Source organism: Malania oleifera, chromosome 2 (assembly GCF_029873635.1).
Source record: "Malania oleifera isolate guangnan ecotype guangnan chromosome 2, ASM2987363v1, whole genome shotgun sequence".
Classification (NCBI taxonomy): domain Eukaryota; kingdom Viridiplantae; phylum Streptophyta; class Magnoliopsida; order Santalales; family Ximeniaceae; genus Malania; species Malania oleifera.
This window is the reverse complement of record NC_080418.1, coordinates 40855728-40927816: the sequence shown is the minus strand read 5'-3', so window position 1 is coordinate 40927816 and position 72089 is coordinate 40855728. Positions and strand designations below refer to the sequence as shown.

Sequence of the window (72089 nt, the reverse complement as noted above, 5' to 3'; positions counted from 1 at the left end):
CCCTCAACGATCCCATCAAGCGTGTTCATCGACGAACGTGTTGTGTTCGTCGACAAGGCCCTATTTGAATTCCAAATTCAATTTCTTTTCCTCTCCTCCTCCTATCATTTAATTAATATAATTCACTAGGTCTCTACAGACAGCATCTATGGGAAGGACATCACACCAAATCTCATCCTCAAAATCACTAATCTTAATGGGGACTAGGCTTCTATGGCTCACATGCATGGTAGTGGCATCAACCCAAGCTACCTTATATCGTTGTGGGTGTGGCTCAACTTTCAGTCCCAACTTTTCAGCTACAATTTTGACACAACATTCATGCAACTTCCACCATTTATGATCCTCTTGCAACTTTTATTCCCACACTTGATGTAAGTATAGAAAATAGAAGTGCGGCACCAATTCTCCTAATCATTGGGACTTATCATAATTTGTCTCATTGAACTCAACTTGGCACTCTCATTTAGCTCACTTGACAGCTCATCTATTGAGGTATCTCTCTCAACATCAATCTTATGATCTATATAAGGATTCCCAACTTAAGCAGACATCCTAAGGGTTGGGGAAGGACTCGGCCAACACTAGCGCAGTCCTTTGGAATGGTGTTTAGTCACACAAAGCAGGGTCAAAAGTAAACCTAACCTAACCAAGTTCCACGTATCCAAAATTCAGAATATAGGTAGGCTGTTTTAGGCAAAACCATCGACTATTTTCTTGAAACTACCGATGATTTTAGACTGAATCTGAATTCCTGCAGTTGCAAGGGAAAATATGACTTTTGAGGGTTTGCCTAATTCGAACTAGGCTCTAATACCAAGATGATGTGGGAAGGGATTGGTCGACCTATGTCCTATGGTTCAACCCTCACACAAGCACATACACTCAAAACACTTTGATTTAAGAATTTGATTAACCAACATAAACACTATAAATTATGTTATCTTTCACATGTTATTGTATTTTGAGAAAGTGTATGATTTTATTCAGCAAAATAAGTCTCAAGGGTTCCTTATCAAGGAATCAAGCTTTATGCATAAAGATGTAAATTTCAACACCAAGATTCAAGTTTTAAGTTAACACATGAATATTCATACAATTGATTTTAGCTAGCAAGTAACAATGTTGCAATCTATGGATTCAAATGGGTTATTCAAAGATGTGATTTTAATCTTCCAGCAATGGCTTAAAAAATATAGCAAGGATTCAAACACAAGTACTGACGTTACCAATAGATTGGTTTGGATGACTTGACATTGTTCAACATAAGTCTTCAAGCACACTGGAGGTCCTTTGAATCAAGCTTTGAATAACCAAGACGAACGTAGCAATAGGGTGCAGGGGAGGTGGCGGTGGGGGTGTAGGTTGTGGTGGCCATGTGGGTGTTAGATGGGAGGCCATGAGAGTGAGAGAAGGAGGAGAGGATGATGGTGTCATGGGATAGATTAGTGGTCTCTCACCACTTGATCTCTAGTGAGAACGACGTAGCCTCACACTAGAAAATCCAAGATTGGACAAAGCTTCGAAGCTTCAACAAAGGAGTTCTTTCAAAATTCAAACATATGCTGCCATTAGAGTTCTTACAATGCTAAATATAAAGAATTAGCATGGGTAGACAAGACTTTAACTAGCTAACAATTCCCACGCAAGCATGGGAGACAAAAGTAATAAATACTAATATTAACTTCTAACACATTAATTATTCACACAACTTACTAAGAACACATGCAAGTTAAGTTTTCTCGCAATATTACAAATTAAATATAAAACATATGCCAAAGGGAGGCCCAAATTCATGTGGGGCCCATGGAGCTATGCGGGGCCCACATTGGTCTTGAGTTGGATTTTGCTTCAATACTTTACTTTGAGTCTTCAAGCACCTAATACTCTTGAAATAACATATCCAAGCATAATATAAAATAAACATAATAATAAATTCTTCCATCAAAAATTCTTCAAATAATCCCTCATGTACCTACAAAATAGATTTAATGATAGTAGACATCTAAAGATCATCCCCATGTCACCATATCAACAAAGGAGTGGACATTGGGAGGTCATTCACGTGTCACCATGTCAGAAAAGGAAATGGGTAAGGCATTTTGATCCCCATCATCTCTCTCAAACCCAAAAGAATTCTTCTCCGAAGAATGACAAGTGATGTACCAGGAATACAACTCCGAGTTGAGACGAAGGAGGTCTTCTTTAAGTATCCAGCTTCTCTCAGAAAGTGGCTTGCCTCTCCACTTGACCAAGAACTTTTGGTATGATCCTACTCGTGTCAACGTAGTCTTGTCATCCAAGATCTCTTCAATCTCATCAAGGTTTTTTGGTATGGGTAAAGGTGGAGGCAAAGGCAATTTTGGGGTATCATGCTCATGAGGGTTAGGGAAAAAAGTAGTACCACATGCAAGGTTAGAATTTGAAGGCTCCACAAAAGATGATGCTTCAAGAAAAGGGGTTAGATCCTCAACATTAAACATATTGCTTATGCCAAAATCAACAGGAATATCAAGCATGTAAGCATTAGAACTAATTTTCTTTAAAATTTTGAAAGGACCCATCTTTTTAGCATGCAACTTTCTTGCCTTTCATATAGGGATCTACTCTAGACGAATACGAACCAAAATTATATTACCCACTAAAAATTATTGAAACCTGCGATATATATCAGCACTAGATTTATAATGTTCATTGTTCAAGTCAGTTTTCATTCTTATTTCAGAGTGTAGATCATGTATATGCTTTGCAAAAGCATTAGCTTGCTCACTCACTCTAGCCTATGGAGGTAGTGGGATAAGATCTATGGGCTTCCTAGGTTGGTAACCATCAACAACCTATAAAGGACTCAATCCAGTGGGTCTATTCACTGAATTATGAAATGCAAATTCAGCCATACGAAGACACAAATCCCACGAACCTATGCTTTCACCTACTAGGCATCTCAATAGGTCACCTAAGTTGTTATTAACTACCTCAATTTGCCCATCATTTTGGGGATGGTGAGCACTAGAAAACTATAATTTGGTACCTAACATAGCCCACAAGGTTTTCCAAAAATAACTCACAAATTTGACATCCCAGTCAGAAACAATGGCCTTGGGAAAACTATATATGATGGTAATCTTGTTTATCGCTCTACTATTGATGCACGTCCTCCAAGTGTCATATTTCTTGGGACTAAGGAGAGTTGGGCAGCCACATAGACTTATGCTCTACTGAATAAAGTCATGTTCCCTCAACTCATTTACTTGTTTCATCAACTCCTCATGTTCTCTCGGGTTCACTCTATGATGTGGTAAATTAGGTAGAGATGAACTAGGAACAAGGTCAGTGACATGTTGAATCTCTCTCATGGGAGGTAACCCACTAGGCAGCTCAGAGATGACATTCTCAAACTCGGATAGTATGGGTAACACCTCAGGTGGTGTCTCATGTTTAGGAATGGAGGAGTCATTCTCTTTAGTCACCATGACATAGACAATTTGTGTCTCTTTGCTCTCTTGTTCAAATTTATTTCTGCTTAAAATATGCAATGAATTTCCAACCTTTTCTTTTCCTTTCAAGTCCTTCATTTTCTTATTTTGCTTATCCTTTTTAGGCTCAGGTCGACTCAAGATAATCTTTTTTCCCATTACACCTAAAAGCATAGGTTTTGGCACAACCATTGTGTGAAACATCAAGGTCATAAAGTTAAGGTCTTCCTAAAAGAATATGGGCAACATCCATAGGAAGGACATCACAACAGATCTCGTCCTCAAAATCACCAATCTTAATGGGGACTAGGCTTCTATGGCTCACGAGCATGGTAGTGGCATCAACCCAAGCTACCTTATATGGTTGTGGGTGTGGCTCAACTTTCAATCCCAACTTTTTAGCTACAAATTTAGACACAACATTCATACAACTTCCATTATCTATGATCCTCTTGCAACTTTTATTCCCACACTTGATGTAAGTATGGAAAATAGAAGTGCGGCACCAATCCTCTTAATCATTGGGACTTATCATAATTTGTCTCATTAAACTCAACCTGGTACTCTCATTTAGCTCACTTGACAGCTCATCTATTGAGGTATCTCTCTCATTATCAATCCTACAATCTATATAAGGATTCCCGACTTGAGTAAACATCCTAGGGGAAGGACTCAGCCAACACTAGAACAGTCCTTTGGAACGGTGCTTGGTCACACAAAGTAGGGTCAAGTGTAAACCTAACCTAACTAAGTTCCAAATATCCAAAATTCAAAATATGGGTAGGCTGTTTTGGGAAAAATCATTGATAGTTTTCTTGAAACCGTCGATGGTTTCATACTAAATCTGAATTCCTACGGCTGCAAAGGAAAATGGGACTTTAGAGGGTTTGCCTAATTCGACCTAGCTCTTATAACAAGATTATCTAGGATGGGATTGGTCGACCTATATCCTATAGTTCAACCCTCACACAAGACTCAAAACGCTTTGATTTAAGAATTTAACTAACCAACATTAACGCTATAAATTATGCTATCGTTCTCATGTTGTTGTATTTTGAGAAGGTGTATGATTTTGTTCAGCAACATAAGTCCCAAGGGTTCCTTATCAAGGAATCAAGCTTTATGCATAAAGATGTTAATTTCAAAGCCAAGATTCAAGTTCTAAGTTAACACATGAATATTCATACAATTGATTTTTGCTAGCAAGTAACAATGTTGCAATCTTTGGATTCAAATGGTTTATGCAAAAATGTGATTTTAATCTTCCAGCAATGGCTCACAAAATATTGCAAGGATTCAAACACAAGTGTTGAAGTTACGAAGATATTAGTTTGGATGACTTGACATTGTTCAACACAAGTCTTATTAGATCACATCGAAGGTCCTTTGAATCAAGCTTTGAATCATCAAGACGAACGCAGTAATGGGGTGCAAGGGAGGTGGTCGTGCGGGTGTAGGTTGTCGTGGGCATTTGGGTGCTAAATGGGAGGCCATGAGAGTGAGAGATGGAGGAGAGGATGATGGTGTCGCTGGATAGATTAGTGATCTCTCACCACTTAATCTCTGAAGAGAACGACGTAGCCTTACTCTACACAATCAAAGATTGGACAAAGCTTTGAAGCTTCAACAAAGGAGTTCTTTCAATATTCAAACATATGCTGCCATTAGAGTTCTTACAATGCTAAATATAAAGACTTAACATGGGGAGACAAGACTTTAACTAGCTAACAAATCCCACACAAGCATGGGTGACAAAAGTAATAAATACTAATACTAACTTCTGACACATTAGTTACTCACACAACTTAATAAGAACACATGCAAGCTAAGTTGTCTTACAATATTACAAATTAAATATAAAACATATTCCAAAGGGAGTCCCAAATCCATGTAGGGCCCATGGAGCCATGTGAGGCCACAAATCGTGTGGGGCCCACATGGGTCTTAAGTTTGATCTTGCTTCAATACTTCACTTTGAGTCTTCAAGCACCAAATATTCTTCAAATAACATATCCAGGTACAATATAAAATGAACATAATAATAAAGACTTCCATCAAAAAATCTTCAAATAATCCCTTGTGTATTTATAAAACAAATTTAATGATAGTGGACATTTGAAGATCATTAACATGTCACCATATCAGCAAAGGAGTTGATGTCGGGAGGTCGTCCACATGTCACCATGTCGGCAAAGGAAATGGGTAAGGCATGTTGATCCCCATCAAAGAAACCGTCGATGGCTTGCTGAAACCTTTGATGATTTTAGTCGGCGCTAATTTTGAATTTTGAATTAGGAAGATTAGTAGGTTCAGGAGTCCGAGGCATAACCTCCAAGGATTGATACAGGGATGTTTTGGAAACTTCCTAATCCCATTGTACATATAGGGTTAGCATATAAACGAAGTTGTAACCCTAGTTTGATGATTGATAGTGAAATTTAGCCGCTTGCTCCCATGAACGTAGGTACATTTCCAAACCATGTAAATATCTTGTGTCATTGTTTATTTGCTTTCCTTGTTATCTGTGTGTGATTGTGTTTCCGCATTGGTCATCATTGGTTGTTGCATTGCACGATCTGGAACGGTTTTCCCGTTACGCATTGACTTGCTCAACAAATTGGTATCAGAGCTTTCAATGGCTAGGATTTGTTATGTGAAGTTCAACATTGTCAAATTCGATGGATCGGGAAATTTTAGATTTTGGCATAGTAGGGTTAAGGACTTGTTAGTGTAATAGAGTATGGTTAAGGCATTATATGGAAGGCAGCCAGAAGGCCAGACTTTGTCTGGCTGATGGCGTGATGTATCGCGTCATGGATGAGGAATCGCCAGCAGCAGTTTGGCTGAAACTAAAGAGTCGATATATTTCCAAGTCATTAACGAACAAATTGTGTCTTAAATAGAAATTGTATGGGCTTAAGATGTCAGAGGGTTCGGATATGAATTGACAAATCAATGTATTTAATTAGATCATCAATGATCTGAAGCAAGTTGATGTGAAGTTTGAAGACGAATACAAAGCGTTGATGCTATTGAATTCCCTACCTACATCTCCTACGTATGAAGACTTGGTTACGAATCTGGCATAGGGAAACGAGACTCTAAAATTGGAGGATATCACGAGTGCTCTTTTGGGTTTTCATCAAAGGAAGAAAGACAGCGATGAGAGTTCACAAAGTAAAGGGCTTGTGGTGAAGCGTAACCAAGATTATGGGAGAAGCAAGTTCTGAAGCGGACTGAGTAACAATAAGGCTCGGTCCAATTCTAGGAAAAGCAAGGATGTACAATGTTTTAAGTGCGGGAAAAAGGGGTACATATAACCAGATTTTCTAGAGAGGAAGAAGGGGAATGCAGAAATTAAATAGGATTCATCAAACTCTACGAATGTAGTGGAAGAAGGAGACTCAGAGAGCTGTGATGGTGACATGCTTTCGGTTTCATCCAGTTTAGATGCTCGCATGGATTATTAGATCTTAGATTCGGCATGCTCCTATCACATGACACCAAACAAAGATTGGTTCATCACTTACAGTTTGGTAAATTCTGGTTTTGTTATGATGGGAAATGATGCTTCATGTAAAATTTTCAAAATAGGGAGTATCAAAATCAAAATGTTTGATGGTGTTATGATAACATTATGTGATGTTAGGTATATAGCAGATTTAAGGAAGAATTTGATGGGCATTTTAGACTATAACGGGTTTAGTTAGAAGTTTGCAAGTGGAGTAATAAAGGTGAGTAAAGGTTTTTTGACTATGATGAAGGGGCCAAAGTACCAGGGAATATCTATACAATGTTAGGTACCACAGTTGTAAGTGGAGCTGCAACTGCAAAGTCTGAGTTAAGTAATATTGTCTTGTGGTGCATGCGGTTAGGGCATATGGGTAAGTGTAGGATAATAAAGCTTCATAAGAGAAATATTTAAAGAGTATCAAAACATACAAGCTGAATTTCTACAAGTATTGTGTGCTTGGGAAACAGAATAGGGTGCAGTTCATGATAGCCACACACAAAACAAAGGGAATCCTTGACTACATTCATTCCGATGTTTAGGGGTCGGTAAGGGTAGCATCACGAGGAAGACATATATACTTCATGAGTTTTATAAATGATTACTCATGGAAGGTCTGGGTGTACTTCATGCGTAACAAGTCAAAGACGTTTGACAAGTTCAAATTATGGAACACTGAAGTGGAAAATTAGACCGGGAGGAAAATTAAATGCCTAAAGTCAAATAATGGAACAAAGTACACTAATTCAAGGTTCATGGAGTTGTGTGAGCAGCATGGCATTAGGAGACATTTCACAATACGTAAGATACCACAACAAAATGGTGTGGTAGAAAGGATGAACCGAACCATAGTTGAAAGGGCTTGGTGTCTCAAGTTGAATATAGGGCTTGCAAAGAACTTATGGGTAGAGGCAGTAAATATGGTGTGCTTCTTGATTAATAGATCACCAAGGGTAGCAATAGATGAGAAAGTTTCAGAGGAGGTGTGGATAGGCAGCACGATAGACTATTCTTGTTTGAGAGTATTTGGGTGTCCAGCTTATGTGCATGTTTCTAGTGAGAAGAGATCGAAGCTTGATGCAAAGTCTAGACAGTGCATCTTTCATAGGGTATTAGAAAGGGGTTAAAGGGTTCAAGTTGTGGGATCTGAAGGCAAACAAGGTGGTGATCAGTAAAGATATGGTTTTCAATGAGAAAGCCATGTTGCAACACACTCGGGAAGAAGAAGAGAAACGTGCCAGAAAACTACAATAGTAATGAGCATGTGGTGCAGGTGGAGCTAGAGACTCAAGATAAAGATGAAAATGTTCAGAACACATGGAGTTCTAGCTCAGGTGACCAACAACATCATAGTATCCCTATAGACAGGCCTAGACACACTATCAGGCCACCCCCTAGGTACGAATTTGATGATCTAGTTTCTTATGCACTCATTACTAGTAGTGTGGATCCTACTACGTTTTAAGAGGAGGTGCATAGCCAAGAGAAAAGTATATGGATGGGTGCTATAGTGGAAGATATGGAGTCTTTGCATAAGAACCAGACGTGGGATTTGGTGAAACTTCTAGAGATAAAGAGAGCGATAAGTTGCAAATGAGTGTATAGGAAGAAAGAAGTGGTTCAGAAAAAGAAGGAGAAAAGTTCAAGTTTCGGTTAGTGGCAAAGGGTTACTCACAAAGAAAAGGGGTTGATTATAATGAGATCTTTTCCCCGGAGGTCAGACACACTTCCATTAGGACAGTATTGGGATTGGTGGTGCATTTCAATATGCATTTGGAGCATATGGATGTCAAGACAGCGTTTCTCCATGGTGATTTAGAGGAGTTGATTTGTATGGTACAACCTAAAGGGTTTAGTCAACCTAGACAAAAGCACTTGGTTTATAAACTGAGGAAATCACTTTGCAGGCTAAAGCGGTCTTTGAGGTAGTGGTACAAGCGGTTTGACTCTTACATGATACGGATTGGCTACAGGAGATGTGAGTATGATTATTGCATGTATGTGAAGATTCTGGATGAAGGTTTACTTATTTTCTGTTGCTTTATGTGGATGACAAGTTGATTGTTGTGAGAAGTTTGACTAAGATCAACACTTTAAAAACCTTGTTGAGTAAAGAGTTTGACATGAAAGATTTGGGTACGGCCAAGAATATTCTTTAGATTAAGATTCGCAAAGACAGAGCTTCAGGGAGATTGTGGTTATCTCAAGGTAGCTATGTCAAGAGGCTGTTGGAGAGGTTTAGCATGGACAATGCCAAAAAGGTGAGTACACCGTTGGTGAATCATTTTAAGTTGTCTATCGCTCAGTGCCCAAAGATAGATGATGATGTTCATGACATGTCAAAGGTCTCATATGCCAATGCAGTGGGGTGCTTGATGTGTGTTATGGTATATACAAGATCGGACCTGACACAAGCTATTAGTGTGGTGAGCAAGTTTCTTTCAAATTGGGGTCGATGGCATTAGAATGCAGTCAAGTGGATTTTCATATACTTAAGGGGTACTACAAACTATGGCATCATTAATCTTCAGTAGACAACAGGGTTGTCCTTTAGTGGTAGGTTATGTGGATGCAAACTATGTAGGAGACTTGGATGATAGGAGGTCTACCACAGGGTACGTATTCACCATTGTGAGAGGGCCTATTTGTTGGAGGTCCATGGTACAGTTACTTGTTGCTTTATCTACTATTGAATCCAAGTATATAACAATGGCTGGGCAGCCAAGGAAGCGTTGTGGCTTACAGAATTGATCAAGGAGCTGGGTATTTAGTAAGATGGAGTTTAGCTGCATTTTGATAGTCAGTGTCATATATTCCAAAAAACCAAATGTATCATGCGAGAACCAAGCACATAGATGTGCATTTTCACAGGATCAGGGAATTGGTTGCTTCTGGTGAACTAGTGCTCAAGAAAGTTCACACATTTGAGAATGCATCAGATATGTTGACAAAGCTTGTTACCACGAACAAGTTTAAACATTACTTGGACTTGATCAATGTCTCCAATTTCTAGATAGGAGGCGTCCCAACTTACTATCCACAGTGGAGCTGTGGGTTATGCTTACATATTTCTCCTAAGGGATGAATATTCACCAAGTTGGAGATTGTTGGAGTATGTGGCTCATATTGATCAATGGAACACATGCACATGGAAATCATGGTGAGGATAATGAAGGAAGCTAGGTTGCAAGAAGAAACAGTTGATGGTTTAGCTTTGGGAAGAAACCATCGACTTTTTTTTTTTTGAAACCATCAATGGTTTCAGTCTCAGTAAGAAACCGTCGACAATTTTGGTTGGCACTAATTTTGAATTTTGAATTGCAAAGATCAGTAGGTTGGGAATTCAGAGGCATAACCTACAAGGATTGATACAAGGGCATTTTGAGAACTTCCTAATCCTTTGTATGTGTAAGGTTAGCACATAAATAAAGTTGTAACCCTGGTTTGACGATTGATAGTGAAATTCAACCGCTTGCTCCCATGGACATAGGTACATTTCCGAACCACGTAAATTTCTTGTGTCATTATTTATTTGTTTTCCTTATTATTTGTGTGTGATTGTGTTTCCATATTGTTCATCGTTGGTTGTTGTATTGCATGATTTGGAATGATTTTCTGCTGCGCATTGATTTGCACAACATCAAGTTTAAATTTTTTTAAAATAAGAACCCACAAAAGAAATATTTTTTTTAATTGTGATGGCTTCATTAACCTTCCCCCAAGATATAATGTAATGGTAATTTATTAGTCACCCTCAATCAATTATTCTATATTGCAGACTCTTCATGTTCATGTGTTGTTCCTGCTACACTTGTAAATTTAATGGTCTTACAACCACATGTATTAGATTCATTTTTATTTTTTTCAAAGCATGTTTTACCATTATCATTTTTTATTCATTTCACTCTTTCCGATATAGATCCATTAATAAATAAAATTTTACTTTAACGATTAATACAACAATGATGATGAGTATAACTAAATAACAACCAAACCTAATACAATTGAAAATTTTAAAATCTTTTCATAGTTTACATCATTTTGGGATCTTGTATGTTACATTTCTTTTAAATTTCTTAACAAATTTTTGTTCTATTCTCTATAATTTATTGTTGCATTTTGATGGCAATGATTGGATTGTATTTGTAAATCATTATTAATGTAAAACAAATTTTCTCATGCACATCGCACGTGCTTTTATTTGTATGAGAAAAGAATAAAACAAGACATTGGATGGAAAATAGACTATCATGTGTTGTGTAGCGCAAGCACGTTGTGGGCCTCCAATGGCCTAAGATTTCCAACAATTTCTAAGTACCAAAAGTATTTTTAGGAATGAAGAAACCTTGGTTTTCATTTGGGAAAAATAAATAAGCACCTTATATCTCATTAGCTAACTAGCTAGGCAGCATGATGGTAAAAAGGAGCTAGCAACAATTGTGACAATTCAAACGTGTAGGGTTCAGTTGCTGACAAGATCAATCTTGTATTTAAGTAGACACTCCAAGTGAAATGTGGAACAATGGGCAATCAATTTGTGAAGGTAACATCACTCTATGCCTCATTTAGTTGCGGAAAAGACCTATTCCCAACTTCACTTTTTCCCTTGGTTTTTCTTCTCTCTTTCTCACCTAGAGCCTGAGTTGGGACAAATATTCAGAGCAGCTAGCTACCAAGCAAGCAAGCCGTCAAGCACCTTCCACGCTTCGAGACGTGAAGGCAACTACCAAAAAGAAAATGGAATCCTGCCAGACGAAGGAAATTCTTCTGCTTTGGCCTAACATGACACTGATTAAGAAATCCCACAAACCCGAGGAAAGCAAATTCCATGGAAAATTCTTTCTACACCACCGGTGGAATTTATTTTTCTGGGAATGGCCCACTTCCTGTCAAGTACAAATTTAAAAAAGAAAAAAGCCAACGGAACATATGTTTTAAAAAAGACCACCAGCTAGCCAGGACAGCTCATGGATTGTTCTTCACTCACATACATGCAGGCCCTTTACAGTTTAATTTTTAAAACCTTTATATGTATATTCTTGTTTGGGAAGCAACGTGGACAACTTGCAGCAGGTAGGAAAATGAAAATGGAGGTTGGATTATTGAAATGGAAGACCAGTAAACTGTCATTGGCGCTAACTGCTTTATAGAACATCCATAGAGCCTGCAGGGATCATTATAAGCGGAGAATTGGAGAGTTAGAGATTATATAAATGATATTGGGGAAAGAACTATAATATATTGTTCAAGAGGTCTGACTTTTTTGCTGATCTCAATAGGGATCCTAACTAGATTATGTCCTCTAATATATATATAGACTCGTTCAATGAGCCAAAATTTATATTTTGACATATGAGTGTGGAACTTATTTGTTATAAACTATTCTATTGGTAATCTTGATAGAAATGGTTTTGTTTCATGATAGTCATTTTATATTTTGAACAGGAAACATTAATAAAAGAATCTCAACTTGTCCACTATTACTTATCAACTTTTTCCCTATTATTTGATTAATTTTATAATCCAAATAATCATATGTCATGACACGCATATGGAATCATAATAACAAGTGAAATAAAAATATTTCTACAAATTAACAAACATATATATGCGTGCGTGTATGTGTATATATGTTTGTGGTTGTGTAGTGTAAGAGAGGGAAGAGAGCTTATACCAAATAAATTTGGGGCCATGCACTAACGTTAAATTTCTTAACATGGTACTTGTGTAGGGTTGTTGGGAATGCTAGACAATTTTTATTAATGTATGAATGGGAAAAAAACTTTGAACTTCCCTCAAATGATTTTAAGGATAGGAAAAAGAAAAAAAATTTCTTGATGTATGAATTATTTATAAACAAGAAAAAGTAAAAAAAAAAAAATATGTGTAATCAAATTAAAAAAAAAAAAAAAAGGAAAGAAAATAAAACTTGTAATTACATGATCATCTAAAGAATGCACTTGAAGAGTAACTAGGAGGCTCAATTTGCATAAATTCTCATAGGAAATCATTACAAACTCACCATATACATATAATGTCACTCTAATATTTAGCAACCAAGCCTAATTCCTCTTTAGAAGCCTTCATACACATCTCTTAGCGCTGAAATATTATATCGATAAACCTTAGGTTTCCCTAGGTAATCATCTAATAATTACTAGAAAATACTAAAACCTAGAAAACTAAAAATGGGTGCAAATGTTTCCAAAATGCCGCATATTTTCCTTCGGAATGCTAAATCTAATGATTCAAAGTACTAACCAAATATTTTTGACATAACATTTTTTAATTGGTTAAATGAGAGTATTATTGCTTTACAACTCTACTTTAAGTCATTGTTAATCTATTTCATAGAAGAAAATATTTTCTTTATATACAAACTCAAAATCCTCTCCAAAATAAAAATTTTAAAGCATATTCTATACCTCATTTTTGTACCATAAATCAGAACATTCCATCTTCCCATTGGATGAGCTATCATAATTTTTTTCTGCCATTCTCCATGATCTAGGGTAATCTCTTCATGAAAGCTGTCTAATTCTCATTATCTCAATCCAAATTATTGTAAATTTATCATTCCTCGCCTCTCCTAATATCGCTGACATTAATTACTTAGCTCGATCATTAGTATTGAGTTATTTAACAACCCTTGTGCTCCCAAAGACAAATGCAAGGTGTGTGTGTGTATAAAATATCTTCTTAATTCTTTGCACCTATCTCTCTCCCCCTTTTTTCCCTTCAATGGTCCGCAATAATCGCCTCTAAGTTTTCCTATAGCTTTCTGATAAACACATGTAAAAATGAAAAGACATCTCAGCTGCTAATCCCATTCCCATGTGCAGTGTTGGACTCCTTCCAAGTTAACCTCTGTTATAAAAATAGCTGAAGTAAACTAGCCCCCTACCTAAAATAATGCTATTTCATACATCACCCAAGTGATTTCTCTCTTTGATTATAAAAAAGGTGCAAAACCCTAGAAATGGGAAGGGTACAACCCCAAATGAATCTACTAAGTCAAGGTAGGGGAATAGCTTAGTTGCTGCGTAGAAGTTTACACTTTACAAGCCATTCTGGGACACGAAGCACGCATTAATTTAAATGAAAGCAACCCTTTAAATTCCCCCCCACCCCATCTTTCTTTCTTTGCTTCCCAGTTTCTCCTGCACCTCGTACTTATTCCAAACCCACAAGCCAGGGCCTTAAGACCAAAATAACACTTATGTATATGCGTGTACACATATGCATATATATACACATATATAATTGTATGTACAACTAAATCAACATAAATATGTTATTATGCCTACATATTTTATGCTGTGGTGCATACTACAATCCAAGAACACAAATAGAGAAAAGTGTTAAAAAAAAAAATTGCTTTGTGTGGTCAATTCTTATAAAATCCATTAAATGAATATCAAATATTATGGAGTAACTGGTAAATCTAACATTGTTATCCTGAGGGTTAATGAGCTTCTAAAGTTCATAAACACTTCTTTTGATAATAATAAAAATGATTGTGAAATATGAAAGCACTTCATGAAAGGAACAAAATCTAATGCTCATGAAGCATTCTCAATGAAGTCCACAAAGCTTTTAAAAAATATAAGAGCTTTTTTTAAGAGTGTTCTCGATAAGTTTAGTAAGCTTAGCAATGCTGAAAATGAGATTTATCTCACAAAGCAAAATCACTATTTTAATAACTTAAATGACATCAAAGTTGACATCATGAGAGTTTTTTTTTTTTTTTTTTTTTAATTTGATGCTCTCAAAATGTACGAAAATCGGACTGCAATTTGAACGAAATTACTATGATTATTGTTTAAAAGGAACATAAAGGGTGAAACTCAGGAGCTCATGTGCCGCTCATGGAATTGAAAAGAAAAATATTTGTTAAAGGTGATAAGATCAATTATTAATTGGGAGAAAAAAATAGAAATGGTGGGAATCAGTCTAAATTAGAAAACTTCCAACTTTCGTCACAAGCAGCAGCATAATTCATGTTACATATTCTTCGCAAGAATTTGAAATCCAAGAAAATTGATACAAAGTAAAGGTGGAGCAGACAAGCGTAGTTAGGTTTCGATCAACTGATAGCATGTCTTAGGTTTAAATAGCACTACTTTTGCATCCTCCATAATGAGGAATAAGATTTCTATTTCTCTTGCTTCGAATTATTACTCCCAAAATAGTTATTTATCGGCAACTGCACCAAGCTATTGCATATTTGCAAATGCATCTACTCTATCATTTGTATTGATTACATCATTTTTGGGTATGTTATGGTAGGAATATGAAAACTTTTAGATGTCCTATAGAAAAATTTGAAGCCCCACAGCAAATGCCCAATAATAATAATAATAACAAAAGAGGAATTTCAGTCTGAGGTGTATTCTCTCAAAGAATAGAGCATTACAGGTAACTCCCCCATCAACAATAAGCACTGAGTAATGTATTTACAAATGCACATGCTCAAATCATTTGTATTCATCCCAATTTCTAGTTTGCAAATGGAACGGAAGTAGGGAAAGAATAAAATGAAAATTTGAATGAGAAACATAACAAAATTAAATTATAAATTCAATTACATTCTCCTCCATTCCATCCCATTCTTGTGTACCAAATATATAGTTACTGTATGATATGACCAAAAATATTGTAGTCACTATTTTTTTTGATCATATCATACAGTAACTATACATTTGGTACACAAGAATGAGATGGATCGAGGAGAATGTAACTGAAAACTTCAATTTTTTTTTATCACAGGCATATTTTCTCATTCTAGTCACTATTTTTGTTCTCATTCTAGCATGTCTTCAGTTACAAGGCGTATTTTCTCAAAGTACATAATATTACAGTTAGCTCTCTCCATTAAACATGCACCCATCCTAGACATAACCATGCAAGAATTTACTAGCGTGCAACTCCCCCCACCATATGTTCAAAACGAAGACACGCTAGAATGGATTATAAATTATGCAGAAGCGGGATAATGTTTAGATTTTTATGACATTACAATGCATTTAAGAGTATAAAATTTAATCATTATATTTGAATTTATATAAATTTAAACAAATAATGTAAAACTATATTTATTTTATTAAATATTACATAATTCAAATTCAAGTTTCAAACTTCAGACTTCATGTCCTGTGTGGCAGTTCATCCATACTGGGGTGCAGTCTAGCAGGCTTACACAATTACATAAAAGTAAAATATTCTTATCACACTCTTTCGGTCTGACACAATAAACCCATCGGAATAAACAAAAAAGTCAATGAAATTTTTGAGAATTAAACTAAAAAGCTTACAAAAATTCCATAATTTTCTTTTTCTTTTTCTTTTTTCTTTTTTTTTTTTTGAGAATATGAAGAAACCATGAATTCTTTGCTACAACCTAGTCGGCGGGGTCGTAAAGCTACTTTCTTAGGTCCCCTTACTGTGTCCGTCAAGCTGTTTCACTTTTTAAAGAGAATCTCATGAATGAAAATTTTCTTCAGTTGAGAACTCGTAAAGAAGAGAGTTTTTGTCTATGCCGGAGTGTCTCTTCTGTTAAAGAGCGTGCGTATCCAGAAAGGTCCGACAGCGCTCTCCAATATTCAAGACCAGTCTTCTTTCTGGAACTTGTGCAAACCACTAGTAGTGTTATGATTCCAAGTTCAGATTGCAAACTTTTCCTAGCTCAAGTTTCGCTATGTTTAAAATATCTGGATCATCAGTTTTTTTCAATTTTTTACTTAAATTTTTTTTCCATCGAATTAATAAATTGTTCAGTAGCCTCCACTGCTGAAGAATGCAAAAACAATGGCATATTATCGTTTACCATTTCAATGGTGAGTCCTGGATTAAACACGCCTCCATGTATTATTACTCAAAAAGGAAAAGTTGGGCATGTTCCCGTCAAAATTAAATTGGATTAAGTATGGAGCAGAGCAGAGCAGAGTGCGATTTCATGGAACACTACGGTTTTGTAACTAAATTTAAATTGAGAAAACATCAAGGGCATTGAAAATTAGACCTCAGACAACTTCCAAACAATGCCCTCTCGTTTGTACAGGAAAATAAGTTGGTGCAGTTGTAAGGAAGAAATCTACACAAACCGTCGCAGCTAGATGGGACTGAGGTAGTTCGCAAATCTACCTGTCAAACCAAGATGATGTCTGTCATCAAAACTCCAATTTTCCCAATAATAAGATGAACACAATTGAAATAAAATCTTATCAACAAACTCTTGTGCATAACTGCACTAGCAGACAAAAACACAAAAAAACAAAAACAAAAAAATTCACATCCCTTTTTCTTCAGTGTTAATAAAAATAAACAAATAATTTGTTACAGGTAAAGAGACCCTATAAGGCTCTGAGCCCAAAATATATATATCCAGTGACACTAATGCACACCTTGCTCTTCACTGCTGAATGACCGGACAGTTCTAGAACACTGCAGAACTACACTAGCAGATAAATAACAAATTCACACCCCATTTTTTTCTTCACAGGTTTAATACAAATACCGTCATACAAATAACTTGTTACAGGTAAGGAGACCCTATATAGCTGTAAGCCCAATTATATGTATGTCGGGCCATGAGTCTAGCGAGACTAATGCACACATTGTTCTTCACCGTGCAGTGGCGGGACAGATAGAATGCTCTATTCTCCTGTTTTCAGGAAAGATGGGGTGGCTCCGCAAAATGAGTATTGAGTTCTTACTAGTAAGATTTAGGGACTCTGCAAAGAATAGAACAGGGAGGACTTGATGGATTTTTCTGTCATAGTGCTATGTTCTTGTATCCATGACACAATGCCAATCGACTTATTGGGCAACCTTGGAAGGAACTTTTGTTAACAGGGATCCCACTATGGAAATGTCACAGGATGCATTCTAAATGTCACTATTGCATTGTGGTGAATGAGGATAGTTGATGGTGACATTCTCAAACTGTGATGTATGATCATTAGATCCACGAATGGTTTACCTGTACAAGAACGACAACAAGAGTAGGAACACCAAGTCAATGACCTACCTCCCCTAGTATCCTCTTGGGCACTAAGTGAATCTCCTAAAGAACACTCAAGGCCAGACTCTTCACATCCTCAAGGGGTGAGGCTTCCATACCGAATTGGGAGCTCCATGGACAACTCATTGGAGGATGAAGTTGTGCGTCATTCTCAACCCAGAGGCTGGGACTCAAAATCATGTTAGCCCTTAGGTACACTCTTGGACAATGTTGGACAATGTTGTCTCATACTTTTTTTTTTATTAGAAAATTATAATTATAGACCAAAAAGGATAATGTACAAGGACTCTGGGCAAACCCAGGAAGGGAGCCCAAAGCTCACACACAACCAAAGAACAGCAAATACAACTCAACCTGAGGACCCCAGGGGCACACAGGCCTCAAGACAAAATCACCAACTAACTACTACTCAAAAACACATCATATCTAGGCATACCCAGGGGTGCAAGCACCAAAAACTACAACTCAAATACAAAGAGAGGGAAATTTATCATAAACTATTCTAAAAGTGTGTCTGAACCACTTTTATAATAGCCTCCGGCTGAGTAACAATGCCTTCGAATCTCCTCTTGTTTCGAAAGAGCCACAAATAGTAAACTGTGATGGCCAAACAAGCTCTCTTGGCTACCGCTTGAACCCCAGTGCCTTTGCCTTCCTTGTGGAGCCATTTAAGACTAACCTTAATAGTAGTCATAGCCCTAGTCATACCTAGCCAACTCCTAATGGAATTCCAGACTATAGAAGAAAATCTGCATTTAAAAAACAGATGGTCTAGTGTTTCAATTTCATAACCACAGAACACACAGGTTTTATCAGTCCCCTCCTCCCAGATTTTATCACTAGTCAACAACTTTCCTCTTGCAGCCAACCAGAGAACAAAGGAGTGTTTAGGAGCATAAACATTCTTCCATATCACCTTCTGCCACGGGGCAATCCTCCTCTTCCATCTCCAGAAATTATAGGCCTTAGAGCACTGAAAATTTCCATCCACAGCCCACTGCATTAGCTCAGCTTCTACCAAGCTTCTGCCACTGCACTACATTATCAGCAAATCTTAAATCTGAACCAGTTTCTCAAACAAGGGAGAGTCTTCATGCTTTGCTGAAGCCTCCCACAAATTAACTCCTCTCAAGTACACATGGCTCACCCATCTTGATCATAGGGAATCCTTTTTGCTTTGAAGATTCCACAGGGTTTTTGAAAGGGGAGCAATGTTCCAGCTTTTGAGGTCCAAGACCCCCAGCCCACCCTCCTTTGGCAAGCACACATCTTTCCATGCAACAAGAGGCCTTCTCCTACCTCCCCACAGGAAAACCCTACACAGCTTAACCACATGAGCCAACACAAAACAAGGAATGGGGAAACTAGATAGCAAGAAACACTCCATCCCTTGCACCACTAAATTTATAAGCTCCAGTTTCCCAGCATAGGATAAAGAGTGACCTGGCCAAGAGCCTATCTGGTTACCAAGTTTGTTTACCAGAGGGGGAAGAAAACCCAGTTAGACTTTCAATATCTTCCAGAGCACTACCAAAAACACCTACACAGTAAAGGTTGGATTTCGGGATACTTGCTCTCAAACCTGGGCAATCAGAGAACATCAGGCACTCCATCACCTTCTTAACTGAAGAGACATCACACCTTGCAAATAGAATTAAGTCATCTGCAAAGGCCAAGTGGGTCTTGAGGTCTCCACACTTTGGGTGAAATCTGAACTCAGGGCAGCACTCCAGGGATTTCAGCAACCGAGACAGATACTCTATACAAATCACAAACAAAATAGGGGAGAGGGGGTCACCTTGCCTGAGCCCTTTCTTGCCATCAAACAGACCAAACAGACCTCCATTTACAGACAAGGCATACTTGATTGAACTATCAAGGGATGCTGATCCTTTCTATATCTAACCCAAGTAGTGTATGGTGCTACCATTTCCCTTAGCTCCGCCTAGTGGTGGAAACGACAAGTGTTCTTATACAAGGATCATGTGGTGGGGATGAGATTAACCCTCTAGTGGAATGTCAGCTCAACATCCTGACTATCCAAGTCGTGGTTCCTCAATATAAATATCAATTGGAACAAGGGTTATCATGCCATGAGACTTGACCACTGAATTAGGTGTTGAAGTATTTCCATGGATGAGGATAGATATGGATGGATAGAACTTGGTATAGTCTTGTCGCCACACAGCATTAACTCCATCACATCTTAGCAAACTAAGGCAAGGATGATACCTAGTGACCTTGGAACTCTACCACCCTGTGACAGTTGGTATCAGAGCAAGTTTCTTCTTCAAGAGTTGAAATGAGATTGATACAGTGTGCATTAACTCTCTTATGGGAGTTCAATATATGATTAGAGTGGGGAAAGGATCGATATACCTTTGCAAGAGTATTGTTTGCTCTCTCCCCTCTTGTCGTCAAGCTCGTTAGGTTACTGGACTCAAATTGGCATTCAATAGACTATCTTGTGAAAATCAACATTCTTGATTGTACCTTATACCTTGGATGAGGGGATAAGGTTTAATTGATGGGAAGGGATATAAAGGGCATATCCCGTGCCCTAGAAGTGGGTATTGAGGCCACATCATAGAAATTCTCTTATTTTGGTTGGCCTTTGGAGTCGGATGATGATCCAAAAGAATTTGTTGTATCCTCGTTCCATAGGCAAAGGTGATATTCTTGGATTAAACGGAAATGAACGAACGCGGGAGTCTTGCCAAAGGTATCTTTCACTGAACTTAGGAAATATGAACTCCAAAAAGAGAGTTGAAATTTTTGGAACTATGGGAAGAAAGGGTAGTGAAAGCCCTCGGGCAGTTAATCCTCTAGCCACAAGAGTTTGGCTCTATGTTGGTTAGAGTGGTGATAAGAAACCTAGTGGGGTATGGACTACAAAGAAGCCAGAGATGTTACTCAAATGACTTTGTTAGAACCCTAAGATGTCCTTATGGTTCAAGTTTCTATGGGAACGAGGTTGAAGACCACGTTTGTGAAATTAGCAGTTGAGTGCTTGAGTCATCAGCCTACAAGCCTTATTTTTACACGAGCTAGAGGACATTCGGGTTTAGTTTGCCAAAGGGCTTTTGAGCCATGTTTCCTAGGGCCATATATGTCGTGTTGGTCAAAGGACCTTGTGTTTGTGGTTGTTGTGCAGGTTACTTCCAGCACAAGTTAGCCAAAGGGCAATGGTATGATAAAGTTTGCCACAACAAATAGGATTGAATATTGGATTGTCAAAGGACAACTGAAAATTGAATGTTGAGCACCTATTGGGGTTTGAGACTTAATGTCAAAGGGCATGCAAAACCAAAAACGATAACGAGTTTTGGTACTCAAGGTGGGAGCTAAATTATTAAGCTTGGACGATTCGCAAATATAATTCGAGCAAATATGTAGGGGTTGTAAACTGAGTGACCAATTGTTGTATTGTGTGTTGTTTATGCAAATATGGGGTACATCATTGGAAATTTGGGGATGGTAACTCCAGATTTATGAGATTGTTTGATTCCGAGAGTCTTCAAAATGTGGAGTTATCCTTGAAGTGTAATTCTAGAAATAAGCGTTGTTGGTCTATTGAGTATAGGAATCTTATCTATGATGAAAATGTGGAAAGGATAACAATGAAGCCTTCAGTATAATAACCTTTTGGGAAGAGGGAATCCAAGACAAACTTCATCACAAATAAAGAGAATTAGTAACAACCTCCAAGTTGGGTGTATTTGGAAAGGATCACAAAGATAAACTTTGAGTAAGGAATCACAACCAGAATGGCATTTCAAGTATGAAGTTTCTGAGGGACAAGGACAAATACGAATCTATATCAAGAACTAGCGAACTAGAGTCCTAGGAAGAGTGTTTTCAATTCTTTGAAACTTATGGTAATGAGGATGGTTGATGACTAATGGGTTATAACAATGTTCTTGGGAGTTGCAACTTCATTGAGGAATCTTTGAAACATTTGGCAATAAGGGTGGTTGATGGAAAATGGGTCAAAAGAACGTTTTCGTACGCTGCAACTTCATGAAGGTATCAAAGTTCAAAGCTTGGTTCTTAAAGGAAGCTATAATATCAGTCCAGAGTTGAGTTTGGAAGAGGACTTTGTATTCAGGAATGTGCTCTATGAGGATCATGTTGTGGGGATGAGAGTTACCCCTACTACTTGTGGAATGTGAGTTCAACATCGTTAGTTTTGAGTCATGGTTCCTCAATGACAATCTTGTGATTTGTTTTCTTCTTTTATTTGGTTTGATGCATGGGGTGTTTTATTGGTTATTATGTAAGCCTCAAGTGTCCTTTTGTTTCCACAGTATTCATCCGCCATAAGTAAGGATTATTAATAAACTTGGGATGGTACCGCTATGTGGGTAGCTTTCGGTTCTTTCAAAAAAAAAAAAATATCTTAGCTGAAACAAGGATTGTCATGCCATGAGACTCAATCACTGAGTCAAACGTTATCTATGGATGAGGATGGGTATGTCTAAACAAGACTTGGTGTAGTCTTATCACTACATGGGCATGACTCTATCACATCTTACGCAAATCAAAGCAAGGGTCATTCCTCGTGGCCTTGGAACTCTGTTGCCCCATGACATTATACATCCAGTCTTTTGGATATTTTGGATTGATAGGAAGGCAAGGATATTCAAAGCTTAGACAACTTCCCTTCCTCTACTACGAGATAGGGTTAATTTATCCTCTGTCCACCATTCTTTTGTTTAGATGTTCATGGATTTTTGTTATCTAAGAAAATAGTCAAAATCACCTTTTCATGTCAAAGTCTACTGCCATCAATGGATAGAGTGCCACATGACCAAGTCCCAACACATAGGACTACAGTAGCAAAGGATAGTATTCATGACCTATGGTAATAAAACTTTTGGTTGAAGCCATTCCATTTCATAATAAACAAAGTGCAAATAGATTGAAATAGCAACAGTACATGGAAGAAGCATTCTTACTAAACACAACCAAAAAGAGGTACGAAAACACAAGCGATCCACTGAACACAAAGAACCTACAAGGCCAAAGGCCAACAAGGAGATTCGAAACCTCAAAATAGTTAAGGACATCATGAAGTTGTTACAAGGGGCTCAACCAAAAAAACCCCTCTAAGAGGAAAATAATAGGCCAAACCATAAGTGCCAAAATTGATACAAGAGATTTCCATGTCAATAACCCTAACCAACTCCCCCCCCCCCCCTCCCTCTCTAAAGGCTATGCGCAAACCTCCAACTTCCTAGATTATCATCGTTAGCCCAATAAGTAGTCCAAAATTATTCATCTCCCAACACATTTAAGTCCCAATATAATAATACACCAATATAATCATAACTAAACCTTCTTACAAGCCATGATAAAAGCAAACCATTTCAGCTTCATCATCCCAATGCATAGCCTAATCTCCATGTTCCCTAGACTTGCCTACGAGCACCAATCAAAGTTAAGTTTAACCTAGCAGAAGGATGTAGCAATTCACCTAGAGGCTTTTGGGAGATCAGGCATGTCGCCATCGAATCACTAGGAACAAGATACAGCTAAACGTCACAAGAAAGAAGTAACTAATATTCCAAAATGAAGATATGGATAAAATGATGGATTTTAAATCACCATCCCACGATAATTCCTACTTTAGTACAAGTTAATACAAAGTATCTATCAAGGCTCACCTATGAGGCATGCTCAAAATACAAGGCAAGGTCTAAACCAAGGCTTACACATTTGTACAAAAGACATCTTTTGCGCCCTTTTCTTACACATTTTGGGTGTATAAATCTCAAGTTAGATTTGGATGGAAAATTTTAAACACATGTTCATAAGAAAGGAATGTCCTAATATGAGTTGATTTGCTTAATAAACTCAAGATAGTATTAGAATGACCAGCAAGTAGTTTACAAATTATATTTGATTTTTTTATTATTTGTATCCTTCTTAATTGTTTCTTTGTTTTTAAAAATACATGTAAATCTATTCACATATTTTCACCAAAGAATAAAATTCCCCAAAGACTCCTCAGCACCTTAACGCTTAGGCCTCACCTCAGAAGGTGTGAACCACTTCAAAAAGGGTTGAATCGCCTTGCCTTACACCTTCACCTTTCAAAACATTGATCATCATCAATGTTTTAAAAAGCGAAGGCGTATGGCGAGGTGTTTTACCCTCCGCGAGGCAAGGCGTAAGCCTTAAGGCGTTGAGGCGTCAGCATTTTGGAATTGTATTTTTTAAAATAATTAATAAATAAAAAATTTATATATAGGAAAAAATTGAGAAAAATTTTAAAATAATGGAGGAAAAAATAAAAGCATAATTCTTAAGCATCATATAGGCCAATTTTAGCTAACAAACTCAAACAATGCATATTAAAAATAAGCCCTAACATTACAAAAAGAAGAGAAAAAGCCAAATTAAAGCATCACAATGTCTCATCATCCAAGATTCTAATTTCTAAGAATCTAAATCTAAATCAACAAAGTTCAGAGAGAACTATCAAGATCTTCATCAAAGTTCCTCATCTTCATCAAAAGCATCTATAGTAGGAGTTCTTCCACTTATAAACTCCTCCTCTCCCACTTCAACATCATCGTCTTCCTCAATTGTGACCAATGTTGGCCTCTTGCCTTTGTCTTGAGTGCCTAGATATTCAATAAAGCTATAGGTTAGGAGTAAGAAGAAATCGAGAATTATAAATTAGTAGATTCAAAAATGACTATTGATATGTATGCACTCAAGTTCTCACAATAATCACTAATCTTCCTTTTGCTAGGAAGATTAGAATGCGAGCTACCAGAAGCTTGTCTTGCTTGGACATCATCTCCTTCAAAAGCTACCACGGGCAAAGCTCTGATAGCATCAACATCTAGGAGATTTTTATCATCAAACCAAGAAGTATCTTTTGGGAAGTAGGTTCTTCCTTCTCTGTGATCCATTCATCATCTGAAGCTTCTTCCGGCACCAATATTGGATCATAATTTTGTCTTCTTTTTAGAGCTCTCTCCCTCAGTTTGGTTTTGTACTTCACATAAACTAGAGCATTCAATCTTGTACTCTAATATATTCCTCTTTTTCATATGAATCTACAAATGAGTTTAAGCCATTTAAATTTTTAGATATTAAAAAATATTTTCATATTTGAGTGAAACGATAATAACATGCCATTTGTAAGAACTAAGAACTTGCTCAAATGTGCTCCAATTCCTCTCACATCCACTAGCACTACATGTCGAGCTAAGAACACAAATGGAAAACTTTGTCAATTCTGGGGTCTTTGTCCCAAAACACTTCCACCAATCAGCTACAAAAGAAAAAAACATGTTTAAGTTCCAAGTTATAAGAAGAACAAGGATAGAGTACTACTAATTAACTAATTTTTACTTAAGTATTATTTTTACCTGGGCTTCTCAACATTCTGGAGTCAACAGTCACTCAAGTCCCAAAATCCCCTTGTGCATTATCAAACAAATCCAATTGGATGTCCGCAGCTAGCCTCTCCTCATATCTCAACATTCTATTCATGCATTCAAATAGTCATTTCTTCATTTCTTCACAATCAGAGAAGTTCTCCTTATAACGCAATTGGGGATTTAAATAATATCTCGCAGCATGTAAAGGGTGATGAAGTTGTGGAGTCCATCTATCATCTATTTTTCTCCAAATGTGTCCATACTTGGCATTTCTAGAAAAATTTACATCAATTTTTTCCTTCACCAAATCCATCATCTCATAGAGAAATCCCATGGCTGGTCTTTCCTCAGAATCAACTTCCCTTAGAACACACACAAGCGGGACAACACTCTTGATAACATAAGCCACGTGAGGCCAAAAATGTTGGTCAAATAAAACTATTGAGCGAGTCCTTATACCTTCATGCGTTTTTGCATATGTAGAAGTGCACCACATCTCCGAAGAGAACATAGGTTGAAGGCCTCGCTTTTGTTTGTAAATGGCGTGTCACTGCAGGGCGGATGAGTTCTTTGTTGTTGGTGAAATGCTTCCTCATCATTGCAAGTACATAGAAATGATTATAAATAAATTTCAAAACTTGCTTATCCTTTAGGATTGTGCTTTCATGGATCCTCAATTTTGCAATATCCTCCAACATGAGATCCAAATAATGTGTAGCACATGGAGTCCAATAGAGCTTCTCCCTCTTTTCCATAAGCTTTTTTTCCACCATTTATCATGTTCTTCGCATCATCAGTTTTCACCTGCACAACATTCTCCTCACCAACTTCCTCAACCACCTCATCCATATACTTAAACATCAAATCACCATTTTTTATAGAATCAGAAGCATCAATGGATTTTAAAAACCATGTACCAACAAGACTATTCACTAGGAAAGTAATCAAGACCATTGAACACCCATCAGTCCATCCATCAATCATGATAGAACATCCATACTCCTTCCAAGCTTTTTTGTGGTCTTTCAACATGCCATCAATGTCTTTAACTTCATCTTTAAGGATCCACGTCCTTATCTCTTGCATAGATGGAGGCTTGAAACCTGGCCCCATAATTAGCAATAGCATCCACCATAACACGCCAATATACGTCATCCATCAAATTAAATGGTAGAGCATTGTTGAACACACAATGGCCAACTTTCCTACACACTTCATTTCTTTCTTCCTTCCATTTTGAGTTTAGAGTGGATTGTTTGGTCTGTGAAAATGAAAACTTATTCATTGGACCTCTAGCCCTAGGATTAAGGCTAGTCCCACTATTCTGCTGCTCAATATCTCCAACTAATGGAGACATAGCACTTTGAGTCCCTCCTCATGGACCCATCCCAATCTCTTCAAAAAGTTCATTTCTTTTACCCTTCTCTTCTTGGAACTTTTCAAGAGCAATCTTGCCCTCATCTCTCACGTTTTGAGGAGCTTTTGGGCAAGGTTTCATTCCCTTCCTTGTACCTTCCAAACGATGTTTAAATCTTGTAACAGTCTCACTAAAAGTTTGATCACAAAATTTGCATCTAAAATATTTTTCTCCATCAACTTCTTTTATGTATTTCCAAACAAAATCTTTTTTCTACCCCTTTTAATCACCTTCAGGCATGTTTTTCTTTATTGAACAGGAACAATCAGCAGCTGCAACAAGAACCTAAAACTGAAAATTGAAATATGAAACAAATACCTTAGACTGAGATGAAATCTCGAACCAGAGAGGTTGTAGAGGGTCACTACAAAGAGACGAGGGGCTCAAAGGAGTCGTCAGAGGCAGATCAAAGCTTGGAAAGGACCGTCGACTCATCGGACAGAGAAGAGAAGTTTGGAGGAATCGTCGGAAGCAATCGTGGAGTCGTCAAAGAAGGGCGAGAAGCTTAGAGGAATCGTTGGAGGCAGTTGTCAAGTCATCGGAGAGAGAGGAGCTGGAGGAATCGTTGGAGAGCTACGTCGAGTCGTCGGAGAGGGGGAGAGGGAGGAGAAAGCTTCATCGAGAGAGGAGGAAGAAGCTTTGTCAAGAGAGGAGAAGAAGCTTCGTCGCAAAAGAAAGAAGCTTCGTCGAGAGAGGGAGAAAAGGGGTTTTAGACTTCAAATTCAGACGATAGGCTCTGGGTACTTTTTTTTTTATTTATGTTTTAAATCAGGCCAGCCCGAAATGCATTCGCCTTCCAATTTGAGGCGTAAAAGGCAAGTTTTTCCCCCTAAGGCGTACGCCTTCTCCCCTGAGGCATACGCATTTTAGGCTTTTCGCCTTTCCACTTACGCCTTAGGGAGTTTTAAGCCCAAACGCCTCAACACGCACCTCAACACCTTTTAAAACACTGGTCATCATTATAGGTTGTATATGTATAACCCATTGCATAAGGTTCCCATGCCATCAGGGGTCTAAAGAGGACAAGACCTTCAGGTTTGGATGTTATTGCAATTTCTACCCATGACCTTCAGGCTTGGATGTAGCACGCTTATCTTTAAATCAAGGCTTGACCTCAATGCTATAAGTCGCAAATATAATGATTAATTAAAACATGCGTTTCATAATAATAATAATAATATTACATAATTCTCATTATTTTTTAAAATCTTTAAAGCTTAAGAGGCAAGATTCCAGGTCAAATGGAGTGTGAGAATCGGATCTAAGCCAAAAATTTGAATTTGTTGTTTAAAATTTAGTTCAGAACTTTAGAAAGTGTCAAGTGAGTTTTACCAAAAAGGGTATATGAACTTTTAAATTTTTTTAGGAGGGATTTGTGATGCAAAGAAAAGGTATGCAGCTTTTTCAAATTCTTCTGTTCTTCCTTTTTTTTTTTTTTAGGTCGTGTCAAGGGAGGGATGCCAGCCCCAGTTAAGATCCACCCTTAATTGCAAATGAAATTCTCATTTTGTCCAAAATCCCATGTATGCTACATTTGACCAGAATGGAAAATAGGTAATTCCATTCCATCAGCTTTCAAAACCTCAAAATTTCAGGTGTCATGGTACCACCTTTGACATGGTGTCTTCATTCCAGGAGAATAGGACAAGCAGCAGGGATGAAAAGACGAATATGTGACCAGTCTACAACCCAATTTTACCAATGTTCCTGACATTACCAGACACCAAACTCAGTGCCTCCCTCCCTCTCCAACCACTTCTGATTCCTCTCATTCCCACTTTTATCAGCTAAGTGCTTGTGCGTCGCTGTGGTGGCAGAGGCAGGAAATGAGTGAACCATATGAAGTTTGTAGAGAAGAGAGAGGATTAGGAATCTAAGTGATTGCAGGTTCCTCTTCAATACTATTTTGGTGCTCAGATTCTCCAGCAGGTTTTCCCAATCTCTCAAAAATTTCCAAACTCAAAAAGAGAATGCAACAATCACCCCCACCCGCCAAAAAAAAAAAGAGGGCATAAAAAAGTAAAAAGCTTAATTGCTATACTGTATGAAATCACCCAAAACCTGCACCCTTTATAGATTTCTTCTTTTCCTTCTCTTTATTAAGTTCTTTTAACTGTATTATACATCAGCAGTATTGGAGCATTCAGCATTCCACTCAACAGGGAAAACTACAAAATTCAAATACTCTGGTGCTTTCAGATGAGGGCATTATGGATTTATGGGTGCTTAGACAAAAAATAAGGCCAATTTAGCCACTGAAGACTGCTTCTACAATGTGACAAAAAAAGGGGCAGCCTAGTGCACAAAGCTCCTGCACATGTGGGGTCCGGGGAAGCGGTGGGACCACTATGGGTCTATAGTACGCAGCCCTACCTTGCATTTCTTGCAAGAGGCTGTTTCCACACCTCAAACCTGTGACCTACAGGTCACACAGCAGCTTACCTTTGCGCCTAGACTCCACTTCAAGATGTGGCATCCACATTTAAAATTTGATTCCATATCTACATTAGATAAATTTGAAACAAATGTTAGGATGGAAAAGGATATTGTTTTCAGATATCAAAAACTGGCATGTCCAAAACTGGATAACACCAATGATTTGCTTAAGAAGAGAAGGCCTAATAAGGCTCATCACCCTGATGTTTGTGTCCTTTGTTTGAGGAGTGGAGAGACTTGCTCACATCAGTATGCTTTCACTTTGTCTGTTTGGAATAAATCATTTGGTACATTTGGTGAAAATTGGGTTTGCCCCTCAATTTTAAGGCTTTTAGTACCATCATTTTTTGGGGGTTTTGGCAAGGGAAAGAAATGGAAGGCCTTCTGCTGATGCACTGTTATGGCTATTATCTGTTGCATCTAGTTGGAGAAGAATGCTAGAATTTTCAAAGGTGTAGCTACTGCTAAAAACTTGCTTTGGAGTAGAGTGGATTATCCTGCATCGATGTGGGTGTCAGTTAATGGCTTTTTTCCTTGAATTTCTTTGGAAGATCTGCACTCTGCAGCAGGATTGGTTGGCTCTGCTACATGAGTTGGATTACAGTTTATGTTGTGTTTTCTTTGTAACTAGTTGCTTTTGATGTAAAGGGAGGATTCATTATAATCCCTGTTCTTTCTTTATTTTTTTCTCCTCTTTTTCTTTCTCAGTTGTACATTCTTCTCCCTTCTAATAAATCTCTTTGTTTATTAAAAAAAAAAGGGAGAGAAAAAAAATTTCAAAACTGGATGGAAAAGGGGGTACATTCTTCTCCCTTCTAATAAATCTCTTTGTTTATTAAAAAAAAAAAAGAGAGAAAAAAAAATTTTTAAAACTGGATGGAAAAGGGGGTATTTCATTCTTGCATCATTCAGAGAATTGGATGCTCATTCCTGCAAACCACAAGTTACTGATGGGGAAAAAGGAGAATATTTGAGATTTACTTTTTATAAATTTTATTTATTTAGGAACATTAGGGTTTATTATACAATTTTATTTATTGGATTTTGAGTTATTTTCTATTATTTGTTTGTTTGTTTCCTTATGTAGAATTAGGGGGAAAGCATCACAACGAATTTTCTCCAACCAAGGGAGAATGAAGTGAGAAGAAAGGAGAATATTTGAGATATATATTTTATTTTTTAAAGTAACTTTAGGGCTTACTTTGTAATTCTATTTATATAAGGATTTAATGTTATTTTCCAATATTTGTTTTCTTATGTAGATCAAAAGCAAAAGCCTCTATGATGGCTTAATAGTGTAATTTTGGGGAGTTTGCATTATTGATCGTTGAGAACCTTAATTGAGTTTTGCTTTCCCATCGATTTTATTTTACCATAACCTTTTTATTTTTCTACATTTTCTTTTGTTTGCCCTTTCCCTCTTGCCAATCAGCCCTTGTCATCAGGAAACCTGAAGGACTTCAAAATATCAAATATTGTACATGCCTAATACCATATAGATCATGGCCCAAGTTTTTGCAATGATTCCATTTTTTCAATCCTAAGGATGACTGTAAACCTTCCCATGCTGTGGACAACGAAGTAGAACATTCTCATTTCGTGGATATCGAACAAACTAGCATGACAATAACCCAGCATGAACTCTCAAAATTCATAATTTCAGGCTGCTTTGTAATCAATGTGATAGGTAATTAAAAAATGTGAAACATAAAACAACTGAATAACGCTATGGTTCCACCACAAGCATGTGACTCTTCAGCAAATGTAGCAGCAATTGTAGGCTTTCCTATGGCACTGCATTTGACATGTTTTAGTCAAACTCCCAACCCAACCACACATCATCTCAAACAAACCAACACCATAACTGAGGGGCTGAACATGTTGAAGTCAGTATGCCACAACACATTATAGGTTACTAAAGCGTGGAAAAGGATATCACTCATGCAGTTATACATAGTACCTGTACTTAGCAAATTGATTGTTATAGAAGTCAAGCACATCCACTTTCTTTAAAAACATGCTAACAAGTTTTAGAATTCCATTTCAAAAAGAATATAGATTCTAACCAGATTAAGCACCAAAAAGGATAAATAGAACTTATAACTTAATAACACAATAGTAGAACTCTAATACAGGAATAGACTGAAAGCAAATAATTCTCAATGAAGAAAGGTTAAAGACAACACATGGCCAAAAAGTAATGCCCAAATAGTAAAAAGGTAAATTCATCAACACGATAGCTATCAAGACAAAAGATTGCTTTCTAAGGAGTAGCACTCACAATGACTAACTGCTAGATGTGGTGGCTTTGTGGTATTACATATGGATTTGGAAGATGGGGGGCCATGAGTATGAATTCAATGGGGCAGTGTTATGAACAAGTTTTAGCTCATGATATTTAATCTCAAGTCCGACTCTTTACCACCTTACCATGAGTGGAACTATGTTAGGTGATACAATTTTCAACAAGAAAAGTAAATGCCAATTTTCATTTTTTCAGTCAGTGCAAACCAAAACTAGGAAAATGGCCAAGACTTTCTCTATAGAGCTCTCATGCACCAATGCATTAGAAAGCAGAGGACCTTCTGAATGGCACCTAATTTACCTAGACAATCTGCTTGGTTTAATCAAGATCTCACCGCAAAATTACCCCATAATATATCACTGCAAAAGTACTATTTTCCTTACATATGGTAAATTGTGGTGTTGAATACTTAGTGCAGCTGTATTTTGAGTAGCTGTAGTGATATTATTGTACTAATGATTCATAAAACGAATGTAGATGTGCATAACAAGTAGTCTTTTTATGTACTTCATTTTTTATGAATCAAATAGTAGAGCATACCTCCTACTCCAATCTCATTTTATTATTGCGCCCCTAATTTTTTTATAATTATCTTCTTTTTACCTATTCCACTCAGCATCATTTGGTATTAGAGCTAGTATTATGCTTTCGGCTATCTTCCTAATCTTCTCCCATGATGGAAAGACAAGGAGAGCACATGGCAATCCAATGATGGATGACACAAGAGATGATAGATATAATGAAATTCAAACACTTCAAAGATAAGTCAATCAACTTACTAATGCACCTTTTGAACCATAAGAAGCTTGGAGCAAGTCATTGAACCCATACTCTAGTGACAAGCCTGAAGACACATATACCTTTGCCCATCATAGAGCTCATGAGGCAACATTAGTGAAGAGGTGTTTCCATTTAACAAATGTTTTTAAAACTGGTCTTCAAGAATTTCATTCCCATTTGCAAGCCAAGGAGTTTCTTGGCTCGCTTAGTGATGTTGACAAATTCTTCAAGTGCAAAGAATTCCCAAAAAAAAAAAATCAGCAAGTAAAATTAATCGCAACAAGGTTGCAGCATGGTGAGATCAAGGGCAAGAAATGTGTCTTTGCACACAAAAGCAGAAGTCCACTTGGAAGAAGATGAAATCTCAGCTCAAGATGACACTGGATTATGGTTTTCAGTTGTGACAATCTGTTGCCACTACCACAATATCTAGATTCACTGATAAATTTTGCACACAATTTTTAAAGGAAAAAAATTAAAATAAGTTTCCATGTAAAGCTAAAATAAAATTAAACAAAAACATCCATAAATTTTCTAAAATTTTAAAAATGATAAAAGTTATCCATAAAACATTTTCACCATTTTTTAACCTTCATAAACAATAGGACTATTCTTGGAGCACTAAAAAGTGAGTTGAAAAATATAAAATTACAAAAAAAATATTATTATAATATTTTCTAATTTGTATTTGTCTGTATTATCATTATTCTAATCATATTTTTCAGTTTTATTTGATCCAAGGACAAAATGAACATGCAATCAGTTAGGATTTTAATTTGTTGTTTTGGAAACATTAACCAAATGCGTTGACAATTTTCAATTCTTCAGTTTCTATTTTTTATTTTTATTTTTCACTTTTGATTTTCAATTTCATAATTTTCGACAATGGTACCAAACGACTATGTAGATTTCATTCGAAGTGTCTTCTCAACAATATTCGTGAAGACAACAAAACTGTAATAAACGACACCAATTAGTTCTACAAGTTACTAACAATTATTGATTGCGTTAGGTCTTATTCTTTCTCTTTTTTTCTTTTCTTCTCCTTTTGCTGTTTTTGCTTGGGGATTTCTTTCCTTCCCCAGATCATATTTGCTCTCCTTTATTTCTTAATACGTTTTCTTTTATTATCTTAAAAAACTAACTTGTTGCCAAAGAACATGCCAATGAGCTTGGGTTTCCCCTCAAAGATGAGGTTGAAGTACATCCGACAATTACAGCTAAAGATGAATGCCCAGAATCGTAGATTGTACGAGCTTCAAATCAAAACCACAATGAGAGACGTTCGATCCCAGAATTAGCTCTATCCCACCTCCAATGAGATGTGTTAAACATATACTGACTTTTTGTCTTGATTTAAGAGTTAGCCAAGGGGCGTAGCGTTGAGCTCAATGAAAGTGTCCCTTCCTTCTCGACGTGAAACTCTCGCCGCTGGGACAAGATAAAGATTGCCTCTACGCTTCGCACCTTTTTCTTTAAGAAAGAGGGCAAGATCACTCCTAAAAGCTTATATACGATACTCACCATTTGATCGAATTCCTCTGTATTCTCTTCCTTAGCAGCTCCTTCTCGAAGACGGGATTAATGGTCAACGACTTTGACAGCCTTTCCTTCACACAAGGTTTTTTATCCGTCTCCCCCGCTTAGGACAGAAAGGGGAAGTAGCGAGATTCCGATTCCTTCGTGAGAGGATCAACGAAGGCAGTCGCTCCAGCAGCTTTAGTACTTAGTTAAGGCCCCAGCCATTAAGGACGCTAAACAATGCTTATCAACTGGCCTTAAAAGTGAAGTTGATTGTACTTGCGTCGAAGAGAATGGTGAAGAAATTGAACCTAGCAAAAAGTGATTATTCGTCGATGGAAGCCCACACTAGACTTCATCTATGCGATGGACGGTACCCCTTCCCACCTGTCCCAAGATTTAAGCCTAAGAGACTTTAACTGCTGGGATGTTTCATAGGAGACTTAAAAAAAAAAAAATTAAAAGATGATTTTTTGCCTGTTTTCATCCATTTACAAGTGAATGAAAAATTCACAAATCATTTGTTGATTGAGATCTACCGACAATCTAGGATGATTATCATGAAGATATAATGATATTATGGATAAGAACATACATTCTTTGGATAACAAAGTTACATATGGTCCCAATGAGTCACGTCCTTTATCTAACTACAGTAAGCCAAGTCTCGCCCAAGTCTCGCAATGATGTTAGGAAAAAGAAGGATGATTGCCATCTGCAGCTCCTCAACCTCCATTTCTCAGACAAACTGGACAGTGGAGTCTATTTCAGATGATGCGTTTGTGACCTCTCCTCAGGGTGGTTTTCGATGGTACTTGGTTCGGTGGAAGGTTTGTCTCAAGTCAAATGGCTACATGGCTTAGTGAGGATGCTAACCATGAGAACTCTCATGAATTGTTAACAGTCATAGTTACACTCATTCTCTTCAGAGCAGGGTTCCTTTAAGCCAGAGGAGTATGATGGAGGATTACCTACATCTTTTAGGCTGCTCATTCAGCACATCTATTTTAGGTGTAGATTTAGGAAATTGTGCTTGTATTAGACTTTCCTTTGTACTCTGTAATTGACTTTCCTTCGTATTATGTAACTTCCTGTTTTTGAGGTTTTCGTAAATATATGTGTTAGTAGTGGTGGCTATAAATACTTGGCATGCTAGTTGTTTTTGACAGTTATCATTTGAAATCAAATTGCAGACTATTTCCCTCTCTCTCATGCAGCCTTCCCCTCTTCTCCTTCTTCCTCCTACCTTCTCTGTTTTGTCTAATTTCTGTCAGTTATGTTCTTCTTCAACTCTCTTCTGTTCTCTCCCTATTCTGTTCTGTCCCTGCTGTCCAGCAACCTCCTCCCTTCTCTCTTCTGCTCTGTTCTTCTCCTGCTCTTCTTCCAACTCACTCCCATTATTCTCTCAATTCTTTCTCTGGTTTCTGATATTTAGCTGCTGCTCTACATCAAGGTAGACTATGGGAAAGAAGTCTTGGCAACAAGTTCTGTGGGGGGTAAGACAGGCAACTGTGATCCTCAAGCCTTTTTAGAGGGGACAGGTTTTAGGTTTGTCCTCTGGGGTCGATCTTAAGATTGTTGTATTCCCGAAAGCTTTGGGGCGTGGGGGGTGTTGGAGTTGAGGAAGAGAAATAAGTTAGCAACTTCTGTTAACTATGGGGAGCAGGAGGGGTCAAGATAAGGGGTAAATTAGATAAGTTATGAAAATCAGTAGATATGTGAGAAGTCTAGGGGATGGTAGGTATAGGAGCTTGATTAAGGAAGTTTTAGCTAGAAACTCACCAAACATTGTCTTCCTACAAGAAACTAAACTTGAAAGAATAGGTGGATGGTTGGTTAGGAGTGCTTGGGAAGGTAGGTTTAAGGATTAGAAGTTCCTTCATTCTCAAGGATCTGCTGCAGGCATTATTATTCTGTGGGGATCTTGTTCTTTCTCTAGAGTTGATGGTCTATTAGGTTTCTTTTTTTTATCTGTGTTGTTATAAATTAAGAGGGGCCAGTGGTGGTTTTCTTCAGCCTATGATCCTCCTAAGCCTGCTCCTCGGACTGTTTTTTTGGGAAGAGTTTTTTTTTAATCAGAAAAAAGAGTTATATTAATGGGGCATCAAGGGGATGCGAACCCAGAGTACAAACAGTCAACCACCCTACAGTATCACGAAAATCAAGAATTACAGCATAATCATTCACAGCTTGCCCATTGCACTAGCAGGAAACAGCAGCAACCCGCTGCTCTTTACAAATCTAAAGTGGTGCATAATTGAATCTTTGAAGGCTCTCCTTCCAGGCACACCAAAAAATGGCAAGAGGAATGAGATTCAAAGCCTATCTATTCTCCTTAGTGGCTCGAATACTGCCCTCCCACAGAGCTGGCAGTAACCCACTGATGTCCAGTCAAAGACAGAGCCATGCTCCAAAGGTGTCTGGTCAAACACCTATTGGCAACAGTCAGCCCCCTTTTCTGCAAGTTGTACAGGGTTAAAAATTTTCTGTGTATTGCCTCCCAGGCAAGGAAAGCAACCTTTGTAGTGGCTGCTGTCCTCAAGATGTGAATCCAAGGTAGGTTGCTGCAATTTGTTCCCAATGGAGAGAGCTTCCTGTAAAATGGTTATTTCTATCCATAGTACATTTTGGTTCGTTGAGGGATTTTGGTGCCGAAAATTGTAAATACTGATGTAAAAGTCAGCAAGTACATAGAATCGCCAATTTGCAACTTTTCTAATAAAGAGAATGTTCCATAAGATCCCCTGATCTGAGATTTGAAAATGATAAATAATGAGAGCATCCTTGTCGCAAGCCAAACATCATGCCAAAAGTAAAACATTGTCCCCATTCCCCACTTGAAATCTGACATAAAGGAAAAAATCATCTCAGCCTTTCCTGATGAATTTCCAAACCCCAACGCTATAGGATCCTCTACTAGCATAAGCAATTCATTATGCTCGAGCACATATTTAGAAGCAATGATTCACACCCAAAGGTGGGATTTAAACCCCCTTGACAAGGAGATATTTAACACCCCCACCCCCGCCCCTCCCCAAAAAAATAAAAACCACCTACCCCAAAGTAATCTCCTTTGAATTCCTTCAAGTCTCTTAGCAACTGAAGCCAGTAAAGGAAAAAATGACATAAATAGATGGGAAGGTTTGTCAAGGTGCTCCTGATGAGAGCCGAGTCAGCCACCTTTTGACAATAAGTACCTTTTCCAGCCTACCTATCTTTTTTCTAACTTCTCAATAATTGCATCCCAAACTCCTTCATCTCTGAATCTACCTCGAAGAGGGAGACCAAGACTAATAAAGGTGGTTCTCATCTTACAAAGACCAGTGAGGAAAGCACACCTGTTCCATCACCAATCAAAATGAGCTCTCTTTTTCCAAGATTCACTTTCAAGCCCTAGATAGCCTCAAACCCTACCAAAATGCATTGGAGGTTAAGGATATGGAGAGGGAAACTTTCACCAAAACAAAAAATGACAGTATCATCTATGAAGAGAAGATATGAAACTTCTGTAAACCTCCCATTTTTGCCTGAGACCTTTAAGAAACTTCTGTAGCTTTCTTCAACATGAGGTTTAACACCTCTATCACCAAGATAAAAGTAAAGGGAACAGAGGGTTCCCTTGTCTCAAGCCTCTACAGGAGAGAAAGAAGTTAGATGGACAGCCATTTATGAGCAGTGAGAAGCTTGGAGTGTGTGATCCAAATGCACCAAAGTTCCCCAAAGCTCATTCTCCTGAGAAAATACAAAAGCAATTTCTAATTGATGCAATCAAAAGCTTTCTCCATGTCAAGCTTGGACACCACGCTTCTTTTTCCTTCCTCCTGATAGGCATCCACAGCTTCTTTAGCAACAAGGGTAGCATCGATGATCTGTTGTCCAGCCATGAAAGCATGCAAGTGCAGCCCAATAACTTCCAGAATGGAAATTTTTATCCTCACGGCTAGACTCCAGCAAGGATCTTATAAATGCTTACCACCAAGCTGATAAGGAAAAATCCCTTGATGTTTACAACCCCAACTTTCTTTGGAATTGAAGTATCAAGGTGGCATTAATACAACTCACAAATCTACCTTATCTATAGAACTCCTCAACAGCATTGACAATGGCATGCTTGAGAAGGCCCTAGTTTGCTTGAAAGAAGGCCAAAGAGAAACCATCCGAACCAAGCACATTTTTACCATTGCAATCTTTGATGGCCCTAGTTTGGAGACCATTTGTGGATGGAATCAATTTAAGGATTTCTGCTTCATCGAAGGGTCTCTATTGCCACTTTGCAGTAGAAGGGCTAAGAGATCTGATATTGATTCCATCAACAACTGGTCTCCAAACTTCAAATCCACGGTAGAGGACTTCATAAAAGTCACAAATGCCCTTTTAATTTCTTCTCCCCTAGTTAAGGTGTTTCCCACAATTTCAATGATGGACAAGGTGTTAAATATATGGTGATCACTTGCAGTCTAGTGAAAGAATGTAATATTCCAATAACCCTCCTTAAGTCATTATCTCTGCCTCCACAAAATCTCTTCGAGCTTGATAACCTTGACCAATTCCTGCTTGAGTAACACTCATTTGGTCGTCCTTTCCGCATTAATACCTTGACCTAACTCCCACTCATCAATTTCTTTTGATGCCATTAAGAATAACGGTCTTTTTCGTGTGGACATTTCTAAAGGTGCATCTATTCTACATTTTCAGCTTTTATTTCAACCCCTTCAATTTTGTGGCAAGCAACAAAGCTAGCTTTACCCTTGACATGAGGTGAAGACCACCAAGTTACACAGTCTCCTAAACCATTGTTCTTGAACCACATGTTTTCAAAGCGAAAGGGGTCGGCCCCCATTCAACCCCAACAAGTCCAACCATGTCAAACGAGAATAAGGAAGTGGTCTAAGATGGGCCTAGGAAAGTGAATTTCCTAATCAACAAATTACGAACCCATCAATCCTAGAGAAAGAAAGCGGGTCCCTAGAGTTGGACCATGTGAAAGTGCCACCCATGAGCGTATGATCAATAAGGGCATCCACATTGATAAAGTCTAAAAACTCTCTCACGCAACTATTCTTTGAACTATCCCCACTTCTTTTATGAGCATCAACCACCATGTTGAAATCTCCTCCAATGATCCAAGAGTTCATTTTAGAAAAGATATCTATAGGGTCTTTCACCTAGGCCACAAACACTATTATGTATCCACAAAAAGTAATCATCCAACTTCTTAAACAAATAGGAGACCAAAAAGGAATTAACAAAGTGATCCAACAATCCCACAATAGTTTGCTTCCACAAAACAAGAATACCCCCTATACCACCCTCAACACGAAGGGAAATCCATCAATATGCCCCCCCTTTTTGATAACAAAAAAAGATGACTTTAATAGAAAAAAGAAGAATGTGCAAAAAGGAGAACGATAAATCCTCCAAATCAAGAGGGGAGAGAGAGAGAGAATAAAAATTAAAACAAAAACAATCAAACAAAATTCAAACAATTAGACTAACAAAGCCAACCAATCCCATTGGATATGGGAAAACCTCACTCTTTTAAAACAACCAACAGAAGCACACTGAAGTGATGACGCCAAATAATGAATCTTCTCCCATGGAAGTATTATTTTTTTCAATCCTTATCCACAGAACTACGAAAACAGCACGCATCCACAAAGCAAAAGCATCCTTCCTTTTACCAAAACCAGCAAAAGAAGTGGCCAACAAATCCTCCACCAACTTCAGAAAAACCCAATTTTCTCCCAAAAGACCAAAATACTTATCCCATATATTCCAAGCAAACAAGCGGTGCAAAAACAAATGAAACATTGTTTCAAAACTATCACAGCAAAGAAAACATATATTAGGAGAAAGTGCCATTGAAGATCTACTTCGCAACAGATTGTCGGTGTTAACTCTATTACGAACAAACAACCAAATAAAAACCTTGATCTTTGAGGGAACTTGGGCCTTTCAAATAATTCTAAGGAGCAGAAAGGAAATATTAGCATTAATGAAGTAGTAAAAAATACTGCAAGAATAGGGCCCCAAAGAGTCTTAGACCAAGAAAGCCTATCCAGTATCCACCCCCAAGGAAGGACAAGAAGTCCCCACTAACACAACAAGGAAGACAACTCCTCTACATCTCTATCGGTAACAGTTCTAGGAAATGGAAGTCCTAAGAAAATGAATGACCTTCAAAAATCAAAAAGAAGGAAATAACCTCATTATGACTTGAACTCAGACGATAAAGACAAGGAAAAGAATAGAATAAAGCATCATTACCTACCCAGAATTCTTCCCAAAAACGAATACATGAAGCATTACCCAAGACAAACTTAGTGCGAGGAACAAAGAGGGGGTAGACCTGAGAAATACATCTCCACAGGCTTTCTGAATAACATCTAATTCCTAAATTAGCATCCCCGATAATTCACATGCATACTAGATTTACTTTTGATGACTCTATGCCAAAGAGTAACTCCTCTAAAGGAAACTGCCAAAAACATTTAGCCAAAGGAGCGTGCTTTTAGACATCAATGTACCAAGACCCAAACCCCTGTCCAGCCTAGACCTAATGGTCTCCCAGCTATCAAGGTAATCTATAATATCCCCAACCCCCAACCAAAGAAAATCTCGCATGATCTTCTCAATTTTACTGGTTATCCCCATCAGAAATATAAAAATAGACAAATATAGAGGGATACTAGCAAGAAAAGCCTATAACGCAGCCCCTAAAAGAAAATAACGAACCTGTCAACCCATCCGAACGCTTAGAGACACTCTCCACCACTGAATCCCAAAAACCCATATACCTAGGATTACCTCCCAACAGGAAGATAAGGCAATTGCCAATCCAAAAGACCACAACGCGCTAACAAATCCAACTCCCTAGACCTACTAGATATCAAATTGATGGTTGTTATACTACTCTTCCCCAAATTAATTTAAAGCCCATAACCCTCTCAAATATTTGTAAAAGTAAAAATATTCAAAAAAGAATCTCCATGATCACAAATGAAAAACAAAAGCATAATCAGCAAATGGAACCCTCTCTGCCCACTTCCAGCCTTTTAACTAAACCCTTATCAGCCGCCCTCTCCACCATTGTACTCAATACATCAATATCCAAAACAAACAAAAATAGAAACAATGGGATCCCCTTGTCTAACACCTCTTGACGCTCCAAACCAAGATTTAAGTTCTCCATTCATAACAATTGAGAAGAAGAAAAAAAAGCATTAGACAAGCAACTCCTCAACCAAGTCCCCATCTCTCCCCAAACCCTTTTCTAGCCAACACCTTATCCAAAAGATTCCAACTAACGCTATCATAAGCTTTTTCAAAATCCAATTTAAAAGGAATGCCCTTCCTCTTCTTCTTACAAACCTCCTCTACGACATCACTAGCAACCAAAATAACATCCGCAATCTGTCTACCCCCCACAAATGCATTTGAGCTTTAGAAATAGCATCATCTAACACCACACTCAACCTATTAGCTAGTAATTTAGCAATAATCTTATACACACTAGTCATTAATCTTATAGGCCTAAACAATCAATGATCTTAATAGATTTATTCCTTTTAGGGTTCCTTTTAGGCACCAAAGTGATGAAAATGGAACAAATGCTCTTGCCAAAAATCCCATTACAAGAAAATTCATTGAAGACATTTAACAAATCCACCCTAACCGCATTCCAACATTTGTGGGGAAAAAACAAAAAGGAAAAAAAAAAACCCCCATATTAAACCCATCTAGACCCAAATCTTTATCCCATTTCATCCCAAACACACTTGTCTTAACTTCCTCTGACTCAAAAGGCCATTCCAACCAACTCACATGATCCCTAAAACTGTGATTCCAATCTAAACCCTCCCTCAATCATAGGCCTTCAAAATCCTCCTATGAATAAAGATTGAAAAAGAAATTAGTAATCTCATTTGCAATCAAACGAGAATCAAAAATAACCTCATCTCCTCCCAAATCCAATTACCTAAACATGTTGTTCCTCATCTTCACATGAGCCAACCTATGAAAAAAAGATTGTATCACGATCATCTTCTTCTACCCACTTATATTTAGTCTTTTGCCTCCGACTCCTTACTCCTTTAGTAACCAAACCCTCCCAACACATTTTCCAGACCCATTTAGCCTACTCACTGTCCAATAAACTAACACCTTCCTTTTTTCTATTTAAAAAATCCAACTTGCCCGAAATTACAGCTTTCTTCATCCTAATAAGTAATAACCCCAAAAACCTTCCTACTCCAAATCTTCAAGGTCCCCTTAAGACACTAAAGCTTCCTCGGGAACCTAAAATCTTACCACCCCTTCTCCAAATCCTCACACCAAGAATCTCTCACTATAGAGGGGGAAAAAGCGTGATCAAGCCACATATTCTCAAACCAAAAGGGAGAGGGACTCCCACTTCACCTTAGAAGATTCTAACAAAAGAGGAAAATGGTCAAACATAGTCATAACAAAACAATTCGAGAAAGATTAGCAAACTCATCCTCCCAATCACTACAAAATAAAAACCTATCTAACGGACTAACAACATCCCTCTCCCACCCATAGACCAAGAAAAAATTCCATTATCTAGCGGCAAATCCCTCAACCCACAATTCATAATAAACCTATCAAAATTCTGCATACTCTAAGAAAACCAACCTCCGCCCTTTTCTTGCTCAGACATTAAAGTCAACACCTACAATCCACCTAGGGTAAGAAAAACTAGAAACCGCATGCAACTCATCCCAAAAAAAGGCCAAAAATTCAGTCTTGGAGGTTCATAAAAACATACGAAAACCCACCAATGACCTCTACCTTTAATATCCACCAAAAACGAAAGGGAAAAGAACCTAACAACACAATCAACTTTAGTAATGGACCGAGTATCCCAAACAACAAGAATGCCCCAAATGACCCTTGCGAAGAAATAAACTCCCAATCCTTACACCAGCCTCCCAAATAATCTTAACCATCCCCCCATCAACATTCTCTAATTTAGTTTCTTGAAGCAAAACAAAATCAAGAGAACAACTAATCAGCACTTTCCAAATCAACCCCTTCTTCCTAACATCAGCTAAACTCCTAAGATTCCAACTAATGAGCTTCATAACTTAACTCTCTTACCCTCCCCCCCCCCCCCAACCTTCTCCTCTAACACCTCCATAATTAATAGAAGATTCAAACATATTGAGTACATTTTGAACCTTCTTTTTTTCCTCTCATAAGTTCTAGGACTCACCCCCACCTTCACCTCATGGTCTAAAGGACACATTAGCTTCAAACCCATATCATCATCAAGGAGTTTTTGCAAATCTCTTTCATACCTCTCACCCCCCCCCCCCCCCCCAAAAAAAAAAAGCACTAATAGCAATGGCATCTCCCTTAAATCTTGGACCTAGTTTCCACAAGCAAACAATGCTGCCTCTTCAATCCTTGAGGAAGGACTTGATTGCATTCTTTTTAGATCTATCATTGAGTCCCCTCACATTCCATATTACGAGTTTCCTTAACATGATTTAACAATACGATCCCAGCTAATGCATGCCTCCACCACATCTCAGAGCATCCTCACATTTTTTTTGTAATTGACAAAGCGTGCCAATCATTTTAACTCAAGATCTATTGCTGTCCAACTTTATATTACTATCCATAGGTTTTTTGCTACTATTTCGCTCCTCCTCTCTTCTCTTTTCTTCAATTTCTTCAAACAATCTCAAGGCCTGTTGAAACTTTCGAAAGACACGTCAATGGCTTTGCTAACTGCCATCACCTTCCAAAGAATGCAGATTGTGAGGGGGAGGAGGGGGTAATTTTAATGTAGTAAGATTTTTAGCGTAAAATAAGGGGGGAAGTACGTTTACCTCAAACATGCAAAATACTGGCAGATTCATTAGGGTCTTCAAATTGAGGGATATTCCTATGGATTATGCATCTTCTCTTGGTTTGTGGGTGGAGGTACATTGGTGGCTAGTTGCCTGCATAGATTCTTGTGTAGTAGTGAGTAGAAGGATGATTTTCCTAATTGTTCTCAAACCTCTTTGTCTGCATCAATTTCAAACCATTTCCCCATTTTGTTAGAATCTAGTGAGGTAAAGTGGGGTACTACTCCCTTTAGGTTTGAAAAGACGTAGTTAGATCATAAATTTTCTCATTGTTTGATTAAATATTCTTGGCATGAAGTGTCTGCTAGAGGTTGGGAGGTTTTTAAGATTATGAAAAAACTAGCATTTAAAAGGAGTTGTAAAAAACTGGAATTTGCAAGTTTTTGGAGATAATGAGGTTAGGAAATCTAACATCCTAGCTGATCGCGATTAGCTAGATAGAATAGAGAATGACTGAGATTCAATAGAGATAGAGGAGGCAAAGTGGGTTTCTTCAAAAACAATGACCCAGAGGAGGTGATTTTTATGCAGACGAAGAGCAGGAGGAAAATGCCTAAATTTAAACGGGTTAGAGAGGCTAATTGTGAGAATAAGTTTTTCCAGAGACTGGATGATGAAGATGAGAAAAATTTAGTGAGGGAATTGGATTGAGAGAAGAAATAATCTCCTCTAATCCTCTATTGATTGCAAATGAGATCACTGAATTTTTTTCCCAATTTATTTAGTGAGGAGGCTAAGAGTAGATCAATGATTGAGAGGTTGGAGTGGAGCCCTATTTCTACTAATTAGATGAGATGGATGGAAAGGCCTTCTGAGGAGATGGAAGTTAGGAATGTAGCGTTTAAAGATGAATAGGGGCAAGGCCCTAGGTCCACATAATTTCTAGGATTGTTGGGATGTTGTTAGGGTTGATCTGTTGGAGGTCTTTAATGAATTCTATTTTAATGGAGTCATAGGAAAAAAGCATTAATTCTACTTTCATTACTTTAGTGCCTAAAATGATTCGGGCTCCAAACATTGTTGACTTTCGACCTATCGATCTAGTAGCAAGCGCTCACAAAATTGTTGCAGGAGTGTTTGCCGATAGGTTGAGTAAAGTCGTAGAAGATTCTATTTTTCTAAGGCCAAAAGAGTTTTTTTAGAGGAAGACAAATTATTGATGCTACGTCAATGGCTAATGAAATAGTGGAAAATATTCATTGAAATAAGACGGGGGGTTATATTTAAGTTGGATTTGAAAAAGGTTTATGACATGGTCAATTGGAATTTCTTGGATAAAATTTTCGCTTAAGAGGGCTTTGTAGAGAGGGGCTAGGGTTGGATCAGGGGGTGTTTGTCAAATGTTTTCAGCTTCGTCAATTATCAATGGGGAGCCTAAGAAGTGGTTTAGAGCTTCGAGAGTGGTGGGCAAGGGGATCCTTCATCACTATTTTTGTTTCTTCTAGTTGATACATTGAGTGGGTTGATTGATAGGGTGGACAATAGAGTTATGCAAATGGGATTGGGGTGGGTAGTGAGGGGGTGGTTGCATCTCATCTTGAGTTTGCAAAGGACACTATTTTTTTCCCTTAGATGATCATAGAGAATCGTTTTTGAATGTTCTAACAATTGTTCTTTAAAATAAATTTGAGTGGGATTGCTACTATTAAACCTAGTAGGCCAGGTCTTTGGAGTTAGCTTCCTTGAATGGGTGGGGAATTCTTGAGTGGCCCTCAACTTATTTAGGAGTTCCTTTGTGGGGTAATCCTAGGTCAATTAGGTTTTAAGGTCCAATAGTGGAGAAGGTCTCTAAGCATTTGGATGGAGGGAAAGGGGCCTTATTTTCTCTAGGTGGTTGTATAATCTTATCCAAACTTGTCACTCTAGTATCCCTCTTTATTTTTTGTCCATTTTTACCACTCCAATCAGGCTAGCTAGGAAGATTGATCAAGTAATGAGAGATTTCATTGAGTCGGGGATAAGGGAGAAGAGAGATCAACTATAGTTGGGAGGACGTGTGTAGATCCAAGATGGAGGTTGGATTGGGACTTGAAAATTTGGTATCCTAAAACACTACCTTATTGGGCAAATGCCTATTGCATTTTCCTTTAGAGGATAGCTCTCTTTGGCATAAAGTTAACAAAACTAAATTTGGCTTAAATTCTTTCCATGGAGACTCCATGGAGGAGTATTGCTCAGATTTATCCTTCAATTACTCCTTATAAAAAATATGATGTGGCCAATGAGTTTGGGCGACTATTTTAGGAAAATTTTGGGTGGGGAATCATGCGCTTTCTATTTCTTTCCTATTTTATATCACCTTTTTTTAGCACATAATAATGTCATTACTTCCTTAGTTCAAACGGGCCTACTTCTTCTTGGCATTTTCACTTTTATAGGCCTCTAAATGATAGGAAGTTGGAGGAACTATCTTCTTTGTTGGTCTTGTTGGCAGGTTGTCTTTTCTCATGTTAGAGGGATAATCAAAGTTGGGGTTTGGATTCCTAAAGTTTATGTTCTTCAAAATCTTCATTTTATCGTTTAACCAAATCTTCCAAATCCTTTCCCCATTAATGTTTCATCTAGAGAGCTAAAGCCCCCTCTAGGATCAAGGCATTTACTTGATTGGTTGTTCTTAATAGAGTTAGCACCAACAACCTACTCCAAAGTGAGAGGCACTTTTGAAGGTGTAATCTCCGGGTGTTTGTTTCTTGTGTTTTGATAGCCTAGAATCCATTGCCCTTTCTCTTGGGGGATTTAGGATGAAATATTTGTTGTTTCACAGATTTCAGAAGAGAAATTATTAAAGATCTCTTTCACAAATTTTGGGAAGGGTGGTAATGGTTTAGTCTTTGTGGACTTGTGTCATCTTTGCAGTTTTGTGGGGAATTTGGATGGAAAGGAATGCTCGTTTCTTTTCTGGAAAGAGAAATTCTGATACTTCGCTACAGGTTGCAGCTGGCAGTTTTGAAGGGGTGCCTTTCTTGGATCTTCAAAGAGATTGGAACGTGGTTTTATTTTGATTGTTTTTTAGTTTATTTTGGTTTCTTCATTTTATGGAAGGATCTTTTTCTCCACTTTGTACATTTTTTCCTCTTCAATGAATATATCTTATTTTTCTATCAAAAAAACAAACAACTACCTTACTATCTTCAAGATAATCACCATAGATTGGCATAAGGTTTCAATCAACATATGGTTGTTGGGCTTTTTATTTGATTGCAAGTGGGATTAGAACGAGCCAAAAAAAATTATAATTATCTTTGAATTCTTCTTTCCAAGTAGCAAATGATTTGTGAAACATCAAATGCTCACTTTCTTCAAGTGCAACTTTTTCACCATTATCTTCGACATAAGTGTGTTTATCTTCCCATTGCCATATGTAGGGACACGGTGTTATTCACTTTCTAGAACATCATTGAGTGCTAGCAAATTGTGGAACTCCTTGATGTAATCAATTACCCTTGTGTTGTCTTGGCAAGATTGTTGAATTAAGAGAAGACACTTCCAAATATGTGAAGGAATTTTTCATTCAGACAAGATTTCATCTTCTCTCAAGATGAGATATTTGACTTTAATAAGATATATCCCTTGCACTGTGACTTGTCAAGATGAGACCTTCGACTTTATGAAGATACATCTCTTGCATCGTGCCACAAGTCATAAACACAAAGCTTTGTTTCCACCAATTTCACTTGCTAATTTTCTAAAATTTCTTTGTAGTCAATAATTTCTCAACGGCACTAAGCCATTCAAGAAACTCCTCCACATGCAAACAACCATGAAATTTTAGGAAATCAAATCCAAAGGTGTTCATTAAACAACAATACCCATCCACCAATGTCTTCTCATGAGCTAGATGATGGGCAAAGGGACTCACATCTTTGGGCTCGTAGCTCAACTAATCATGGCTTGAATGACACTCCGAGCTCCTTGCCATTCAAGACACATTGTAAGTTCAACTTGTCTTCAAAACACTTAAATTTCAATGTATCTCTCATCTCTTGTTTCATCCATTATTGGATTGTCATGTCGGCCGCTTCTCTTTTTCCAACCATAGAAATAAGGAAGATAGTTGAAGGCAAAGCACTAATTTTGAGACCAAATGATGCAACAATGAAAATGTACAAAAAGATAATTATAAAAAGTTCAAGGACACAATAAAGAAAGAGATAAGATTTGAGCTACACATTATTTGACCTATAATAAGGGAAATGAATCAAAAGGTTACTTTCTACTCACATGTACCTTCCTTTTATGAGCTCCTAATACAATAACATCTCTACGCTACCCAAAGTGCGACAAAATACAAAGACGACATGGGATAAAATAAATTTCAGCATTACATTTAAGGAAATGTTGTGGTCAATCTAAATTAACTCAAGCACATTCTCTATGCAAATTAGGTGACATTCAGAAGGTCCATAGACCAACTTTCCAACGCATTGAACAATGCTTAATTTAGGCTATGTAGAGAAAGTTATGGTCATTTCCCCTGATTGGTCAGCGCTTACTAGAAAAAGTAAACTCTACGTTCACTTTTGTCCTTGGAAACTGTTTCCAGATAACCCATATTGCATCTTTAGGCTATGCCTCAAAATATCATAGGACAAGGAGACTAGATTCTAGATAAAGGCAGATATCAAAATATCATAAGACAATCACAAGAATACCACATCATTTAGAACGAATTAAAAAATGAGGACGGCTAGGAATAAGTGCCCCAAAAAAATCATATGTATAGGAAGATCCAAGGGATTTTTGAAACTTCAAGTTCACATCTTTTTGCTAAACTTCAAGGAAGGTTTGGGATTTTTTGAACATTAGGGTAGGACCGAGGGACATCAATGTATTTTGTCCAAAAAAAAACCAAAAAAAAAAAAAAATGATTCTAGATGGGGATTCAAAACCCAAACCAGAGAAATTTAGACCATTTTTAAAAAAAAAAAAAAAAAATGCCAAGTGACCCTGTCATAAGGAAAACATCAAGAGATAGAGCAAATGTTTCTCATCTAACTTGTTTTAGAAAATTGGAAGGTGGGGTTAGTGGCACTCATATAGTAACCAGAATTAGACACAGATTGGAGAGGTTAATAGAAACCAAATTCCATAGTTTTTTTTCTTTCTCTTGAATATTGACCAAGTTGAGTTTCCTAGCAAAACAAATTTTAAGCTATTTACTTTCATGGAGCTTAAAGGAAGTGAGATCAAGGGGCTTTGAGCACATCACTAAGGAGAGAGATTCCATGAAAGCCCAATAATATAGGTATGTCTCAAATGGACAAATGAGGATCACTGGGAACACGAATCTTGTTGCAAATATTTGCTTGATTCTTAGATGTCCTGATATAATTTATAATTTCCTCATCGAGAGTGAAATTTATACTTGAGTTTTTTAGGGTGCATTCTCCTAACCTTAGACCTTATAGGATGCCCATTTATCTCTTTTGATATCCTTTCTCTGTTTAGAAGAAGAGATTTTCCTCATTTCTATACATAGTTCATTTTGCTAAGAAATTATGTTTCTTAATTGACTTTAGCTTAAAATAACCTTATGGAATGTTTTGGCTTGAACTCAAAAATTGAAATATGGTTGACGACTTCACTAATTGAATAATTAAAAAACTCCCAGAGGTCAACAAAGATATTGAATTATACTAACACTGCATTTTAGCATGGAATGAATGTTTACATTTGGAATTGTGTGAAAAAAATTAAAACTATATACAATTGTATATTACATCCTGTATAAATGCACTCAATTTCATATCCAAGCATATTGCATCCAAAAATAATGCAAGAGTAAATAAAATAACACCATAACAGTGCAACACCCAATGTGCAAGAATCCCACGCCATGTTGGGAAGCGCATGACGTCTACAGGCTTACCTCCACATTTGGAAAGGCTATTTCCATAATTTTTCAGGTTCAGCTATAAAAACCTTACAGTTGGGTCAATGGCCCTTAAATAACAGAACATCCAATAACAATTAATTAAAAACTCCAAAATTCTTAAGAAACCCAAAATTTTGCGAGAAACTTCCTCAACCTTCAAATGCATGCTCTCCAATGTCGAAACTATAGAGAGAAAAGAAAAGTTACCTTCAATGGACGCGCTCAGTTCGGACGGAAGCTTGGAAACGAGGCAGGCAGACGCAATTGCACTGTGGACGGGAAGAAGCGTGCTCAATTCCCGTCGGAGGAACCTTCAAAAGGGGGAAGTGAAATCAATGTGAAGAAAGAATTTTGGAGAGACTAGCCGAGTTTGCATTCGAATAAATGCAAAGACCAAAACAGTACAAGATAAAGTAGAACCTTGAGAAAGAAGATCCAGTCGGAGAAATTCGAGACTGGGACATCGAGAATCTTGTTACAGTCGTTCTTGAGTTTGTCATTTTCGTTCTAGATACTATTCGTAGAAATGCGGATCTTCCCGCAACAGAAGCAGCCATTGTTTCGGACCGAGTTTTCCCTTAAGCCCTAAAACCTCTGTAAAACCCACCTCAGCCCTCCCGCGCCAACTAGACTCGTAGCTGTGCTCGGTTAGACTTTGAAAAGCGGAACGGACGATTATCGGGTGAGATACTCCAATTCATATTTAATTTATTTAAATTGCGGATTTACGATGGTTTTGATAATTTGTAGTGAATGGTGAATAATTTGTCATTCTTATCTCTTATATAAATTTTTTAAAATAATTTATTTTTATAATAGTTATTTTTAAAATATAATTTAGAAATATATTAAATATTTAATAATTAATCACAAAATTATAATTTTTTTTCTTTTCTGAGCATGAGTTTAGAAACTTTTGTTTCAATCACAAGAAAACTGAGTGTGGGAGTTAAGAGTTAAGAGTGCGGGACTAGTCCTTGATCAATAGACCTAATACTAATTGATTTTATGCTTAATAAATATGAGCATATGGAATGTTGTTTATAATGTGGCTCTTATACTTTGTGGGGGGTTATAAACAAAATGGAGGAAAAACATATGTTGGTGCAGAACAACAGAAGGCTTGTCGACGAGTACCCTGTGTTCGTCAATGAGTAGATACCGAGAGCCAAAAAATCTCATAGTAGAAGACTCGTCGACGAGATGATAGATTAGTCAACGAGTGGGCTTCTTTGACTCATCAACGAATCTCTTGTTCTCGTCGACAAGTGCACCTGAGCTGCAAGAAGAAATTCAAATTTTGAATTTGAACGTTGGGGTGGTTGGGCTATTGGAGAGAAACCTCCGAGGGTTTGCTTCTGGGCATATTTTGACATGTAAGAGAATGAGAGGGGGTGAGAGAAGAAGAGAAGATCATTGTAGTATGTAATTTTTTATCTTCATAGTGAAATCTCTTGTCGATTACTCCAATGATAGTAGGTTTTGCCGAACCACGTAATTCCTGGTGTCGTTGCATTTATTATTGTTTTCTTTATATTGTTATAGTTGTGGCATGATTCTGTATTCACCATTTATTGTTGCAAGTATATGTGTGATCCTTTTATATAATGTTTTATTCTACTGTACATCATTTGAAGAGGCGTTATTTTCACAACAATTGGTATCAGAGCGTATTGTATGGCCTATGAATTGAATGATCTCTTGGTGCAACATGGCTTAGTGAAAGGTTTATACAGAATTTCAACCGAATAGTATGGATGCAACGACTTTGAATGCATTGGGAGCAATCATTCGTTTTGTTTGGCTAAGGACGTGTTGTATTACGTCATGGATGAGAATTCTCCAACATTAGTTTGGTGAAAACAGTAATGCCAATATATGTCTAAGGGTTTGTCAAAATCTGCAAGTGTAGTGAAGGAAGACTCTGAATATAGTGATAGAGATATGTTACATGTTTCATCGGGTTCGAAGTGCCTCACGGGTGATTCTTGAATCTTGGATACCAGATGCTTTTATCCTAGAAAATGGTTTAACACTTACAGGTCAGTTTATGCTGGTTGTATTTTGGTGGAAAATGATATTTCATGCAAAATATTTGTTAATGAAAATGTCAAAATTAGAATGTATGATGGTGTTGTAAAAGTCATATGTGATGTAAAGCATTAATCGAATCTAAGGAAAAATGTTATTTCATTGGGTATTTTAGACTGTAATGGTTATTGCTACAAGTCTGGATGTGGAGAAATGAAAGTGTGTGAAGGCGACTTGATAGTGATGAAAGGAGAAAAGATAGCGGAAATATCTATGCACTGTAGGGCATTACGGTTGTAGGTGGAGTTGCAACTGTTGAAATTAAGTCAGGTACCCTATGGCATATGCGATTAAAGCATATGGGTGACTACATGTATTCAGATATTTGGGAACCAATGATGATAGCATCAGGGAATAGACATATGTATTTCGTGTGTTTATCACGAAGGGCCTTGGTGTACTTCATGCAGTGGTTGTCGTGGAGAACCAGATCAGAAGAGAGATTCTCAAGTCAAACATTAAGGTTGAGTATGCTGGTTTCGTTCAAGAAGTTTGTGAGCAGGGCAGGTTATATACAGGGCTTACAAGGTACTTCTTGGTGAAATCAGTAAGTATGGCGTGTTTCTCATGTGACCAATCGCTAAAGGTATCGTTAGATGGGAAAGTTGCAAGTGAATTGTGGGCAAATTTTGCGATAGATTACTCGGTTATGAGTGGATGTCCACTGGTGCAATATTCTAGTTATGGAGGATCTAGGCTTGGTGTTATGTTCGGATAGTACATTTTTCTGGGTTACAAGAAAAGTGGGTGCAAGCAGGGTGATCTTGTGGCAAACAAATGGGTGATCGAGGACATGACTTTTGGTACTAAAGTCATGGAGAGCGTACTCAGGTAAAGAAATAGAAACAAATACCAGAAAATTGCAGTGGTAGCAATTATGTTATTTAGGTGAAATTAGGGACTTAGGGCAGAAATGTAATGACCCTAAAAATGTATATACAATTAAAGCATACTAATAATAATAAAATAATAAAAATGGTCATTAAGTTAATATCAATACAGAGGTACTTTTCTGTAAGATCCTTGATTCCATGTTTGATGTCTAAGAAAGACCTTATCTTACCGAGTGCTTAGAAACCATTGCAGCTCAGTAACTCCCTGGAGGTCAGCCTGGTTCAAATGAAATTTCATATGATAAATTAGGTAGACAGTGTTTGTACACGTAGATAAGTATATATACATAAAATAATGTTTTGACTAACATAATTTGTAGAAATATATGATGATAATAATAATAATAATAATATATGATGATAATAAAATAATAAAAATGGTCATTAAGTTAATATCAATACAAAGATACTTTTCTGTAAGATCTTTGATTCCATGTTTGATGTCTAAGAAAGACCTTATCTTATCGAGTGTTTAAAGACCATTGCAGCTCAGTAGCTCCTTAGAAGTCGACCTGGTTAAAATAAAATTTCATATGATAAATTAGGTAGACACTGTTTGTACACATAGATAAGTATATATACATAAAATAATGTTTTGATTAACATAATAATAATAATAATAATAATAATAATAATATAGGTATTTTATGCGGGGCTCACATGACAGTTTGGGGCCCATATGAGTCCCGAAACTATGTAGAGCTCATAAGATCGTGTGAGGACTATTGGAGTTACGTATGACCCACTTGGATCTCCAAATGTTGTAGGGACCATGAGACCGTGTGGGGTCATATGGGTTTTCAAAATTCGAACTTAATTATTCTTTCATAATAAATACTAAAACATAGTTTTAAAATAATAATAATGATAATAATAAAAATAATAATAATAATTACAAAATTTTTTAATTAATTAATTAATTAAGTAAATTAATTAAATGGGAGTTTCGGCAAGTACTCTAATTCTCCCCACATGTATCATCATTCTCATCCCATACCTCTCATCCTAAACTTATACCTAACTCATCCCATGCTCATTCATTTATTTTAAAAAAATTATAATTTCACACCTCGCCCCACACTTTTATAAATTTCATTTTTTTTTTAAATTTTTTCTATAAATAGGAAGCTCTTAGCCTTCATTTTTTACAAAAAAAATTCAAAAGAAGAGAATGATTAGTGAGTGAAAGAATTAGTAGCGAAGGGATAATTTTTGTTATAATTAAAATTCTCACTAACCCACTATTTCTATTCTCATTTTCAAAGATATTTGTGGTGACCATTTCACAAGGTTAAGAAAGGGTAAGTAAATTTGATTATGTTAGATTTTTATTAAAATTTACTCGAATTTATTTGTAAGTAAATTTGATTATATTATATTTTTATTAAAATTTATACCCGAATTTATTTGTAAGTAAATTTGATTATGTTATATTTTTATTAAAATTTATACCCGAGTTTATTTGTAAGTAAATTTTGATTATGTTAGTTATTTTTCATAAAAAAATTTTGAATTTATTTTTATGAATATTTAATTATACCAGTTTTTTTTTAATATACTTGCATTTATTTTTGAATTAAGAAATGGTCTAAACCCCTTGAGTATTTTATAGCATTAATTTCAATTCAAAAAAAATATTTTTAACACGAAAATCGTATGACATGAGTTTATTTTTACGTTGCATATTTCATGAAAATATGAGTAAAGATGACATAAGTTTATTTTTACGTTGTATATTTCATGAAAATATGAGTAAAAATAAGATCTTCATGATATTATTTTAATTCCATAAATTATATAATAAGATGTTTTCAAAACCCCTTATGGCTCGGAGGATACAAAAAATTACGAATGTTCGATACTGTAGTATAAAGTTTAAACGAACTGAAGTGCACCCACACTATTTACAGTATGGTTATATATGGTAGTGGATTTCTCTTAAGTACACACCTGATTCCGAATTAGAAATTAATAAAGAAAACCTCACTCAATGATGATGTACGTTGACTTATTTTGGGCGGGCCAGCCAACTAAATCCAGTTTTCAGACCGCATAACCTAGTCATGGGGGTAAACTTGACTTACGATTAATAGGCATAAGGGTGATTTTTACAATATGTGTATATACATATTTAATTACATGAACAGAACTATTGATGACTTGAAGGAAAAAATATATGTTTATGTGAGCAGGAGCATCTTTGTGCCTTAATGATGATTTGAAGGAAACACATAAGGAAAAATGTCATGCCCCAAACACGCAGATGGGCCCCAGGTGTGACTTTAGTCACCTAACCTGTCTCAGTATCATTTAAAAACATACACGATACTACACTAAATGAGGGTCCAATCCCGTGGGGTCTACGTACACCCTATACACCTCCATATACACATCAAATACGGTTCAAATATGCAGCGAAAATATTCTTATTCATACATACAAAGTACCATACTAGAGTCTATACATGACTAGAGTCTACGCTCCAAAATACAATACATACCCCGGGTGTCTACAAAACCCAACCATGACAACCCAGTTACAAAATTAGTACTTACTCAAGTACTATACGTAACTAACTGACCCCCATGCTCCCGAACGCTAGGATGTTAGTTATGGTTACTTGAAGGACCTGAAAAATATTTGTATGTTCGGGGTGAGACACCTCTCAGTAAGGAAGAAAATAGGTTATATCAGTGTGTGGCATACGAGTATTATTTTAGCGTAAAACATAACACAATATAGTACAATACAATATAGTTCTAATATTTTTCACAGTCCGGTTCCAGTACATATGATACCCAAACATATGGTCAGTGTCATCACACCAAGCACCTAATTACCCTGCAATAACTGAAGCCTCACAATGATAACGTTGCCAATACGAACGCCAAATAACTTGCGATAACTGAAGCCTTACAACTATATCGTTCCCACTACGGTGTCAACTCACACCCATTGGTGACCAACCGGAAAGATCAAGTGATATTTCACACCCTCGGATATAGAGTCGAACACTCTCGCCCACGGTATTTAGCCGCAACATTAGCGTACGGTAATTAGTCGCCCTAGCTATTTTATAATACCTGGAACAATTTTGGAACTCAAGTTCCTATACCCATTAGCATACAGTAATTAGTCGCTCTTAACTGTTTTACAAAAGTTGGAACATTTTATATACAACAGTTCATTCCACACTTATTTAGTATACAACAAATCATATCATTTTCAGTTTAAGAATACAATTTAATACAAATATGGGTACGGTCATCTCAATACTACAGTTTTAATACAACATACGATTTCTCCAACAAAATAGAGATGATACTCGAAACTCCCAAATTTTCCCAAAATCGTAACCCAAAAATCCCGCATTTTCACCCGATAAAATTTCCCAAATAAGTAGCCAAAACATACATACAATCATAAACTACATGTTTACCGATTTTGATTTCAAAAATAACTGAGTTAAACAAAATCCCCTTACCTTTTCCCAAAAAACCAAAACACGAACTCTATGGCTCCAAAACTACGAATCGAGTTCCCAAAACCTATACAACGAAGAATAATACTTCCTTATGTTAGCTTTACTGTGATCCCAAGAGGGGGGGTGAATTGGTATTTTTAAAATTTAATCCCTAGGTCAATCTCCTAACACCTGTATATTCACAACCCTATGGTTAATCTAGTGCAAGTAAAGTAAATGTATACCAGAAAGTAAATAGTGCAATTTAATCAATCACCAAGCACTAGAAAACAGTAAAGAGAGGGTGACACGCAAATATGTTATCGAGATTCGGCCAATTGCCTACATCCCTGCCTTGGCTAACAAGTACGAGGATTACCACTATAACTTGCTCACTTAAACGGGTGGAGCGGCACCGATACAAACCAGATCAATTAGCACGGGGCTGACCTCAACCTTTACAACAATCCTTACCGGGCTGGATTACTGCCCCCTCAGGCCATGCCTAGAATCATTCAAATTTACAATCAAATGGTACAGCTAAAAGTGCTTTCAAGTAAAATAGATATGTACCCAAATGTTCTCAATCACGTACACCACAAATGATTTAATATGTAAGCTCAGTGTGGTCTAAATAGTTCAACTCTCAAAGTTATTTTCTATCAGTGTAATGCGTACGTGAGAGTGTCAACAAGCAATCTTTGTATTTCAATATTTTCTCAATAAAGGTGCTCAAACAAAGATATCACTCAAGTTTCAAATATTCCAAATAGTAGAAAATGTCAATTACGCAAATAGTGTATATGCTTGGTTTGCAAGGGATATGCAATCTTTGTCAACAAATGATGTATACTTGAATAAATATTGCAACAAAGATTAATATCACAAACACAAATATATTTTCACAAAATGTCAATATAAATACCACAAGATATTTGAGTAGGTTTTGAAAACGATTTTGCAACCCAAAAACAAATACAAGCTTCTTAAGATATTGCAATATGAGTGCAACACTCAGAAGCTTAGACAAGTTTTCTTAGGATAGGCTTATGAGCAAAGCCCCCTAAGAAAACTTAGGTTTTGCTCTCGTAAAATCGAATCACTCAAGCACGAATGAGAAAGCAAACCTCTTTGCACAAAACACTCAATACACTTACAAAGGATTTGGAGAGATGTAGAAAGTAATATTGAGTGGGTTTTCGGAGTATGTGAACAATAAAGAGATTTTTGGCTTGAGAGAGATTTTTCACTTTTTTTTACTTAATCAAGTTACTAATTTTCCCAAATGAAAGTGTATATATAAACACCCCAAGAATTATAACCGTTGGGGATGTAGCCGAGATTATTAGAAAAGTTTAATGATGTATTAGCAAATTTAACCCTATTTAAAATATTTTAACCACGGTAAAAAATTAGGGCAACCCGAGAGGTCTGGTCAACCAGAAACCTTTTCGGTCGACCGAAGTTCATATGGTTTAGTCGACCGGGCATATTTTGAACTTGGGAATCGGTTGACCGAAAGTGCATGTCCGAGGTGATTTTTCAATTTTATCGAGGTTTGGTCGACCAAACTATTTTGAATTGAATGGTTCGGTTGATCAGACTATTGGGATTTCTCTTGAGGACCCTCGGTCGAGCAGGTTGGTGGTATACAAATTCTTCTCGGTCGACTAGGAAGTCAAACTGTTGACTTTAAGAGGGTTCGGTCGATCGGGCCATTTTGAACTACAAGAGTTCGGTCGACCGAGCTGTGATCAACTTGTTGACCCGGATTAGGTTCGGTCGACTGGGGGTAGAATGAATTGCCAAGGTCGGTCGGCCAAAAGTGCACAAAGTGTGCATTTTGGTCCTATTTTGAATCAAAAACACCCTATTCAATGTGTCTAACATATATGAGCATGAGTGAGTGTCCTAACGTCGTTTTTAGGTCCTTTTGAAGACACAAAAAAATTCGGTGTCGGTCGACCTAAACCCTAAGGTCATTCTAAGGTCATGAGCTTACATATTATACCATGCATGTAGGGTGTGTGATTATGACAAGTAAACACCCTAATTTACTATTACAGACCCTTTACATCAAAGAAATATATTACAACATAAAATGATTGGGTCTTGACTCTTCACTTTCTCTATGTGCATCTTGATCTACCAATTTAAGTTCTTGCACATAATCTTAAATACCCATTAGATACATAATGAGTATTTGTCATAATCCAAACTGGGCGTGACCTATAAGGTCAACACTTTACAATCCTATCCTCTACATATCTACCGAAACAAAAACGGATTCAAAGTCTTACCTCAGTTTTGGGCCAAAACCCAAAAATCCCTGAAACGAATTTTCGATCCGCTATAAATGTAGATATTCCTCTCTCGATCCACGTGGTAATGTCGGATTGTTGATTTCAACAACAGATGACTAAAAATCCTAGAGAGAGAGAGAGAGAGGATTCGAGTTCTAGAGAGAGAGATAGAGGTTTTTGGTTTCTTAACCATTAAGCAAGTGAGAGATATTTATAAGCCTTTGACCTAGCCAACCTCGTCGACGAGCCGCAGAAGGAAGTTCGTCAATGCCAAGGTGGCCTCGTCGACGAGCTTGAGATTTCAGAATTTCCCAAAATCTCTGGGCATCTCCTCGTCGACAAGCTACTGAATCTCGTCGCCGAGCTAAACAAGAGACTTTGTCGACGAGTAAGGAAGCCTCGTCGACGAGGCCTGCAGATTTTTACCTTTTAAATTCTTCCTTCTCTGTTCTCATTTATTTAATACACCTATTTCGGGTCAGGTTCTTACAACCACCCCTCCTTACAAAAATTTGGTCCTCGAAATTTGTAATCTCTCATCTACCAACTCAACAACATACCCAAACGCATACCTGACTCAAGAAAGAGTCGGTGGCCACCCACATAGCAGCCTCGTCCAAATACATACATACCCTCACTTATGGCGGAGGAATACTATTGTTACATACATGCGATCTCGGGAGCTCACAATATTACATACTGTCCCAAAGACTAACCACACACACCATTACTATGATAATAGAATATTACATATATACGTACCCATACCGATCTTGTTACCAAGCTACTACTCAGAACAATTGTGGATATTTTCGGCGTATTTCCATCTCTAACTCCTAAGAAGCTTCCTCAACCGCATGATTCTGCCACAGTACCTTTACTAACGGTATCTCCTTGGTATGCAGATTCTAAACTTTACGGTCCAGAATCTGAACAGGTATCTCTTAATACACAAAAGTATCCCCAATCTCTAAGGATTCGTAACTAATCACATGCAATGGATCCGACATGTACCTCCTCAACACAGATATGTGAAACACATCATGGATCCTCGAGAGCGCTGGGGGTAGTGCAATCCTATATGCCACCGGACCCACTCATTCTAGTACCTCAAATGGTCTGATATACCTCGGGCTCAACTTGCCCTTCTTCCTGAATCTCATCACCCCTTTCATCGGAGCAATTCTCAGGATATCTTACCCCCTACCTCAAATTCCAACTCACAGCGGCGAACATCTGCGTAACTCTTCTGCTGACTCTGAGCTGATTTAATCTTATCCTTGATCAAACCAACCTTTTTAGAAGCCTGTTGTACGAGTTCAGACCCTAATATCTGTTGTTCACAGACCTCATCCCAATATAGAGGAGACCGACACCTTCGACCATACAATGCCTCGAACGGTGCCATCTCGATACTAGCTTGGATGTTATTGTTATAGGTGAACTCCACTAATGATAGAAACTGAATCCAACTACCACCGAAGTCTAATACACAAACTTGTAACATATCCTCCAAGATCTGTATCGTCCTCTCTTACTGTCCATCAGTATGGGGGTGGAACATTGTAATGAAAGTAAGCTTCGTCCCCAGTGCTTCCTACAAACTCTTCCAAAATCGAGAAGTGAACCTCGGGTCTCGATCTGAAACAATGGACACCGGTACCTCGTGCATTCTAACTATCTCCTGCATGTACAAATCTGCTAACCTACTCAAAGAGTAGTTAACCTTCATCGGTACAAAGTGAGCAGATTTTGTCAACTTGTCCATGATCACCCAAATTGCATTCTGTCCATGCAGCGCTGGCGGTAATCCGGTGACAAAGTCTATGAAAATATGCTCCCCTTTCTACTCCGGAATACTCAATGGCTGCAACGGCCCTGCCGGCCTCTGATGTTCAACCTTTACTTGCTAACACGTCAGACATTGTTCCACGAACCGAGCAATCTCCCATTTCATGCCACTCCACCAGAAGGACTCGCGTAAATCCTGATACATCTTCGTACTACCCATATGTACTGTATATAGAGAACTATGCGCCTCCTCTAGAATCGTCCTCCTTATCCTCTCATTGTTTGGAACACAACCTGGTCCCAAACCTCAGCACACCTCCCTTGGAGATGTTAAAATCTGCAGCTAACCCTTACTAGATGATAGATAATGGTGTAATCGTAGTCCTTGATTAGTTCAAGCCACCTTCTTTGCCTCATGTTCAACTCCTTCTGCGTGAAAAAGTATTTGAGGCTCTTGTGGTCCGTGAAGATCTCACACTGTTCATCGTATAAGTAGTGTCTCCATATCTTCAATGCATATACTACTGCTGCCAACTCCAGATCATGCGTAGGGTAATTCTTCTAGTTCCCCATGAGTTGCTGAGAAGCATAAGAAATTACTTTACCCTGTTGCATCAGCACACATCCCAAATCCTTTAGCGATGCGTCGCTGTAAATCACAAAACCACTATGCCCAGATGGGATGGTTAAAATCGGAGCAGTGACCAGATGGTGTTTCAACTCCTGGAAACTCTACTCGCACTTGTCGTTCCAATCAAATCTCACACCCTTCCTCGTCAACCATGTTAGAGGGCTAGACAACTTAGAGAATTCCTCCACGAATCGCCTGTAATACCCAGCTAGTCCTAGGAAACTCCGAACATCCTGCACACTCCTCAGTTTCACCCAGTCAACCACTACTTCTATCTTACCAGGGTCAATTGAGATACCACCATTCGACACGATATGACTTAGAAACGTGACCTGATTTAGTTAGAACTCGCATTTCTTCAGCTTAACATACAACTTCTTTCCCCGTAGTACCTGAAGTACCAACCTCAAATGATTCTTATGCTCTTCCGAACTCTTAGAATATACCAGAATATCGTTGATGAACACCACTACAAATTGATCTAGGTATTCATGGAAAACCCTATTCATCAGGTCCATAAATATCGTCGGAGCGTTAGTCAATCCAAAAGGCATAACTAAGAACTCGTAGTGATCATATTTGGTTCGGAAAGCAGTCTTCGCAACATCCTCAGTCCTAACTCTCACCTGATGATACCCTAACCGCAGATCGATCTTCAAAAAGACCTGCGTTCCCTGCAGCTGGTCAAACAGATCATCTATACGAGGCAACGGGTATCGGTTCTTCACTATTACCTTGTTGATCTCACGGTAATCAATGCACATCCGCATCGACCCGTCCTTCTTCTTCACGAACAACATTGGAGCTCCCCAGGGCGAAACACTAGGTCTGATAAAGCCCTTGTCAAGTAGTTCCTGCAACTGCTTCTTCAACTCTTTAAGTTCAGCTGGAGCCATCTAGTATAGAGCTTCAGAAATTGGTGCCTTGCCTGGCAGTAACTTGATAGTGAACTCTACCTCACGATCGGGAGGTAAACTGGGTAAGTCTTCTGGGCATACATCTAGGACTTCGTTAACAACTCGAATATTTTCAAGTTTCAAAACATCCCGTGGTGGTTCCTTCACATAAGCTAAGTACCCCTAACAACCATCCAAGAGTAACCTTCTCACCTGTATAGTTGACAGATCTGTGGCGTCAAACGCACACATGATCCCACGAACTCACACTCCTGCTCTTCAAGAGGTTTGAACACTACTACCCTCTTATGACAATCAATCACTACATAACTAGAAAATAACCAATCCATCCCTAGTAGGACATCAAATCCACACATGTCGTACACTACTAGGTTCCCTGGTAGCAGTCTTCCCTGGATCACCAATGGGCAGTTTCCCAACATCTTACTATAGATTGTTACACTCCTAGTTGGTGTAGCCATAGACAACCATTCATCCATCATTTGGGTTTCAACACCACAAAGTTTCACAAAACTAGCAGATATTAAAGAATGGGTTGCTCCCAAATCAAATAAGACCAAAGCTCTATTTGAAAGCAATAACATGGTACTTGTCACCACGTTTCCCGCATGTTCATCATCTGTTGGAGTAAGAGAGTACACCCTCGTCGGAGCTGTGTTTGCTTGATAGTTTCCCCGAGGCATCTGATTACTTCCACGGTTTTGGCTCGGTACCGGCTCACTGCTCATCTGCGTAGGACAGTTTCGGGACATGTGGCCTGATTTGCCACAATTGTAGCAGTTACCCCAGAACAACTAGCATTCACCATCATGCCATTTACGGCACTTGGTGTATTACACAGAAAATGGATCCCCTTGAGAACCCTGTCGTTTGGTATTCTGGCGATCACCCAAACCTTAGTTCTTCTTCTTCTTCCACTGTCCCTGTCAAGGACCAGTCTAAGAACCAGAAGGTACTGGCCTCTTCTTCTGTTCCTGTATCAACTCTTCCCCCTGGAGGTCAGCCTCAACTATGGTGGCTTTATCCACGGATCTCTCGCATAACCCACGGATCTCTCGCATAACCCGCTTCGTCAATCCTTGAGGCATAGAAGGAGACCCATCACTCGCAGTCCCCTTGGAATCCCCTCGGAACCACTCTCCAAGTTGTCATCCTTGGGCTCCATTTTGAAAATAGGATAGGAATCAGTTAGGATTCCTATATCATACACAGTTAACACAATCATTGAAAGCCAATCATGTTAACTACAACTCTCACGAGTTCAGGTCTGTCATACCATATCGACACGAAACCATTAATGGTTTGCCAGGGTTTTACAGAAATCATCATTCCAAGAAAAACACAGAACACCGCCAATGAATCCTCGTCTAGCAACAAGACAACCCTCGACCTACTCTACCCATTTCCTACATCATATACTCTTGTATGTACACATAACTACTTTTATCCAAGTCTACAAGATCTAAAAACTTGGTTAGCTCTAATACCATGTTGTCACGCCCCGAACTCGCAGATGAGCTCCAGGTGTGATTTTACTCACCTAACCTGTCTCTGTATAATTTAGAAACATACATGATACTACACTAAATGAGTGTCCGACCCCGTGGGGTCTACGTACACCCTATACACCTCTACATACACATACATACACATCAAATATGCTTTAAATACATAGCGAATATATTCTTACTCATACATACAAAGTACCATACCAGAGTCTATACATAACTAGAGTCTACGCTCCAAAATACAATACATACCTCGGGTGTCTACAAAACCCAACCATGACAACCCGGTTACAAAATTAGTACTTACTCAAGTACTATACGTAACTAACCGACCCCCATGCTCCCGAACGCTAGGATGCTAGTTACAGATACTCAAAGGACCTGAAAAATATTTGTATATTCGGGGTGAGACACCTCTAAGTAAGGAAGAAAATAGGTTATATCAGTGTGTGGCATATGATTATTATTTTATCATAAAACATAAAATAATACAATATAGTACAATACAGTCCTAGTATTTTTCATAATTCGGTTCCAGTACATACGATACCTAAACATGCGGTTAGTGTCGTCACACTAAGCACCCAATTACCCTACAATAACTGAAGCCTCACAGCGATAATGTTGCCAATACGAGCACCCGATAACCTACGATAATTGAAGCCTCACAATGATATCGTTCCCACTACGGTGTCAACTCACACCTATCGGTGACCAGCCGGAAAGATCAAGTGATATTTCACACCCTCAGATATAGAGTCAGACACTCTCGCCTATAGTATTTAGCCGCGACATTAGCGTACGGTAATTAGTCGCCCCTAACTGTTTTATAAAACCTAGAACAATTTTGGAACTCAAGTTCCTACACCCATCAGCGTATGGTAATTAGCCGCCCCTAGCTGTTTTACAAAAACTAGAACATTTTATATACAATAGTTCATTCCACACTTATTTGGTATACATAAAATCATATCATTTTTAGTTCAAAAATACAGTTTAATACAAATATGGGTACGGTCATCTCAATACTACAGTTTAAATACAACATACGATTTCTCTAACAAAATAGAGATGATACTTGAAACTCCCAAATTTTCCCAAAACTGTAACCCTAAAATCCCGCATTTTCATCCGATAGATTTTCCTTTTCTTATTATTTAATTACTATAAAGTCTCTGGGTCTCTACAAATACTGTATAATTTCCATGCTTTATTTAGTTTAAAACCATACTATGTAACACATATTCAAGTACTGTGCTATATTGGTAAAATCTCTAAATTATCTAGCATAACATATTTTCCCTTACCTGACTATCTAAGCTCTGCTTACTGTTTATCTATCTCACGCCTGTGGCGTTTGTAATTTCTACGCCCTGGAATTATACACGTACGTTCCTCAATTAATCAACTAAAATTTCCAAAAAGTCAACCAGATGAGTATTACTACTTTTACCTTATTTCCTGAAAAATACTTGCCAAATCCTAACTCATGCCTACAACATTTACACCATAACCTTGTATTAAAATTTTATTTCCTTAATTCAGCCCCATAACTATATTCAAATTTACATTTCAAAGTCTATTCATCACATATTTAGATAAACAACCCATAAATACTTAAATAACACCCTTACCTCGGTTTTAAGATGGTGCCCTAGAACCCCAAATTGAAATTTCGCTCCGCCTATGGTGTAGAGAATCTTCCTAGGAACCCTGTGGTGGTTCCTGATCGTCAATCCAAGCTTTAACGAAGCCAAAATTGGGGGAAGAAGGTAAAAGGGCCATGGGTATCTTAAAAGAGAGAGAGAGAGAGAGAGTGTTTTATTTTTATGTTTAACAAATGACTCTCGGGTTCCTTTTACGCTTTCAACACTGAAACTAAAACAATCAACGGTTTTCCTGGCTTCTCAGAAAACCGTCACTGGTTTTCTATTAACCGAACCAAAATTCACCATTTTACCTTTACCCAGCCGTGGTTAAAACCCAAAACCATCGTCGATTTTCCTCCTGCCTTAGCCAAAATCCATTTTTCCTTATTTCTTTTATTATATATATATATATATATATATTTTCTGGTCTCTACATTCTCCCATCCTTATAAAATTTTGTCCTCGAAATTTGTTGACTGTACTATTCACCATCTTCTGAGGAAAATTTGCTACTTATTTGATTAATTACACTCACTTGTGGCGGAGGAATACCATGGTTACATATATGGTTATGGGAGATTACAATAACCAACCAAAAATTCTCCCAAAACCCACTATATCCTATAAACCAAAATACAACTATATATATATATATATATATATATATATATATATTATTCTGCCCTGCACAAAATAAAATTATACTATATTTACTTTACCTGATTCATTACCATTCTTTCCTGTCTAATGTTGGTCCCACTGAACAAATGTGGGTTCTTATGTCGTATTTCTTCCTCAAGCTCCCATGATACTTCCTCTACTGCATGATTCTTCGATAGAACTTTTACTAATGGAATTGTCTTGATGCGCAACACTTGTTCTTTTCTATCTAGAATCAGCACTGGTGTTTCCTCATATGCTAATGTATCTCCGAGCTCTATTTCCTTGTAGCTGATTATGTGGGAGGGATTAAGGACGTATCTTCTCAGCATGGAAACATGGAATACATCATGTATCTGAAATAGAGCTGGTGGTAAAGCTAGCCTGTAGGCGACTGGACCCACTCTCTCAAGTATCTCGAATATGCCAATAAACCTAGGGCTCAACTTCCCATTCTTTACAAACCTCATACTTCCTCTTAGTGGTGCTACTTTAAAAAACACATGGTCTCCCACATCAAATTCCAATTCTCGACGGCGAGTATCTGCGTAGCTTTTCTGTCGACTCTGAACTGCACTGATTTGGTCTTTAATGAGTCAAACTTTATCATATGCTTGCTACACCAACTCTAGTCCTAAACCTTGCCTCTCACCCATTTCATCTCAGTACAGTGGAGATCGACACCTCCTACCATAGAACGCTCCGTAAGGTGTCATGCTGATACTGGTATGATAACTATTATTATACACGAACTCAACCAGCGGCATATACTGGGTCCAACTACCCTCGAAATCAAGCACACATGCTCGTAGCATATCCTTAAGTATCTAGATCATCCTCTCTGTCTATCCTCAAGCATATACTGGGTCCTACAAACTTCTCCAAAATCGTGACGTGAAACGTGAGTCTCGGTCTAAAACTATAGATACTGGTACTCCATGAGGTCGAACTATCTTCTGAATATATTACTGTCAGTATGTTCGTAGGGTAGCTAAATTTAATAGGTAGGAAGTGGGTAGTCTTTATCAACCGGTCAACAATTACCCAAATGGTGTTTTGACCATGTAGTGCCGGCGGTAATCCTATGATGAAATCCATAGATATAGAGTGGCTGCAACTGTCTTGCCGGTCTCTGGTGCTCAGCCTTTACCTACATGCACGTCAAACACTACTTCACAAACTCGGCTATCTCTCTCTTTATACCGCTTCACCAGAAAGATTCTTGAAGGTCCCGGTACATCTTAGTGCTGCCAGGATGAACTATGTAAAGGGATTTGTGAGCCTCTTCTAAGATAACCCTCCTAATCTCAGCATCTGCAGGGACACACAGTTTAGTACGGAACCTCAGGGCTCCGTCATCTGAAATCATAAACTCCTCTCCCTGTCCATCCTACACTTTATCCATCAACTTTATCAATTCTAGGTCATTTCTCTGAACAACTTTAATTCTCTTTAACAAAGTAGGCTGTAGTACTAAACTGGCAATAAATGTCTGGTGATAATCCTCTACTAACTCCACATCGGGCCTCTCTAAGTCCATCTAAATAGGATGCTGACAATGTTGTACTTACTGACTTTCGGCTCAATGCATCAGCCACCATGTTTGCTTTTCCTAGATGGTAGCTGATAGTACAATTATAATCTTTAATGAGCTCTAACCATCTTCTTTGCCTCATATTCAATTCTTTTTGAGTGAAGAAATATTTCAAACTTTTATGGTAAGTAAAGATCTCACATCTCCCACCATAAAGGTAGTGCCTCTCGATCATTAGAGCATACACCATTGCAGCTAACTCTAAATCATGTACTGGGTAGTTCTTTTCATACTCTTTAAGCTGCTTGGAAGCATAAACAATAACTTTTCCGTACTACATCAACACACATCCAAGTCCCTTCAGAGATGCATCATTGTATATAACAAATCCATCCTCTCCCGATGGAATAGAAAATACTGGTGTAGTGACTAATTGCTGCTTCAACTCCTAGAAGCTTTGCTCACACTCGTTGATCCATTCAAACTTTATATTTTTCCTCATAAGTCGTGTTAGTGGACCCGACAATTTGGAAAAACCATCTACAAAGCGTTAGTAGTACCCCACCAGACCTAGAAAACTCCTGACCTCTTGAATGTTTCCCGGTCTCACCCAATTCACCACTGCTCCTATTTTGCTCGGATCCACTAATATGCCATCCTTGAAGATCATATGCTTGAGAAAAGTGACCTGCCTTAGCCAGAATTCAAATTTCTTGAATTTAACAAACAATTTCTTTTCTCTCAGTACATGCAAAACCAGCCTCAGATGATTCTTGTGCTGTTCAAAACTCTTCGAGTAGACCAGTATATCATTAATAAATACCACAACAAATTGGTCTAAGTACTGATGAATCACCCGATTCATTAGGTCCATAAACACTGTCGGTGTATTAGTCAATCCGCATGATATTACCAAGAACTTATAGTACCCATACTTGGTTTGGAAAGCTGTCTTCGAAATATCCTCTAACTTTCACCTGGTGGTATCCGAACCGAAGATCAATCTTGAAGTAGACCTGGGTCCCCTAAAGCTGATAAAATAAATCGTCAATTTTAGGAAGAGGATATTTATTCTTGACTGTCACTTTGTTTATCTCTCTATACACATTCTCATAGTCCTATCTTTCTTTTTCACAAACAGGACTGGTGCTCCCCAAGGCGACACGCTATACCTAATAAATCCCTTAACCAACAACTCTTGCAACTGGTCTTTCAATTCTTTTAGTTCCATTGGAGCCATTCTGTAGGGTGCTTTAGATATTAGTGTTGACCCTGGTAGTAAATCCACAGCAAATTCTATCTCTCGATCTAGTCGTAAACCAGGTAATTCTTCTGGAAATATATCGGGAAATTCTATGACTACTGGAATATCAGTAAAATTTAATTCTCCCTCTAGCGCCTCCTTTACATAAGCTACATACCTCTGACAACCACCCTGAAGCAGCTTCCTCACCTAAATAGTCGGCACTAACTGTGGCAGGGTACGCACACGTGATCTCAAAATCTAAATTCCTGCTCACATGGGGGTCTAAAGATCACTTCTTTTTGATAACAATCAATGCTGGCGTAATTAACCGCCAGCTAGTCCATACCCAATATAACATCTAACCCCTGCATATCTAATATCACAAGGTCAGTTGGTAAAACTTTCCCACTGGATAATTTTTAAGTACCTTCCTACACCTCACTGCTGATCCAGTCGACATGGCTAATGATAGCTCAATATCTAGCAACTGTGCCTCAACCCCAAATATTTTAGCATATCCCAACGACACAAAAGAATGGGTGGCACCTATGTCAAACAAAACATCGACTTTATATGGTAAAGTAGTAAGTGTACCTGTAACAACGTCTCCGGCAGCCTCGGCGTCTCCCGGCGTCAATGTATAAACCCTTCACTGGGGCTATGTTCCTCCATTAGCCGCCACTCATGGGTGCCTGATAATGTCTCCAGAACTGTCTAGGGGCTGGTGCATTGTTCGGTGGCCAATGGTACTCCCATGTTATATGTTCGGGTCTACCACACTTGTAGCAGACATTGTTTCCCAACCAGCATGCTCCCATATGTCTCTTACCGCATATAGGGCAAGTGGTGTATGCCTGCTCGCCCTGGTACCCATGATCTCCTCTCTCCTATCTCTGAGCTCTACCATGTCTATCTCCCCTCCAAGGACCTCGACTGGACCATGTCTGTATAACATAACTAACATATTTATCTAATTGAAATCTCATACTATTAATCAATCTATTATCCTTGTTCTCAATTTAAGTTTCAGTTTAGTGATAGAGAAACAACCCGACAATAGTTTTTTATGGCTTTCTTGAAATCGTCACTCTAGGAAAAACACAGAAACCACTATAGAAATTGTAACGCCCCAACCCTTTATATGACCCTAGAGTACTACTACACCTGTATAATACACCTGTCTCTAATAAACATACATATATCACCTGTCCTGAATAGGGACATACGAGTGTTTCATACTGATCTGAAATCTCATGCACAGCGAAAAACATAAACATCCATAATGGAAATCTAAAATACATACCAGAGTTTCTAACTATATCCCACAATATATACGATGGTACTTAAAACATAACATGTTCCTACAATCTCCAAAAGATATTCTGAACTGAGTCTATTACATATACAAAACACTTACGTAAGCTAAAAACAAAACGATATTCCAAGTCCCTCTAGCAACTAGGACCGACATCCTGTAGGACCTGAAACAAAGGTTGTATGTTGGGGTGAGACACTTCTCAGTGAGGTGGAAAATATTACATCAATGTGTGACAATATTTATTCAAACCAGTAGAAAGCAATTACATATATAGCATATTCTCAATACTGTAATATAGAAGATATAATATATATATATATATATATATATCCAGCAATAGATAATTAGGCATCGTTGCAAGCGAGAGTTCTCGAGGTTAGGGTATGGTATAGCCCCATACATTGTACGATCCCTCCGCACGATACTCAAACTTGTGACTTTGCCCATTTTAGTTTTTAAATCATTTATATGCATATTTAGAACACTGTCCAGCTTAGAAATAATAATAACAAATGCCAACACTACCCCTTGGCTCGGGTTGTGCGATTTACTATAGTCCGACTGGAACCACCTGGTCCATTAATCCACCAATGGCACACTCCAAATCCAGCCCACTATCTCAATACCCACACTGAAAATTAGATGTTTGGTTGAACTGTATCCAGAATATAGCAATGGAATCGCGCTTAAGCTTTTTAAGGCTTCATATAACGTTGAACTTTTTAAGGCTCTCATATAATGGTGAGCTTTTTAAGGCTTTCATATAACGGTGAGCTTTTTAAGGTTTTGATAATAACAAGCTGATCCAATCCTTTATAATCGTAGAGGTTTTCCCCTCAATCCGCATAGTAATGTCGGATCGTGGATTCGAGTGACGAACAGCAAAGGATTGAAGAGAGAGAGAGAGAGAGAGTTCGCCAATTCTAGAGAGAGAGAGAGAGTTTTGAGTTTATTAACCCTTAAGCAACAAAAAATGATATTTATAGACCTCTTGACCAAGTCAAACTCGTCAACGAATGGTGCCTTCGTTGACGAGCCACAGAAGGCTCTTCGTCAATGAAGGAAAGACGAACCTCTTTCCTTCGTCGACGAACCCTTGTCCGATATTTTTCATGTTGGTCAGGATCTCTTCGTCGCCCAGGCTTTGAATTTCGGCAACAAACCACAGAAGGGCCTTTGTCAATGAGAACCTTGGCTTTGTTGAGGAAGCCAGCTAAAATTACCTTTTTACCCTTTTTTTTAATTTTACGGGTTCAGGTCTCTATAATCTCCCCTCCTTATAAAAAATTTCGTCCTCGAAATTTATTAACTGTTTCTAAGCATACCCTTACTTTATAACTCGGTTCTACAGAAGAGTCAGCAGCGACCCACATAGTGGTTTCGACCCAAGTTTATTACATACCTTCATATATGGTGGAGGAATACCGTGGTTACAATGTGATGCTTCGGGAGTTTACAATACACATACAAAACTCTCCTGAAACCATATCTAAAATAACCTAAACCACCTATTCCACTTACCTGTTTAAATCTAACTATCTCTAGAAAACTGAAGGTACTTTTGGCGTATCTTTGACTCTAATTCCCATGAAGCTTCCTCCACTGCATGGTTACGCCATAGTACCTTCACTAACGGTATCTCCTTAGTCCGTAACTGTTGCACCTTCTGATCTAATATCTGTATCGGAACCTCTTCGTATGCTAATGCATCACTGATCCCTAGAGGCTTATAACTCAGCACGTGCGAAGGATATGGCACGTACTTCCTCAGCACTGACATGTGAAACACGTCATGAACTCTGGATAGTGTGTTGGGGGTAATGCCAGTCAATAAGCAACCGGACCTACCCTTTCCAAGATCTCGAAGGGCCCAATGTATCAAGGGGTTAGTTTCCTCTTCTTCCCAAATCTCATCACCCCTTTCATTAGAGCAATCTTCAGGAGTACCATATCTCCTGCCCTGAACTCTAGCTCTTGTCGACGAGTATCAACATAACTCTTCTACTGACTTTGAGCTACTCTGATTCTCTATCTAATCAGCTCGACCTTTGCAAAGGCATGCTGAATCAATTCCGTTCCTAGTATCTACCGCTTGCCTACTTGATCCCAATACAATGGAGATCGACGTCGATGACCATACAATGCCTCATATGGTGTCATCTCTATATTGGCCTGGTAGATGTCGTTATATGCAAATTCCACAAGCAATAGATACCATATCCAACTATCCCCAAAATCTAGTACGCATGCTCGCAACATATCTTCTAACATCTGAATAGTCCTCTTAGACTGTCCATCTGTCTGTGGGTGAAACGACGTACTGAATGTAAGTTACGATCCCAAGGCATCTTGTAGACTCTTCCAGAATCGAGAAGTAAAATGTGGGTCTCGATCTGAAATGATGGAAACTAGAATACCATGGAGTCATACAATCTCTTGCACATATAGCTCTGCCAGCCTATTCAG

The 72089-nt window shown here is 37.9% G+C and overlaps 1 protein-coding gene across 3 annotated transcripts; it reads right to left on the bottom strand.

Annotated features, from left to right (window-relative positions):
- Positions 1-16831: 16831 nt before the first annotated feature.
- On the bottom strand, positions 16832-50303 carry LOC131149225 (uncharacterized). Of its 3 annotated transcripts, none has more exons than XM_058099483.1 (3): positions 50040-50303; positions 49827-49930; positions 16832-17130 (listed from the first exon to the last, which is right to left on the bottom strand). In XM_058099483.1, the coding sequence occupies exons 1-3, from the start codon at positions 50174-50176 to the stop codon at positions 17099-17101; spliced, it is 273 nt and encodes a 90-aa protein (XP_057955466.1). In that variant the 5' UTR covers positions 50177-50303; the 3' UTR covers positions 16832-17098. The 3 variants fall into 3 exon arrangements, with proteins under 3 accessions (XP_057955466.1, XP_057955465.1, XP_057955464.1); XM_058099482.1 differs by lacking the exon at positions 16832-17130 and adding an exon at positions 24304-24639 and having other exon boundaries at positions 50040-50296; XM_058099481.1 differs by lacking the exon at positions 16832-17130 and having other exon boundaries at positions 49463-49930; positions 50040-50296.
- Positions 50304-72089: the final 21786 nt, after the last annotated feature.

Coding starts and splice junctions, on each gene's coding strand:
- LOC131149225 (XM_058099481.1), bottom strand. CDS start 50,176: ATGGCTGCTTCTGTTGCGGGAAGATCCGCATTTCTACGAATAGTATCT. Junction 49,931..50,039: donor ACTGGATCTTCTTTCTCAAG/GTTCTACTTTAT, acceptor CCCCTTTTGAAG/GTTCCTCCGACGGGAATTGA.